General features: G+C 35.7%; 3 protein-coding genes and 1 long non-coding RNA gene across 7 annotated transcripts; 1 reads left to right on the forward strand and 3 right to left on the reverse strand.

Moving 5' to 3' along the window:
* The first annotated feature begins 13,750 nt into the window (after window positions 1-13,750).
* LOC127859798 (uncharacterized) lies at window positions 13,751-17,707 on the forward strand. The gene is made up of 6 exons (XM_052397303.1): window positions 13,751-13,804; window positions 14,918-15,395; window positions 15,891-16,021; window positions 16,193-16,357; window positions 16,539-16,721; window positions 17,012-17,707. The coding sequence occupies exons 1-6, from the start codon at window positions 13,751-13,753 to the stop codon at window positions 17,039-17,041; spliced, it is 1,041 nt and encodes a 346-aa protein (XP_052253263.1). The 3' UTR covers window positions 17,042-17,707.
* A 12,057-nt stretch (window positions 17,708-29,764) lies between these two features.
* Window positions 29,765-35,951, reverse strand: LOC127860105 (uncharacterized). Of its 3 annotated transcripts, XM_052397921.1 has the most exons (3): window positions 35,755-35,951; window positions 34,228-34,591; window positions 29,765-33,771 (listed from the first exon to the last, which is right to left on the reverse strand). In XM_052397921.1, the coding sequence occupies exons 1-3, from the start codon at window positions 35,869-35,871 to the stop codon at window positions 32,297-32,299; spliced, it is 1,956 nt and encodes a 651-aa protein (XP_052253881.1). In that variant the 5' UTR covers window positions 35,872-35,951; the 3' UTR covers window positions 29,765-32,296. The 3 variants fall into 3 exon arrangements, with proteins under 3 accessions (XP_052253881.1, XP_052253879.1, XP_052253880.1); XM_052397919.1 differs by having other exon boundaries at window positions 29,765-34,591; XM_052397920.1 differs by having other exon boundaries at window positions 29,765-34,563; window positions 35,755-35,895.
* A 10,499-nt stretch (window positions 35,952-46,450) lies between these two features.
* On the reverse strand, window positions 46,451-46,993 carry LOC127859799 (uncharacterized). The gene has a single exon (XM_052397304.1). It carries the CDS (start codon window positions 46,991-46,993, stop codon window positions 46,451-46,453), a length of 543 nt encoding a protein of 180 aa, XP_052253264.1.
* Window positions 46,994-58,189: 11,196 nt separating this feature from the next.
* LOC127860107 (uncharacterized) lies at window positions 58,190-69,487 on the reverse strand. 2 transcript variants are annotated; one of them, XR_008039601.1, is made up of 5 exons: window positions 69,377-69,487; window positions 68,247-68,489; window positions 64,675-64,755; window positions 63,170-63,238; window positions 58,190-60,611 (listed from the first exon to the last, which is right to left on the reverse strand). It is a non-coding gene; the product is annotated as an uncharacterized LOC127860107 (long non-coding RNA). The 2 variants fall into 2 exon arrangements; XR_008039600.1 differs by lacking the exon at window positions 58,190-60,611 and having other exon boundaries at window positions 63,099-63,238.
* Between the last annotated feature and the right edge of the window lie 2,602 nt (window positions 69,488-72,089).

Raw genomic sequence — 72,089 nt, forward strand, 5'->3', positions numbered from 1 at the left:
CAATAGCAATAACGTTATTTTGGTTAGTATTATAGCGTCGAATTTGTCATCTGAATATTGTTTCGCTGGTGATATCTGCCACGTGTTGTTTGAAAGTACGTGCTAAGAAATGTAATAGCTTTAATGACCATGTGGTATTGAACAATAGCAACTAATACACATTATCATTAGCTGAAAAGCGTTTCGGATGTTTCGACGTTATATGAATGTGTTAATTAAACTATTTCACAGTTTGATATCCAGTAAGGATATTTATAGATATGCACATACAGACAAACCCATCCCTTTTTCTTAATGTTAATATGTCTCATATCTTGCCCACATGCATTTAATTGATATATTGGATTTAGATGTATAAAAATGTGTTCTGTCGTTAAAGAAACTGAAAGTGAAGACTGCACACACATACTATGCTTCACTGAAACTCAAAACATCAAGTGCAAACACTTTCTCGGTTAGTTAATGCAGCTTGAATATGTTTTTATGTTTTTCCATGGTTTATTTTGAAATATCAATGCATGCAAAAAAGTAAATTACAGACAACTACCAATCTTATACTAGTACAGTTTGCATTTGCATCAAAGATCCAGACTTAATACACTAAATGAAACGGAACGCAACAGGAAACTATTGTATGCATTCAACATCATTATTTTGATTACCCAATTGAACGCATTTGAAATGTAAAAAAAAACTGTTGTACAGCATAAACATGTTTAGTTTTAAGACATATTTTATCAAATCCAACACATTTCCCTTATTTTTAGAAAAAAAAAACAAATTACCAACGTCTATTCCAGCATCATGCCGAACATCGTGTATACTTATATTTACTTACATTTACGGATACCCATAGCATAGATATGGAAACGTTCCAAAGAATTTACAAGCAGTTGGTGGTGTTATTAAATATTATTGAACAATATCTTGAAATTGTTCAGGTAACGCATGCAAATATTGTCAAGTAATCAAAGAAATGTAAAAAGCGTCGTACACTTAATAATAATAAATATACTGGTTAGAGGTTGTGCATTTAAGGATTTCCATAACAACATTTTCGCTTGTATAATAACAATATAGTCATAACAGTATTCTTCTCAAGTATATTACCCAAAATCGAGCACTTTTGGTATCGCTTTAACAATTGTGCGCTATATTGATCATTTGTGTGCGCGTGCGTTTCATTTATTAAGTGTATTTGTCTACTTAATAATGTTATTAAATAATTATTTTCCGTTTCATAGGATGAAGAGGTTTCATTAAAAGAGCTGTTTTTCCTGTCAAAAACATGCGCAATTACCTTGTCACGTAAACAATCCTTTCCCGATTTGAAGGTGAGTGCATAAATTAATCATAGGCATTTGAAGTATGTATCTAACTCGCAACTTTTGCAGTGATCAAACATTAATACAGCCAGATATAATAACTTCATTTTAAATTGTGTAAAAAAAAAATTAATACGTTTTACCATTCAACACATCTTCCGCGTATTTCAGACAAAACTAGACAACAAATGGGACGATTTTACAAAGCATGTTCGCGATCTGGAAGCAGATGGTCCTTAGGGCAACACGTGTATGCAAACAGATTGCCTTAAAAGCGTTATTCGACATTTGTAATTTATATTTACATAAACGAAGATTAGTGTTATAGTGAAAAAAAAACATAAAGTTATAATTTTGTCGAGTACGTTGTAGTGGATTATTTCTTTATAATTGCCGCGAACAGATTGGGTTTTTTTAATGTGTTTAAATGCAATTCGGACTCCTAAGGACTGAAACTTGACTTTTGGATTGTAGAACAGTGCGGCATGTTTTCTGAATATATTATCTAGCATTAACATTTGTTGCCTTATTATGATGTATTTAAATCTCGTCATGTGTGCTGCATAAATGATGTATTCATTATACTGTGCATGCTCAGATATCCAGATGTATCAACCTAGAACTAGCCTCTGGTAAACATTTGTGTTTTAATAAAGAATTCTTACTGTCAGCACTTTCTTGTGTTCAACGTGCATATATATGAGTATATACATTAATACATTTTAGTTAGTAAAGAGCGGCGATCCAAGCGGCTAAATATCGTAAATGTTGACAAAACTGCATATGAGATGTGAATATCTACTTCTAAAACATTAACATTGTTATGCTTGCATGCTTGTTGTCTTGACAGCATGTTTGCTTCAATAATACAGAAGGAATAGTCACAGATTCACTCACGAGAAAACGATTTCATCACTCCAATATTGTTGAGAGTGGAAACTCAGAGATGACGACAGTGAAAACTCAAACAAGCATTATTAAATTTAACATGATCAAATCACTTACCTTGTATTGACTTGAGTTGAAACTCTGTTGTTGAGTCTTTTATACTAACTTCTGTTGGTTTGCACTGGCTGAACCACAAGAATTATTTAGTTGTTTCTAAATAATCACGAAACAACATACTTAATGCATATGTTTGCCAGTTATTTTTAGGTTTGCCTGTTGTATTTCCACTATCATTAGCAACCACCACATATTTTTAATGTCACCATAATCAATGGCAAATTATACATTTTCTTAAATAATTAGTGAATACTAATCAGAAAATATACACTTTGTACCCTATATTTAAAAGAGTAAATGTTAAAATATAGAATAAAAATTGCAAAATTCAGGGGAGGTAATAAATGGATATACATTTGTGAAAGAAAATCTAACTCCACATTAACAAGGGCTGTTTGTAAAACATGCATGCCCCCCATATGGGCTGTCCGTTGTAGTGGCAGCCATTGTGTGAATACGTTTTTTGTCACTGTGACCTTGACCTTTGACCTAGCGACCTGAAAATCAATAGGGGTCATCTGCGAGTCACGATCAATGTACCCAAGCGTTCTTGAGTTATCGTCTGACAACCACCTGGTGGACGGACCGACCGACCGACAGACCGACATGAGCAAAGCAATATACCCCCTCTTCTTCGAAGGGGGGCATAAAATGTACTATATATTTGTTTATATGACAGAGTTATAGATTGCATTAACATATTTTACATATATTAAACATTTAACACAGAGAAGGAAACCCGGTTGGCTGCAACAGTGCTGTATACGAGTTATGTAGAACTTCCCCCACCTGGATTGCACGCTGTAATGAATTGAAATGCACATTTTTTTATGATAATAATGAAAAATACTGTGTCTTTTTTGCAAAAAAATACCTCATTTAGAAAATATAATGTAATAAAAGAATAATTTAAAGTGCATTATTGTTTTATGAGTATTTAATTTATTATACCTGCACAATATAATTTCATGACATGAAAGTTCATTCATATGACATTTTATGACAAACCATTTTTTTCAAATGGTTATATATGTACAATAAATAGCACATGCTAATCAGGGAAGACGCTTTCCGCTTTTATTGTATTTTTCGTTTAAAGATCTCTCCCCTTAACAAAAATCCAGTTTTGGTAGAAATTGTCGTGCCTGATGAGCCTTTGCGGACTGCACAGGCTAATCTGGGAGGACACTATGCACAGGCTAATCTGGGAGGACACTTTATGCACAGGCTAATCTGGGAGGACACTTTATGCAGAGGCTAATCTGGGAGGACACTTTATGCATAAAGCTCATTTTCCCAGATTGAGGATCATATAAAAAAAAAATAATAACATTGTGTACATTATTCGAAATTGGGACTGTGAAAATACTAAATGTAATTAATATACACTAACTATATCAATAATACCTCCTTTGTCTACACTGTTTTTTTAGTCTCCGATCACCATAGGATGGAATATAAAAATAATAATCCTGAAATAGAGATAAAAATTAAACAAGGGCTGTTTGTAAAACATGCATGCCCCCCATATGGGCTGTCCGTTGTAGTGGCAGCCATTGTGTGAATACGTTTTTTGTCACTGTGACCTTGACCTTTGACCTAGTGACCTGGAAATCAATAGGGGACATCTGCGAGTCATGATCAATGTACATATATAGTGTCATGATCCTAGGCAAAAGCGTTCTTGAGTTATCATCCGGATACAATTTTACTGTTTCGGGTCACCTTGACCTTTGACCTAGTGACCTGAAAATCAATATGGGTCATCTGCGAGTCATGATCAATGTACCTATGAAGTTTCATGATCCTAGGCGTAAGCGTTCTTGAGTTATCATCCGGACACCATTTAACTATTTCGGGTCACCGTGACCTTGACATTTGGCCTAGTGACCTCAAAATCAATAGGGGTCATCTGCAAGTCATGATCAATCTACCAATGAAGTTTCATGATCCTAGGCATATGCGTTCTTGAGTTATCATCCGAAAACCATTTTACAATTTCGGGTCACCGTGACCTTGACCTTTGACCTAGTGATCTGAAAATCAATAGGGGTCATCTACGAGTCATGATCAATCTACCCATGAAGTTTTATGATCCTAGGCATATGCGTTCTTGAGTTATCATCCGAAATCCATTTTACTATTTCAGGACACCGTAACCTTGACCTTTGACCTAGTGACCTCAAAATCAATAGGGGTCATCTGCGAGTCATGATCAATCTACCTATGAAGTTTCAAAATCCTAGGAGTATTCGTTCTTGGGTTATCATCTGAAAATCATTTTACTATTTCGGGTCATCATGACCTTGACCTTTGACCTTGTGACCTCAAAATCAATAGGGGTCATCTGCTAGTTATGATCAATCTACCCTAGGCGTATGCGTTCTTGAGTTATCATCCGAAAACTATTTTACTATTTCGGGTCACAGTGACCTTGACCTTTGACCTACTGACCTCAAAATAAATAGGGGTCATCTGCGAGTCATGATCTATCTAATGATGAAGTTTCATTATCCTAAGCATATGCGTTCTTGAGTTATCATCCAGAAACCATTTTACTATTTTCGGGTCACCGTGACCTTGACCTTTGACCTAGTGACCTCAAAATCACTAGGGGTCATCTGCGAGTCATGATCAATGTACCTATGAAGTTTCATGATCCTAGGCCCAAGTGTTCTTGAGTTATTATCCGGAAACCACCTGGTGAATGGACCGACAGACCGACCGATCGACATGTGCAAAGCAATATACCCCCTCATCTTCGAAGGGGGGCATAATAATACATGGTTTTACTTTATCACACAGTACTGCTGCATTAATTATGATGACAAATATTGAAAATGAAATAAACATTTAATACGTTTCGATTCATTTAAATACAATTTAAATGCAACTAGTAATGGCGCGGCAGAGGCCGACGCGTATCCCCACGCCGCATGTTTGACACAGGGACGCCCCAGCGTTGGTAATGGGGCCGTGGTTGAGATTGACCGTATTGTAATAAGAGAAGTTCAGTGTCAATTAGAAGTGAAACGGTGTAGAATGAAGAAATTATAGTAAAAGGCAATTTTGGGAGGGCGTGGCCTATGTGGGCGGGGCGCCCCAGGGTTAATAATGGGGCCATGCGTAGTTGAGATTGACTGTATTGTTATAAGAGAGGTTCAGTATCAATTTGAAATGAATCGGTGTAGAAATGAAGAAATTATAGTAAAAGGCAATTTTGGGTGGGCGTGGCCTATGTTGGCGGGGCGCCCCAGGGTTGGTAATGGGGCCATGCATAGTTGAGATTGACCGTATTGTCATTAGCGAGGTTCAGTATCAATTTGAAGTGAATCGGCGTAGAAATTATGAAATTATAGTAAAAGGTAATTTTAGGTGGGCATGGCCTATGTGGGCATGGCCTATGTGGGCATGGCCTATGTGGGTGGGTTGCCCCAGGGTTGGTAATGGGGCCATGCATAGCTGAGATTGACCGTATTGTCATAAGAGTGGTTCAGAATCATTTTGAAGTGAATCGGTGTAGAAATGAAGAAATTATAGTAAAAGGCAATTTTGGGTGGGCGTGGCCTATGTGGGCGGGGCGCCTCAGGGTTGGTAATGGGGCCATGCATAGTTGAGATTGACCGTATTGTCATAATAGAGGTTAAGTAGCAATTTGAAGTGAATCGGTGTAGAAATGAAGAAATTATAGTAAAAGGCAATTTCGGGTGGGCCTGGCCTATGTGGCCGGTGCGCCCCAGGGTTGGTAATGGGGCCATGCATAGTTGAGATTGACCTTATTGTCATAAGAGTGGCTCAGTATCAAGTTGAAGTAAATCGGTGCAAAAATTCAGAAGTTAATGTAAAATAACATAAAACATGAGTGAAAATCTTTGACCCGGCCCCGCCCCAACCCCCATAACTTTTGACCCAGGGGTCAGATCGAAATTCCGTCACTGTCACCGTCGCACATATGCTCATAGCTACCATGTTTGTAAGTTTAAAGGTTCTAGTTCTAATAGTGTATGAGGAGCAGGTGGCCAGGATGGACGGACAGACGCACATCACCACAATATCCCCACTTTTTTATGAAAAACGTGGGGATAATAAACATAACTTATATGCTATATTAAATCAAATTACGTTAGAAAAGAAATAAAACGCATCGAAAAAAGTATGCGTTGTCGGCAGGATTCGAACCTGCGCGGGAAAATCAAAAAAGATTTCAAGTCTATCGCCTAAACCACTCGGCCACAGCAACTTTACACTGGCTCTTCAGTCTTCGAAGAAATCGCGGGAAATCATTATGGGTGCGCTACTTTGAAATTTGCAATTTTACAAGAATACATGTAACAATTCAGTTTTTACTGCAAATAATGCATTACTAAAAAGTGGCAGGTGGAAAACAACTTATATATGCTCAAGAACTTTAAGTGTTCTAGTTTTTCATGTTGTTTTTTTTTTTCATCAAAATGTATTCATCGTTTTCAAAACCTATTGCAATACCAGTTAACAGTAGTGCAGAAATAGATATCATGGTTAGCATACATACACAGAATAAATTTGTAATTTTAAACTAAACAAAATGATATGTAACATTAAAGTTATTTCTATTTTAGTAACATTTCAATAGGTATAACATATCTTCTATTGAGCTTGTATGACGATTAAGCTGAACGGAATTCACTGGGGAGGGATATCAGGTTTAGTCTATTTGAGGCGTATCAACGCTCACCAAGTTCATTTCTTTGTTTTACCAATGACAGGAACAAAGAAACACTGATTGTTTTTTTATGATAAACCTATTGAAGAACAATGTGCTTATACGCTTATGGCTGCCTTTTGTATGCTGACATTTCTTTTAAATTTGAATTTCAAACTACAAAGTCATTTAAAGTGACAAACCGGTACCTTCAATGAATATGTAAAGCTATACTTGTTAAACAATAGATAATATTTTGAACCAATAATGCATTGACAATTAAGATAGACATTATAATTTCATGTGTTAAGCTATTGAGCGGAAACAATATTTTACTGCAGTAATTTTGAATTGCAAAACAAACACCATGTGCAATGCAAAGTGACATTATAATAGCATAAATAAATATCAATTTATAAGGCTTAAACCAGTTGTGTATTATTCATTACACTTATCATATAGACCTTGAATCCAGCCATCAAACCATTATTTAGTCATTATAATTCATTAACTATGATATAAAGTTTCACATGTTCAATGATCACTTTTAAATAAATTAGCTCTTTTTGTTTCATTCAACTGAGTAATTCAATTTTGGGTGGGCGTGGCCTATGTTGGCAGGGTGCCCCAGGGTGGTAACGGGGCAATGCATAGTTGAGATTGACCGTATTGTCATTAGAGAGGTTCAGTATCAATTTGAAGACAATCGCTGTAGAAATGAAGAAATTATAGTAAAATAACCTTAAAAAATGAGTAAAAATCTCTGACCCGGACTCATCCCAACCTCCATAACTTTTGACTCAGGGGTCGATCAAAATTCCAAATAGTGCAGGTTCGCTCATATGCTCATAGCTACCATGTGTGTAAGTTTCAAGGTTCTAGTGCTAATAGTGTAGGAGGAGATAGTGGCCAGGACGGACGGGCGGACAGACGGACGGACAGCGGAGATAACCACAATATGTGAATCGATGTAGAAATTAAGAAATAATAGTAAAAGGCAATTTTGGGTGGGCATGGCCTATGTGGGCGGGGCACACCAGGGTTGGTAATGGGGCCATGCATAGTTGATATTAACTGTATTGTCAGAATCATATTCATACAGGTCTTCACTCATAGTTCATTAGTGACTGTGTAATCTATTAAATATACAAAATTTCAATCAATAGGTACGACTATCTGTATCAATGATATTTTCAATAATTATTTAAAATAAATGAAATTTGGTACAAATAAAGTTTGGTATAAATCGTAAAATTTTGTTTCATAAATAAAACAGTTATATTCGATTGTTATCCTTAATGTTTACACAAAAACAAGTTCAATGGGTTCAAACAAATAAAAAAACATACACAGGTGTAAGTATTTTAATTATATGATTAAACAAACCAATAAACTTATCAAGTGTTACAGCCTAGTTGTTGTTGTTGTTGTTTGTTTACAATGTAACAGTTACCTCCCTTGTTGTATTTTACCATGTAATTTTAAAATAACAAACATGACATATACGCGCAAAATATTTCAGATTTTTATTTTTTATTATGTAAAGTATACATTAAATACTAAGAATTCGTAATATAACAAATACATAATTTAAAATGAAAACTTACCATTAAAATTGGCAAAGAAATCAACGCGATCGCGAAATATGTTGGTCAAATTCTTCAAGTTTGTTCATCGTTCTATCAGAATTAAAAAAGTTGTGGTTGGTGGTAGAGGATAGAAACCGGAAGTTGGGCGAACAAGTCACGAGAGTCGAGGAAAAGACAGAGAGTATAGACTTTGCCCTGAGTACTGTAGACAGTAAAGTGAGCGAACTGGAAAAACAGAGGAATACTTTGCAGGAGGAAGTTGTCTACTTGCAATCTCAATCTATGAGAAATAACTTGATGTTCGGTGGCATACCGGAACCAAGCGCCGGCACAACAGAAGACACCGAAAACACGTTACGGACGTTTCTGCACGAGAAAATGAAGCTGGCAAAGGAAGAAGCAGCATCCATTAGGTTGGAACGTGTACATCGGTCCCCAGGATCGCCAGTACACGGGAAAACCCGAAACATTGTGGCGAAGTTTAGCTACTTCAAAGATAGGGAAATGGTGAGGAAAAAATGGAAAGAACTGGACGGCACGGGTTTTACCGTCTTTGAGCAATACCCTCCGGAAGTGATACGGAAAAGAAGGTTATTGGTGCCGAAAATGAAAGAGGCGAGGCGGCTGGGGAAAAAAGCGTACCTGGCCTTCGATACGCTCTACATCGACGGAACCCCGGTGCGTGCCTAGGAACACGGCGCTGATGAACTGAAAATCCTGTCCTGGAATGTTAACGGACTTACCGATTGTAAAAAGTTATGTTCAAACTTTATTAATATCTTGAGTTCTAATGATATATGTTTTTTGTTTGAATCCTGGACGAATAGCTCTAGTAATATAGATTTGAGTGGATATTTGACTTTTAACTTTTTTAGAAAATTCCAACATCGTAAAGCTCGAAGAAATAGTGGTGGTATTGTTGTTTATATTAAAGAAGAACTAGCCGATGGTGTTTCAATCGTAAAAAATCATTATGATACAATAATTTGGTTAAAATGTGATCGTACATTTTTTAATATCCCAGATGATTTTTATATATGTGCCACTTATGTATGGGGACATGATTCTCCAGTATATAATACCTTTAATGTAGATCTCTTTGAAATTTTAGAAAACGATATAACTTATTTTTCGGAATTTGGTAAAATATTTGTTACTGGCGATCTTAATAGCAGAGTTGGCAATAAATGTGATTTTATTGTACAAGATAAAATAAATACTGTATATGATGACTCTGATTACTGCCCAGATAACACCTCAGTTAGGGCCTCTTTTGATAGCTCACTAAATTGTCATGGAGTTAGATTACTTGATCTATGCAAATCCACTAGTTTACGTATTGTTAATGGTAGAGTTGGAAATAGCTGTAAGCAAACCTTTTATTCGAATAACGGTACGTCTGTCATTGACTATTTGTTGACAAAAGAATGCAGCTTTTCAAATATATCGGATTTTAGCGTGCATGATTTTAATGAGTTCAGTGATCACGCCCCGTTACATTTTTCGTTATTATGTAATTATGTCTCGTCAGAGTATCAGTCTTACACCGATGTCAATTAAAAATGGGACGATGTGTTACGAGAGCAATTTCGTTCAGGGATTATTTCTATGTTACCAGCATTTAATAATATTGTGCACCATATAGATTTTTCAAGTCGTTCATCAATTAATGACGTTTTGAATAATTTTACCGAAACTATTCGCAGTGTTGCGGACCCGTTATTCTCCAAAAGTCGTGTTTATAATACCAACCCTAGTTTTAATGTTAATACCTGTATAAAACATGCAGAATGGTTTGACCACGAGTGCGTTACTGCACGAAATTTGTACCGCGCAGCTTTACGTGTTTTTAACTCTTGTAAAACAGATACTAACAGAGAAGGTTTATGTTCGAGTAAGAAATATTATAAAGACCTAATTCGTAGGAAGAAAGCCGTTTGCTATAGGCAACAAATGTTGAAGATCGAAAATTTAAGGAAGCAAAAACCAAGGGACTTCTGGCGATTTTTCAAAGCAAAAAATAGCGTCATTAAAAATAAAATATCATTAGAAGAATTTACAAAGTTTTTTGAAAACATTAGTAACAATAATGCTGATTTTTGTCATACTGGAGCAGAGGATTTTTGTTTAAATAATGATTTTAACTTAGAAAATTCTGCATTTCCTGAACTTGACTTGCCAATATCTGTTGAGGAAGTTCGCAATGCGATTAAACATTTAAAACGGAATAAATCATCTGGTAGTGATTGTATGTTGAATGAATATTTCCTTGAATGTAGTGATATCTTATCTGCCCATTTATGCGATGTGTTTAACGGTATTTTTGTATCGGGTTTTTTCCCCGATAAATGGACAGAAGGAGTAATAATCCCTTTGCATAAAAAAGGCTCAGTTAATGATGTAAATAACTATAGAGGGATTACCTTAGTAAGCTGCTTTTCAAAATTATTTACCACGATTTTAAATAAACGCATTGAAACTTTTTGCAATGAAAACACTATTATTTCGGATGCGCAGTTCGGATTTAGAAAAGGCTATTCAACTGTTGATGCTATTTTTATACTGATGTCAATTGTTCAAAATTATTTGAATGAAAATAAACGTTTGTATGTTATATACGTCGATATGTTTAAATGTTTTGACAGTATTTACCGCAATGCATTATGGTTGAAAATGTTTAAGTCTGGTATACAAGGTAAATTGTTAAGAATAGTGAAGGATATGTATGCGAATGTTAAGTCACGTGTTAAATCATGTTCATCCTATTCAGATTATTTTAGTTATGCGGTTGGACTGAGGCAAGGGGAGGTAATGTCGCCGATCTTGTTTTCTTTATTTGTTGAAGATTTTGAACTTTACTTACAAGATAGCATTAACTCTGGTTTGAGTATAGATGATATTGTGTTGATTTTATTATTATTTGCTGATGACATGGCTATTTTAGGCAAGTCACCTGCTGAAGTCCAATCACATTTAGATAAATTATATGTATACTGCAATGCTTGGGGGCTAAAAGTTAACACTGCAAAAACTAAAATAATGGTATTTCGGAAAAGAGGGCGATTAAAAGAAAATGAAAAATGGTCATATAATGGTATTGATATTGAAGTTGTTGATAACTTTAACTATTTAGGCACGGTGTTGAATTATACAGGAAGTTTTAAATTAAACCAAGAACATTTGGTTGGTAAAGCCCTTAAAGCAATGAATACATTATTGTTTAAATGCAATGAATTTGACATAAAACCGAAAATATTTTGCCAGTTGTTTGACGCTTTTGTGGGTTCTATATTAAATTATGCTTCAGAAGTGTGGGGTTTCACTAAGTCAGATGATATAGAACGCATACATTTAAAATTTTGCAAACGATTGCTACAGGTGAAAATAAATACATGTAATGTTGCTGTTTATGGAGAATTAGGTCGATATCCATTGTATGTAAACAGGTTTGTTAAAATTATTAAATATTGGTTTAAAGTTATGAACAATGAAAATATCATTATGCAAACTGTGTACAAACAAGCCTTGAGCGATTGTAATAAAGGTTATACAAACTGGGTCTCAAATGTCAAGAACATGTTAAATAATTTTGGATTCGGTTATGTATTTGAAAATCCTAACGTTGTACATGTTAATAGTTTTATAAGCGAGTTCAAATGTAGACTTGTCGACAATTTTAAACAAGAGTGGTACGGTAAAATGAATAATAGTACTGTATTATATATGTATAAAGCTTTTAAAAGCTGTTTGGAATATGAACCATATTTAGATTTACTTCCTAGAAGTCTTCGATTATTTTTTGTAAGATTGAGAGTCTCTGCACATCCGTTGAGTATACAAACTGGCAGATACGCCCGAAATAACATACCACGTAATGAACGTTATTGTTTATGTTGTAATGTCTTGGATTTAGAAGACGAATACCATTTTATATGTATATGCCGCTGTTACACTGATTTAAGGAAAAAATATATTAGTCGTATATTTTATATTAACCCATCTGTATATAAATTCCACAAGTTATTAGCCTCATGTGGCAAACCAGTCATTTCAAATGTATGTAAATATATGAAAGAAGCTTTTGCTATAAGAAATGCAATTCTTAATAATGCTGTTTAATAAATTTCATTACCGCTTTGATAGAATTTACGTATTCATGCAATTTGATTGTGTTTATTTATATTTGAATTCTTAAATGACCATTTATGTTATGTAATGTTATGTTGTTATACCTATACATGTGACAGAAAATAATGTGTATATTTGTGTATTAAGACGATGTACTTATGTATAAGTCTGAATAAACTGTCTGTCTGTCTGTCTATTAAATCCATATACTTTTTATTTGCTAAAACTACGTTTTCAACGAGTAATTGACGCGTATTTTGGCTACCTACAGTGGGGTCGGTTTTCCTGAATATACAAAAAACTTATCTCCCCTGAATTAGGTAGGTGCGGTGGGGTCTCGGGTCGTTTCGCCCTTAATCCCGTTCGCCCTCTGTCACCCCGGGTCGTTTCGCCCAGGGTCGTTTCGCCCTAACAAGTCGGTTGTTTCGCCCTTATTTAATTATTATATAATATTCGCCGTTTGTAAATGATTCTTTCGCTCCGAATAGTATTTGTTTAACATATATGGAAAATTAAGATTTTTAATACAAATTTTATTATTAATTGCAATTTTAATTTAGTACTTGTTTATCATATATGAGAAATTAAGATTATTTAATTATTACAAATTTGATGTTTGCTCAATTATCCGTTTGATTTTAATTGCAATTAATTAACGGAAACGTTATGATTCATTGTGTTACAAACGTTAAGTATTACGATTAATTAGTTTGGCAGAGGTATGATGCATTGATTTGCCAATTAAAATAATTTCGGGACCAATTTAACAATTATCAAACGTGTGATCAGATGATTGACTAATTACTAGCACAGAAACATCAAAAGGAGACATTATAAAGGCGTGATATTGTTTTTATAAACTTTAAGCCAGTTTGCATCTTTTGATCTCAAGATATTCGCCAAAAGTGTATATAAAAAGCAACTTGGCCATGGCAGCGTCATTCGATAATTTATATTTCGACACGTTCTTATGGCAGACGAATTGTGTATTTCGTGCGATCAGATAGTCTCACCTCGCCAACATGCCATCACATGTGATTTATGTGACAGATGGCAACATCGGACATGTGATACAGGTACGAGATGCTTATATATTTTATTTATATTTCGTGTCGGCGCTATTTGTCTGCATGTTGTCGTTGTTATAAAATACGCTGTTTGTCATAAAATTTTATATTTAATAAGATTTCCATAGTTTAATAATTAATAATTATGTCCATTCTTCGATTTGCGGTTTTAACAAATATTATTTGTACCATATTTCAACTTCAATTAGCTTTAAGCGCCGACGTATGAAAGATGTAAATAATTAAATAAGTCGGTGATGTAAACAGCCCATTTTATTCTCTGAAAGATATTTGTTTACTGTAATTTTCCTTTACATCTTTATGTTTATTTGTTGATTGATTCTATCTTCTCTTTATTATTAGTTCATGTATTAAATATTGTAACATCTTCATAAATTGAATATATGATGTGACTTTAAAATGGAAAATATGCTTACAAAATGCGTAGTGCATATGGAAACCGGGTCTTAACGCAATTCGTAAAACTGTTATTACTTTGATAACATACTTTTCTTTTAATATTTATTTCAATATTTACACACATTAACAAAGCTTTACAATATGTACACAATGAGACATACATCTATATATTTTTTTTAAAGATAGAAGATTACGCACTTGCGTTAAGACCCGGTTTCTCAAAGCAATACTCATTTTGTAAACACATTTTCCATTTGGAAGTTCAAATCATGCTTGTAATTTATGAAGTTGTAGAAATATTTAATTCATGAACAAATAGTAAACAGAAAATATAATCAATAAACAAATAAATAATGCATGCGTTTAGACATTACAATTATGTCATAAGATTGTGATTTTAATTGGATTACAGTTGTCCACATATCATTATTTTCCCTTTCAATATTTTAATGAATATTTCTGTTAATGTCTGCCACATACAATGTAATCAGGGAAATAGAGTCCATATTGAGTTCTAATATTGTAAAAATAAAATTAAATATATTCCGATATAACAAATAACCGCGTGAACATTTCCTTGCATAGAAAGCGTAAAGGTGTAACCATTAATGTCTTCATGTTAACTGTAAAAAGCGTTTGGCTTTTACATAATTTGTCCCATCATTACGAGTATGATAGTGTATATCAGGGTCTTCTGTTTAGGTATATCAGCCAAGGAGTATCACCAGGTCCGTAAAGCACAGCTCGAACTGCATTTTATATGCAGACCGTGCCATCGTCAGACCATCGATCCAGAGGCTTTGGAAGAAACCGGTTATACGGAGCCGATGCCTGAGCCCACGGCAAAACCCGTCCAGGAAGAGCCGATGCCTGAGCCCACGACAGAACCAGTCCTGGAAGAGCCGATGTCTGAGCCCACGGCAGAACCCGTCCAGGAAGAGCCGATGCCTGAGCCCACGACAGAACCAGTCCTGGAAGAGCCGATGTCTGAGCCCACGGAAGAACCTGTCCAGGAAGAGCCGATGCCTGAGCCCACGGCAGAACCCGTCCAGGAAGAGTCGATGCCTGAGCCCACGGCAGAACCCGTCCAGGAAGAGCCGATGCAGGTCGACGCTCACTTTGACAAAAGTTTTGACGTTAATCACAGAGTGGCGGATGACCCGGAAGAACCACAAGACACGTGAGTTGCAACAATTAAGTTTATTTAATATGATTACCTTTAAATGAATGATCGCCTCGTCCGCACTTTTTATCAATTAATTTCCTTTCTTCTAAAAAAAAATAAGAACGCACGTTCAGTATTCAAATTGTCATACTTTGTTTTCATATAATTTAAGTCCGATAGAGAAATATTTGTTTGCAGTTATATTTCTTTTATTCTTTATTGTGCATTTGTTTATTGATTATTTTTTAAATTTACTAGTTGTTTATGTATTCATATTTCTACAACTTCATAAATTAAATGCAAACTGGAAAATGTGCTTACAAAATGAGTAGTGCTTTGGTAAACCGGGTCTTAACGCAGTGCGTAAAGCATTTGTCAATTTGCTATATTGTTATCAGAACATAAACTGCACAATTCCTTACATAAAATTTAGCGTTTCTAACATTATACAATAACTAAATAAAATTCACGAAATATTTCACGACATTTGTATTTTGATTGGATTTTTAGGTCCCTCAATGCAGAACCAGATCTCTAAACCATATTATGGAAGAACATTGACGTACAAAGTGCTGGAAAAGGGCAGTAAACGAGGCGGTAAACTACTGGTGACCAGCAATGGCTATTCTTATGGAGTAAAGGTAACTTACCCTTGATCGGCTGATATTCATTGTGTTAATTTCATGCAGACATCATTATACCTTTAAAACACGAAAAGCTTATATATACAAAGTTAATATTAAAAGACTTTCCGTTCTTATGATAAAAAGATGTGCGAAATAAATGTACTTTAGTTTTTTCGTCTTTTGCAGAAAGCCAACAAGAAGTCTACGTTGTGGACGTGTAGTGTACGGTCAACAAAGATGCGATGCCATGCAACTATCAGTCAACACGGTGACCATTTCAAACCAGGTCTACAAGATCACGCGCACCCCGCTGACTTAAGACTGGCAGTCAAAGCAGAGTTATCGGCAGTGGTAGGCCTATTATTTATTTATTTAACAAATATATCGGCAGTGGTAGGCCTATTATTTATTTATTAAAAAAAATATTTGGTATGCAAACAGAAACAAGGTGCAATTTCTCATTTTGTCAAAATGTCCGAATGGTTTTATACGCTGTTTTATTTCAGCTTCGTTACATTTTTTTATATTTCAGAGCAAGCATCTGATGGAGATTGATCCTCACCGGCGAGCCATGGAAGTAGTGACGCATGTGAATACCAATCATATTCCGGAAGAACAGCGGTTCCTGGCCCAAAAACAGAAACTGTTAAAGCGGGCTCTGAACCGTCACCGAGCCAAGAATAGGCCAGAGGAACCAACCAATTTAGACTTTGAGGTTTGTTTTACAATAAAAGCCGATTTATTAACACACCAATTATCTGTAATAAAATATTTTGTAAAGTACGTTGTATATAACACCTTTAACGCCCGATATATTGCCCATGAAATATACCGACCGAAGGTGTGAAAACGCTGTTAATTGTGACAACCGTATATTCAGTGAATTAAAAAAGATATCATCTCAATGATTTATAAAAAAAAACAACTAATGATCATTTTTTATATCAAACGTATTGCCTTTAATGTCATGATTATTTATTAAGATTTCGCTGTTAATTCTTTCAGCTTGACACAGAATACCTGACAGTGTGCTGACGTTTTGCTTGCCGACATCCGAGTGGGCGACCAAAGACACATAATCTTCGCCACGGAATACCAGCGTAACCTACTTTGCCATGCTAGGCGCTGGTTCATGGACGGTACCTTCAAGGCGAGTGTACACTGAATAATGCATCTAAAATTATTATAATTTGTTTCTTTATTTCAGGTTGGCACCACAAGCTGAATACTACCGTTAGATATGGTGGCTGCTCCATCTACGTTCTTGTACAAACCTTGATGACTGAGGCAGAGATCGTCGCTATCACAGTAGCTGCCGACGACCTTGATCGTGATGTCGCAACCAAATACACCAAGTTGGAGGAAAAGACACAATTCCTGTGGGACAAATACATGGGGAATGAAGTATTCACAACACATTTATTAAAGTCAGTGTCCAGATTGTACGGGCCGTCCGACAACATGACGGCAGACTTAGTTGTCGGATTTTCTGGGGAGTGAAGTGGATAGTGTTATCAAACAGACGATGAAGTCTGTTACGGACATTAAATTAAGCAAAACTAAAAAAAACTGTTGTAAAATACAAAGTTTATATCAACTGATTGTGTGTGTATTCTACCACATTGTATTCAGTGTAATTTTGATGTGATTTGCTAAGTTGTTTTATGTTAGGTAAAATAAGATGTATGTTATATGTGTGCTTCAACACTGGATTGAATGTTTTGTTAAAAATATAACATGAAATCTGTATTTCGATGTGATTTTCTCAGTTGTTTTATGTTAGATAAAATAAAATGTATGTCAAATTATTGTGTATGTATTAAATAAATATATAAATAACTTTGTACTTTGTTTTATTTCAAAAGACAAAATATACAGTAATTAAGATAATATAATACTGTATTAAACAATATTCCATTCAGCTTCTGACAAGCCTAAGATAAATCCTTTAATATCGCTATACGTATAAAAATTAGGGCGAAACGACCCAATAATTAGGGCGAAACGACCCAGGGCGAACCGGACTTAGGACGAAACGACTCGGGGGCGAACGGGATTTAGGGCGAAACGACCCGGATTCGTGCGGTGGTTGCTACTATCATATAACTTTAAGCTATGTAATGGATCTTCGTATCCCTGCATTTTTTCTTGAACTATGTAACGCTCGATTCCAAACTCATAAACGATTTTGTTGTAAAATGTTAGTGTTTTTCAACACAATGTATACTTATCTACATAACAGCGCAGTGTGGTTCATTTTAAACACTTTGTGATGATGTAATTTATTAATATTGTCTTAGAGTTCTTTCCAACGTTTTCGTAGCAGCCATCTTGTTTTAACTGTCAATATCGGCTAAGTAGCGAAAGTATGTTTTTCTCCCGAAAACGAGTTGAGGTTCGGTTCGTCTTCAAAACGCTAAATTAACTTATCATGTGTAATTTGAACCCATTTATTTGTAAACATGTTGTTTTTACGAGAAAATAATACATTTGCCTTTGAAATGCTATTGTAAACGTCGCGCACCTAGCTGCCACATTAGTTGCTTCGTCATGCCACAGGAGCTGTGGCGTTCCACAAAAATTGTGGCACGACAAAATGTGGTGCCACATTGGGGTGTGTGGCATGTGGCATGCCACAATGTGGCACTGTGACGAGTATAAATAGCCCGAGTGCGTTCATTCGGGACTCCAACATTTCTAAAAGAGCCTGAACTCCATCTCGGGTTTTTTTTAACTAGAACTTCTAAATTAAAACTTAGCAAAAAGGTGCGCGTATTTCAAACTTGTTTAATTAGTAACTTATAGATAGTAATATAAACAATATTAAGTACATAAATATTTATAATATACTTTTATGAATTGAATATATTTGATCATACTTTCTGTAACGCACTTTGAGCCAGTTAGTCTCTTTTCGATAATAGTACGTTTTGATAGGCTACACTTCACTAAACTGTGAAAACGTTTTATTATACTATTATCGCCATATCGAGTTTTCTACATTAAAAATCTTAACCGTTTTCAAACTCTTTGTCGTCTTTAATCCTTTAAGTTGGAGTCATTAACAACAGCAATCACTCACTAGCTCATAATTACACAAAGAAACAATTCACAATCACCAAAAAGTACTAACGGATGACGAAGGCCAACCACCCCTGAAGTCGAAGGCCAAGCCTGACAAAGACCAGTCACCCCTGAAGGCGAAGGTCAAGGCCGACTCGCAACAATATTAACCAAAACGGGTATATTTCACCCATCTAATTGGCTGAATATTCGTGTTGTCTTATCAAAATACACAATATTGTTTATATTAAACAGCTGCTGAGGACCACTAGTAATGAATTAATTTTTATTTTCTCCAATGGCATTGACATATGTTACCTTGTCATGGAGCATGATGCTTGCACTCCTTGTCTCCATGCGTGTCTCGTAATGAAAAAAGAACAACAATTCATTGTGGAACTAGAAATGGCGCGGAAGAGGCTGACGCGGATCCTCACGTCGCATGTTTTACACAGGGGCGCCCCAGGGTTGGTAATTGGGCCATGCATAGTTAAGGTTGACCATATCGTCATAAGAGAAGTTCAGTATCAATTAGAAGTGAATCGGTGTAGAAATAAAGAAGATATAGTAAAAGGCAATTTTGAGTGGGTGTGCCCTATGTGGGCGGGGCGCCCAAGGGTTGGTAATGGGGCCATGCATAGTCGAAATTGACCGTTTGTCATAAGAGAAGTTCATTATCAATTAGAAGTTGTAGAAATAAGGATATTATAGGAAAAGGCAATTTGTGATGGGTATGGTCTATGTGGGCGGGGCGTCCAAGCGTTGGTTATGGGGCAATGCATAGTTGAGATTGACCGTTTGTCATAAGAGAAGTCCAGTATCAATTTTAAGTGAATCGGTGTAGAAATGAAGAAATAATAGTAAAAGGCAATTTTGGGTGGGTGTGGTCTATGTGGGCGGGGCGACTCAGGGTTGGTAATGGGGCCATGCATAATTGAGATTGACCGTATTGTCATAAGAGAAGTTCAGTATCAATTTGAAGTGAATCGGTATAGAAATGACGAAATTATAGTAATAGGCAATGTTGGTGGGTGTGGTCTATGTGATCGGGGCGACCCATGTTTGGTTATGGGGCCATGCATAGCTGAGATTGGCCGTATTGTCATAAGAGAGGTTCAGTATCAATTTGAAGTCAATCGGTGTATTAATGAAGAAATTATAGTAAAAAGCAATTTCGGGTGGGTGTGGTCTATGTGGGCGGGGCGCCCCAGGGTTGACAATACAGCCATGCATAGTTGAGATTGACCGTATTGTCATAAGAGATGTTCAGTATCAATGTGAAGTAAATCGGTGTAGAAATGAAGAAGTGAATGTAAAATAACATAAAAAATTAGTGAAAATCTCTGACCCGGCCCCATCCCAACCCCCATAACTTATGACCCAGGGTTCAGATCGAAATTCCAAATAGTGCATGATCGCACATATGCTCATAGCTACCATGTGTAAGATTTAAGGTTCTAGTGCTAATAGTGAAGGAGGATATATTTGCCAGAAAGGACGGACAGACAGACAGACGGCGAAGATAACCACACAATCCCCACGCTTTGTAAAAAGCGTGGGGATAAAAAGGTTATTTGCGGAAAAAATGTTGACCTTAAACTGTGATATTGATTTTGCATGTACCTATGGTCCAAATTTATTCAAGTAACGTGAGATTGTATAGTGTATTTTTTCTTGTACCAATATTAGCAATAGACAATACTAGACAAAGTTTTGGTCTAATTGCTGTACGTGACCTCACGTCATGAAATTAACCTTGGACCGAGGCACCTAGATATTACGTTTGACATTCCACCTAAGCATGAGTATCCTTAAAATTGCGTTATTCGAAAACTATCCAATCAAGACAAATGTTTGCTCTTTACAAAATGATTATGATTTGTTTCCTTTATACATGTATAGCCTTTAACTCGGCCCTAGTTATCATGCTCTTGTCTGGACATTTGCGTAAATAATAATTGCTGATCATTTCGAAATTATTTGAAAAAACCGTCCATCCATAAAGGAAAAAAAAGATCAGACACAACTTGTACATGGCTCAACTTTAAACTGGACCAATGCGCCAATATCTTAAGATTTAATATTCAATTTTACTCTCTGTTTGTGTACAGATTTTTTACAACCTAATGTCACGCTCTGTTATTCTTGGTTTGCTTGCTGTTACAAGGTAAGCTTTACTGCTACGACGTAAGCGCTTTACCATCTTACTTATATAACTGTTTGTAATTAAACCTAGTGTACGTATTAAGGGTGCATAATGCACGGGTAATCAATTGAACGGTATGTGCAATGTATGCTATGTATTATACACTTCAACGTAATTGTACATGGTATGATGAGAGGTTTAACTATGACTTTCAATGATTAATTAGCAAACATGCATTACAGGTATGTGATGTTATGTATTTCATTTGTCAAACCACACCGTTATGTTTTCTTAACTATGCAATACATGTTAATACACAAATTCAAGCTAATCATATGATTTTTAATGCATGCATTGCTCATTTGCGCGTGGCGTCGAAGGCGCAAATGCCTTTTTGTCACATAAGTTTATTTAATTGAAAAACATAGTATTGTATGGAGGCTTTCTCATTCATGAAGCTACACTATAATTGAATCATCCCTGCAGCCACCTATCCATTTTTCCTATTTATCCATCCATGTACCATCCATTTTCAATCCATCCATCCATATTTTAAAACAATACAGCTATCCATGAAGCCACACTACCATCCATCCCTGGAGTCGCACTAACACCCATTATTGTGAGTTGAAACATTACAATCGATCAATTTATTTAGCCACGCTATAATCCATCCAACCATTTATGAATATAGTACAAGCAATCTCTCCATATCGAAAGACCACAATCACTTTATTAATTCAATCATGTTTACATTCGCACGTGTAGCCACACTCCCAGTCATCAATCTTTCGATCGCAAAGAATTAACCAGAAAAACTATGACACATTATGATTTTAATGAGACAAAGTGTTTTAACAACATTGACATAGTAATTTGTTCCTAAAATAACAACGCAAGTAAGTTAAGGTACTCATAAGCTTTTCGAAGGGTACATACATGCGCGGCCAATGTATTATCGTCATTTATCCTGAGGGGTATGAAAGTTCCTCTTTTAAGAGAGGGCGATATCGCAGACGAAAAAAGAACAGGGGCATCACATTTATAAATACACTTGCAAAAATATATATTATTTTATATCTCTTTAAAATTAGTTGATGAAGTGGTCCGAGGCATATGAAAAACCCATGAAAACCAAATCGGTTCAAAAGGCGAAAATTGAAAGTGGGTTGTAGTTTTATATTTAACTTTAGCATTTCAAAACCACTTCGTCAAATACATATTCTACTGCGCTTTCGTGGAATTTGAAAAATGACAATAATGGAAGCCTTTTTATTTGAAAATGAAAACCAAAATGTCCGTTTCAATTTTGTAAACGCGGTTATAAGTATGCATAATACAACCAAACGTGCGTTCGTTATCAATCATGTTTTAGTCGAACATCAGTGAAACACAATACGGTCAAGGCTCAAAGTTTCTCTACCTTTGTGTTTGACATTTAAATAGACAAATAAGTCAATATTGAAAGCCAACAATTATTTATTTTAGGTCATTGAAGACGACGTTGTGTGTGTAGAGAAGTCACGTCCTAACTTAAAAACCTCGATAATTAATGTTGGTGTATTGAAATTTTACACTCAATACAAAAAATCCTGCTTTTTTACAATGAGAGTACAGAGCACACGATTTTTTATTCAAAACTTGTAATTTAGAAGTCAAGTCATTACTTTATTTAAATGACTGGTTATTTCCTCTGTAAAACAGCAATTGGTTTATATCGCAGAACAATAGTGCACACATTTGCGTTCAGAGCTAAATAACAAAAGCAAATTGAAATAGCAAAAGATTGGCTACAATAAAAACAAATTGGCTTTGCAAATCTCTGATTTGAATGAAATATAACACTAATGTTTATGAGTTTATAATTGGCAGAGATCAATTACTTACTTGATATTTGAAGTCAATACTAGTACTCCGTGTAAATGATTTAAATCTGTTATCATCGTGTTAATAATGCAACAGTTTTTCAAATTTGAAACCAAAAAAATAATGTGAAGAAAGACAATGTAGAAATTTTAATAACGCTATTTAGAATATCCACGCAGAACCAATGGATTAACCTTGGATAATTTTACTGACAAACGTATTCCTAATAGATCATCTATAATTCACTGTGTATAGATAGTCTTTAAATGGGGGAATACTGAGCTTAAATAAATACTCATTTTAATATTACTATCATCCAATATATATTACAAAAAAAAAACTGATATTTATTTCTTGCAAGCTACTTGTACGTCCCATTTTTAGTAAAAACTGACTTATGTCTAAGACAATCCCATCTATAAATGCATTATGTAACCCGATCATCCATCCGTGGATACAGTCACATTAATATTATATTTTTCATAGAACATCGATCAATCGATCGAAAAATCAATGAAGCGAAATTCGCATACATACATGCAGCAATCAATCCATCATTCAAACCATGCAGCCACATTGGCATCCATCATCAATGCATCCACTACACACCATACATACAGCCACACTACAATCATTCCATGCAGCCTTCCAACAGTCTATCAATACCACGCTACAATCCATTCATCCAGTAATTCTACTTTCCATCTACCCATGCAGCGTTCCTCTCATCAATCCCCGCAGCGATATTTCCGTCTATTCATTCAGCCGGACTACCATCTATCCATGCAGCGTTCCTTTCATCAATCCCCGCAGCGATATTCCCGTCTATTCATTCAGCCGGACTACCATCAATGCAGCGTTCCTTTCGTCAATCCCCGCAGCGATATTTACGTCTATTCATTCAGCCGGACTACTATTCATGCAGCGTTCCTTTCATCAATCCCCGCAGCGATTCTTCCGTCTATACATTCAGCCGACTACCATCTATCCACGCACAATTCCTTTCATCAATCCCGCAGCGATATTTCCGTCTTTTCATTCAGCCAGACTACCATCTATCCACGCAACGTTTTTTTCATCAATCCCCGCAGACATAGTTCCGTCTATTCATTCAGCTGGACTAACATCCATCCACGCAGCGTTCCTTTCATCAATCCCCGCAGCGATTCTTCCGTCTATTCATTCAGCCAGACTACTATCTATCCACGCAGCTTTCCTTTCACCAATCCCACAGCGAAATGTCCATCTATTCATTCAGCAAGACTACAATCTATCCACGCAGCGATATTTCTATCTATTCATTCAGCCGGACTACCATCCATACATGCAGCGTTCCTTTCATCAATCCCTGCAGCGATATTAGATAGATAGATATATTTATTTCGGCATAGGAAGCATATACACAGTTCACAACATAACATAGACTAAAATAATAAGCAATTATATTATTAAAAACTATATCATGTACAATAAACTATGACATGCTCACCAAACCAAGGATAACACAAAAAAGAGCAAGCCCTTATTTCCATTGTGGTCCTTATTATTGGTGGCATGACAAAAAGAGGCAGACCTTAAACATAACTATGTTGACCTTAAACATAACTATGTTCATAGTAAAATAATTATTTAATGAAATAAAAAATATATATCACCGTTCAAAAGAGATCATATTAATTATCACAGTAGTGCTCAGAAAATATGACAGGAGCTGGAAACTAAGATCAATTGATAATGTTATCAATTATTGCAACACATAGATATTTTAACAGTTGTAATTTGATGATATGAGGTATCATGAATTATCTAAATTAAATATATTGCTAAAATGTATGTTATGAAGTATGAACTAATAATTATTAAAAATAAAAACCTAAGACGAAGTTAATATCTGCTTATCAAAAGTGAAAAGATACACATATCTAAAAAATTAAATATTATTCATTAAATGACTTTTAATGGCAACCTTAAAGCCTTCTAACCTGTTGACCTCTGTGAGTGACTCAGGTAAAGAGTTCCAGAGTTTAATGCTGTTAAAAGAAAAGGATTTGGAACCATGACATTTGACCTTGGGTATTACCGTCTATTCATTCAGCTGGACTACCATCCATGCAGCGTTCCTTTCATCAATCCCTGCAGCGATAGTTCCGTCTATTCATTCAGCCGGACTACCATCCATGCAGTGTTCCTTTCATCAATTCCCGCAGCGATATTTCAAGCTTTCATTCAGCCGGTCTACCATCCATCCATGCCGCGATCCTCTCATCGATCCCCGCAGTGATATTTCCGTCTATTCATTCAGCCAGACTACCATCTATCCATGCAGAGTTTCTTTCATCAATCCCCGCAGCGATATTTCCATCTATTCATTCAGGTGGACTAGCATCTATCCATGCAGCGTTTCTTTCGTCAATCCCCGCAGCGATATTTCCGTCTTTTAATTCAGCCGGATTAACATCCATCCATGCAGTGTTCCTTCCATCAATCCCGCAGCGATATTTCCATCTATTTATTCAGCCGGACTAACATCCATCCATGCAGCGTTCCTTTCATCAATCCCGCAGCGATATTTCCATCTATTTATTCAGCCGTACTAACACCCATCCATGCAGCCTTCCTTTCGTCAATCCCCGCAGCGATATTTCCGTCAATCCATTCAACCGGACTACTATCCATCTATGCAGCGTTCCTTTCATCAATCCCCGCAGCAATATTTCCGTCTATTCATCCAGCCGGACTACCATCTATCCATGCAGCGTTGGTTTCTTCAATCCCCGCAGCGATATTTCTATCTATCCATACAACCGGACGACCATCTTTCCATGCAGCATTTCTTTCATCAATCCCCGCAGCGATACTTCCGTCTATTCATTCAGACGGACTACCATCTATCCATGCAGCGTTCCTTTCATCAATCCCCGCAGCGATTCTTCCGTCTATCCTTTCAGCCGGACTACCATCTATCCATGCAGCGTTCCTTTCATCAATCCCCACAGCGATATTTCCGTCTTTTCATTCAACCAGAATACCATCAATCCATGCAGCGTTCCTTTCATCAATCCCCGCAGCGATTCTTCCGTCTATCCACTCAGCCGGACAACCATCCATCCATGCAGCGTTCCTTACATCAAATCCCGCAGCGATATTTCCATCTATTCATTCAGCCGGATTACCAGCTATCCACGCAGCTTTCCTTTCATCCATCCCGCAGCGATATTTCCGTCTATCCATACAGCCGGACTACCATCTATCCATGCAGCGTTCCTTTCATCAATCCCCGCAGCGATATTTCCGTCTATCCATTCACCCGGACTAACATCCATCCATGCAGCGTTCTTTTCATCAATCCCTGCAGCGATTCTTCCGTCTATCCATTCAGCCGGACTACCATCCATCCATGCAGCGTTCCTTTCAATCAATTCCCGCAGCGATATTTCCGTCTATTCATTCGGCCGGACTACCATCCAAGCAGCGTTCCTCTTATCAATCCCCGCAGCGATATTTCCGTCTATTCATTCAGCCGGACTAACATCCATCGATGCAGCGTTTCTTTTTATCAATCCCCGCAGTAATATTTCCATCTATTCATTCAGCCGGACTACCATCCAGGCGGCGTTCTTCTTATCAATCCCCGCAGCGATATTTCCGTCTATCCATGCAGCCGGACTAACATCCATCCATGCAGCGTTCCTTTCATCAATCCCCGCAGCGATATTTCCATCTACTGTATTCATTCAGCCGGACTAACATCCATCCATGAAGCGTATCTTTCATCAATCCCCTCAGCGATATTTCCGTCTATTCATTCAGCCGGACTAACATCCATCGATGCAGCGTTTCTTTTCATCAATCCCCGCAGTATTATTTCCATCTATTCATTCAGCCGGACTACCATCCAGGCAGCGTTCTTCTAATCAATCCCCGCAGCGATATTTCCGTCTATCCATACAGCCGGACTAACATCCATCCATGCAGCGTTCCTTTCATCAATCCCCGCAGCGATATTTCCATCTACTGTATTCATTCAGCCGGACTAACATCCATCCATGAAGCGTATCTTTCATCAATCCCCGCAGCGATATTTTCGTCTTTTAATTCAGCCGGACTAACATCCATCCATGCAGTGTTCCTCTCATCAATCCCGCTGCGATATTTCCATCTATTCATTCGGCCCGACTAACATCCACCCATGCAGCCTTCCTTTCGTCAATCTCCGCAGACATAGTTCCGTCTATTCATTCAGTCGGACTACCATCCATCCATGCAGTGTTCCTCTCATCAATTCCCGCAGCGATATTTCCGTATATTCATTCAGCCGGACTACCATCCATGCAGCGTTCCTCTTATCAATCCCCGCAGACATAGTTCCGTCTATTCATTCAGCCGGACTTCTATCCATCCATGCAGCGTTCCTCTCATCAATCTTCGCAGCAATATTTCCGTCTATTCATTCAGCCGGACTAACATCCATCCATGCAGCGTTCCTTTCTTCAATCCCCGCAGCGATATTTCCGTCTTTTCATTCAGCCAGACTACCATCTATCCACAGAATCACACGTACATCACTTTACAGACATTGTAGCAGTCACCAATCCATGTATAGAGCCCCCTCCCCTTACGGTCCACTTATGCAGTCTCTCTACGATCTATGAATGAAAACATCCATCCATCAATCATTCATCCATGCGGAACTCCTACCATCCCGTCATGCTGCCTTCTCAAATCCATTTTCTATCCTACCGGTATCCTACTATACATCATTACTACCACACTACCATCTACCCATGAAGCCATTCATCCACCCATGAAACTACTCTACCATCCACACAAAAACACCTTATCATACATCCACATATTGAACCGCCCATCGATTTATTCAAAAATGACGCCAAACCAACATTTATCAGTGCATGGAATCACCATACCATCAGTGCATGTGAACATGCCATCATCCATCCATACATACGGCTAAACCATGATCAAGCAGTCACTCTACCATCATTATGTTTTATGTCGTAGTGAATGTATTTTCCTGTATTATATATACAAATGGTCACTTACCTTAAAAACAAGACTACGGGGGTTTCAATAAGAATGTTTCTCGTAATAATATTTCTGGAGTTGTATTATTATCCCCACTTTAATGCGGAGGGTATATAATTGGCATTGTCCGTCCGTCCTTCCGTTCGTCAGTCCGTCTAGGCTGTCTGTAACCCAATTTTCAGGGCTATAGCTCAGAAAAATATATAAGATATTTACATGAAACTTTATGGGTTTTTAGATAATAATGACATGAAGCTCAATGCTCACGAACCATATCCCTACACTTTCTTATATAAAAGGTTTTTGCCCTTTATTTTGCGTATGATGTAACTTTTTAAGGATTTTATCATGACTTTTTATGAGTATATTAATATCCATCAGGAAAAGTGTCATGCATAAGAACAATAACCGTACACTTCCTTATTGCCGTTTGTTGTATTCTTATGCCATAACTTGTCGTCAGGGATCTCGGATACGATACAAGATTTCATATAAAACTTTATTTTTCTCTCTATATATTAATCAGGTGCATTACCTTGCATTATAACGATAACCATACACTTTCTTAAATAAGAGGTAATGCGTTTTGTTGTTTGTGCATGTTTTGACTTTTCAGGGCTATATCTCAGATAAGATATTTAAACATTAAACGTAATGGGTGTATAGATATCAATGAGAAGAATTGAAATGCATGAAAACAATTACACTACACTTAATTATTTTTAGGAGCATACCCTATATCAAGGGGTGTGTACCCATCTATAAACAAAGATCATTTTAGGGTACCATCAATGCAACGAATTTGTGCGTTCTTATATACTCTGTCAGTAAACATCGTATCCAGTACTGGTTGTGTAAATGATGAATAGGATGAAGAAACTTTTTGTCTGCGTTTGCTCTACCAAACATTAACATTCGTCTACGCAGGATAAAAACACTATTGCAAAACAATTGAAAACTCGACATTAAGTACACATGCTGTTTTATAAATGGAAATTACACCCGTCAATGTAGTAAAAATGCAAATTAAAGGATTCATGTATTTTATTATATTAAAACAACTCTTTTTTTCTTCAAGTTTTTAAATTCGATTATCAACCCATAACTGTTAAATAGGAATTACCTTACATAAATACAATACATATTATGGTGATTGATTTATACCTGAATAAGGATACGAAATGTTTGACAATATCAACGAACATTATTGAAAAGTATCGCGCGCGCACTTTGAAGGTATTTACGAAAGCACAACAATTCTTTTCGTTCACATGTGTGAGTCTCTATATGCACATGTGCAAAGTTTTACCTGCACAAGTATAAAACTTTACATGCGCACGGACAAGTCCTTACATGCGCATTTGTAAATTTCTACGTTCAAGTGATCAGGTGAAGAATAAAGTATTTCGGATGTCACTTACATGCCAACATACACATCAGTCATCACGTAATGCATTTGTAATCAGCCTCGTAGACAGTTACGGTGAAAATGTTTTAGCATTATTTTGCCTAAAGATGTAGTATTATAGTATTGTTTAATTTTTACACCAAGCACATGTCCTTCAATATTTTCTACTCATATGTTTTCGTAAATGTGCATTTCGCAATCATCTGTTTAAACAGATAAAATTGTGTTATATATTACGTAGAAGCATAATAAATGTACCTTTAATAAATGAACCGATAAACAAACATACTTTTAACAATAAGTAAATCACGCAATAACATTATATAGCGAAGTGTTATTGCAGTTCTAAATTATAAGTAATATATATACTTCCGTTATTTTGAGACATTGTGTATGCTTTTAAGCAAGATTTGCCATACCTGCGTCTGGTTTATTTGTTACCCCCCCCCCCCCCATTTTGTTATCCGACTAGTTTTAAAGCTCATTACGCGACCTGATTTCACACATATAATCACAGAATATATATGTTATCATTTACAAGGGCTGTGTACCACTGCGTTACAAAGATACATGTAGTGATGAACTCACCATGTAAAGAACAGCGTAAGGTCAACTGGCAAGGTTTTTACTATCAGTTCTTCTTGCTGAATATTGAATGCAAGATTTTTCATGTAAAATTGTTTCTTTAACTTCAAACAAAGTTGTAATTATAACTGTGCAGACGGTGATATTTTGTGGATTATATCACACACAATCAGTATGTGTCAAGTCATAGTTTGGTACAGTATATTCTTAAGTGTCATATACAGCTGCAGTTCCAGCGAAGCAACGGGGCACTGGGGTGCATAAAAAAACATTTCCCTCAAACAATACCCTAATTAACTTAAATTACGTGAGCTCCATTTTCATATTTTCATTAGGTCTAAATCGCAAATCTAGCTGATTAATTTGAACGCAAAAAGTTATTTCCTTGTTACACAAAATACAATGGCAAATAAGTTGTTAACACATAAACGTTACCCAAGGTTAGTTTGCAATGTGTGATGGCACGAAGCATTGTGTACATGACGAATCCTTAACACATTTATTTTGTTTTCATTGTTCAGGGTGCAGAATCAACGTGGTTTTCAGGGTATTACACACGGGCTGGACAGAATTTCAAAAAATGGTAAGAACTTCATTTTTAAAAATATTTTATGTTTTTGAAATACATTGCAAGAATCATTAGTGCATATGGGATAGTTTTTCTTGCAGTGTGTGCCGATATTTTATGGTATAAGAATCAATTCTTGAATACGTCTGAAATCGGTGGCAACATTTCACGTTGTGTGAAGCATAACCGTGCAGTACAATTGGACTTTTTTTTTAAAGCACAGGCTTATAAAATAAGTTATTTTGATGTTTTTCAAATTTCCATAAGCAGCATAAAATTATGTCGTGTATGCACTAGTTGAAATTCTTAATAAAGAAGTTTTTTTAAGAACACTTACCGGTGGGTTAACATCAATAAACGTTTAATTGGGAACCCCACCAGGTCACGTGACCCTGCACCTTGAGTTACAAATCAGTAGAACGGAAATGAATACGACAAATAAAATTGCCACGAATATCTATCTCGGTAAATCAACTTAAATATGCATTTCCGCGATATATTAAATCATGAGAACGAGTAACTAAGTCGAGAGAACGAGTAAATAAAACGTTCGCCTGCAACTGTTGCTAGGATGGCCCGACGTCAACGACCAGGTTCTTTTTTACCATGGCTGGCAATTGTAATCTCATTAAAATCATCCCCAGTCGGACGCTTCTTTGCTATCCACAAACAGTGACAACTTATCGACCGAACGTTCTGATTGGAAAAAATATGTCATCCTTTGTGACTTATGGTATTATTTTAAATAACTGCTTTGGCCATTGATGAATGATATAATGTTTATATAGTCAATCAAATAGCGGCCATATGCGATTCGAATTGAAAACAATATTGCTAAATCGTACGCTTCTTTTATTCAATCAAGTGATCGAAGCTTAGGCCGTTTATGGCCACGGTGATTTGGCCCGTCTAAGGCCATCACGTAAATGAAAAAGCCATATTATGTATAGAATTGTCTTTCGCAAAAATATTGTTGATATTATTGAGCACTTTCGAATCAACGTTGCAGTTTGCATCGATCTTAACGTTTATGCTATTCAAGAATTATTAAGCAAAAGAACATGAAACATATGATATCATGTAACAAAAAAATCAAACGAACCTATGAGGCCGTTACTACGTTTAAGTTAGAGCTAGTATTCTGTGCTAAGGTTCGAAATAAGTTAAGTTAAAGCTTTCAGCTTTTAGCGTATTGTGCTTAAGAATAAAAAATGCAAGCGCAAGAAGTGAAATAAATAACTTGTGAAAAGTTTGATTTGACGCCTTTAAAGCGTTTGTGATATAAACCATGATGTTTAAGAAAACAATTATACCTCAATAAAATATTTCGTTTATCAGATTGTAGTATATCAAATAGCATTAATCAAGAAAAATGTTCATATATAAATCACTTTTGAGTCTAATGATGAAACGCTTAAACGAAGTTTCAAATGTCTAACAATTAGATAACTAACCGGTAGTACTCTCGTTCACTAAATCGCACTTTGTGTATGTCATATGTTAGTTAAAATGTCTGGCCTCGAAAATTCTTTTTATTTTTAAAATGTCTCGACGCACGTACACTTAAAAAACAAATGACGCTTTGATATCGAAACCTATGTGATTTTCTCTTTATTTTTCATTAGATGAACCCTCAGCACCCTGAGTATGATTTCTCCTCTCTTGCCTTTCAATTTCTTCCCTCATCAATTGTTGCATATTGGCCATTAAGTTCCCAAAATCGAACGCATTATTTGTATCACTAGGTGCGCTTTCATTGCGATTCTGATTTTGGTTCATCAATTTGACAAGAATCCGACCAAGGTCTGGGTCATCTTCTTTACTCTCTCCCCCACTCAGCATCTTCAAAATTTCCCCTGCTAACTTCAGTACCGATTCCACGTTTGGTATCGCGCTTTCCGGTATTCCGGATGCGCTTTGGTTTCTATTAAGTACATCTTCTGGATATAATGAACCTGTCAGCTGATGAAATACATCAACAAATGTTTGTCTCACATTTATTTCCATTTGCTGACCTTGTTGCTCTGTAGATGACTTCTGGCTCTCTGGAGTTTCTTCCGAGCATATTAGTACTGATTCGTTTAGTTCATCGGTTTGAAGAGATCCCCTGTAGTTGGCAAGTGACAAAGTTTCTTTTAAAAGATCCATTACATCTTTTTCAGGACCGCTGAACAAATCTGCGTTGTTGTCATTGAATTTTTCATTAAGAACGTCCAGAACTGTCATTGGTTTTTGAGGTTTCGCAGGTTGTTTTTCCGATTTTTCAATGTCCGGTTTTGGAGGGTTGTTAAGAAACTGTCGGAGTCTTTCAATTGGCTTTTCACGTATAAATTTAATCTTTGCGAGTGCTTTTTCTATCGCTTCTTCGTTTTTTGACGTTATTAAGTTTTGGGTTCGAACAAAATATAAAGGGAGAAAGCGTTTTTCGATGCAAACAATCATCCTATCAAGCATTTTCAAAACAGCATTCATTATATTTTCCTCGTTCCAAAAGCTTGGCTTTGTCTCTTCTACGACCCAGAAGAATACCGTTTTCCAGTGATACGATGTCAAAACTTGCGGCTGAGTCTCTAAATAAGCTTTCTGGTAGGCTTTTAAGACACGCCAACATAAAACTTGCAGCTCCGAGAGGCTTTTGACCAGGACAAGTTCGCCTCGAGAAAATGACAAACGGAAATAGCCATCTTTTTCGTTTTCTTTATGTGAATCGCCTTCAGCTTTGTCCGCGTTATTTTGATCATTGCGCTCGTATAATATGATTTCATTTGTTTGTGTATCAGAAATATTGCCGTATTTCTTATTTGCCTCGAGATCTCGTTCTATAATCTCAGGAATGCTTGTTGAATCTATTCCGTTGTCTAAGGGCTGCCTAGCAACAATCTGACAGCCCGTGTCAATAACCTTCTTGACGACATCCTCTGATGGACATGTTCTTTTTCTGTTAATCCATTCATTCGCTGTTAATGGCCATCCTTCAAACAAAACAGTAGGAACAATGTCTGCGGGCAGACATCTCTCGAATTCAAGTGATTTTTCTTCTATGTTGCCCGTGTCGTCTCCAGTTTTCGTCGATTCATATTTATAACCTACTTTCGATCGCCCAATGGTATTGATTTTATCTTCAGAAATGTATGCACCGATTTGTTCTTTTTCTTCATGTGAATCGCCTTCAGCTTTGTCCGCGTTATTTTGATCATTGCGCTCGTATAATATGATTTCATTTGTTTGTGTATCAGGAATATTGCCGTATTTCTGATTTGCCTCGAGATCTCGTTCTATAAACTCAGGAATGCTTGTTGAATCTATTCCGTTGTCTAAGGGCTGCCTAGCAATAATCTGACAGCCCGTGTCAATAACCTTCTTGACGACATCCTCTGATGGCCATTCTCTTTTTCTGTTAATCCATTCATTCGCTGTAAATGGCCATCCTTCAAACGAAAAAGCAGGAACAATTTCTGCGGACAGACATATCTCGAATTCAAGAGATTTTTCTTCTGTGTTGCCCGTGTCGTCTCCAGCTTGCGTCGATTCATATTTATAACCCACTTTCGATCGCCAAATGGTATTGATTCTATCTTCAGAAATGTATGCACCGATTTGTACTTTCCTGTTGATGTCGGCGTTTAATTGTTCTTCGTATTTGTCTTTGATATGTCTCAGCGCAGTCACTGGGACATACTGACCTTCAATTAAAGTTATGTCCTTAAAATACTCCTTGTGTGCTTTGTTCTTACAAGGTAACCAAAGGGACGCAGGGTGATCTTTAACATAGCGAAACAGCGATTCTGATAAAAGCTTCTTCGTTTCAATAAGCATAATATCCACGTCACCAGCGTCGAAGGGGGTGTTCACCTTAGACCCATCTTGAGAACTTCCGACTGGAACAAGTTTGAGTTCCGATAGTTCCTGCACATTCCAAATGGTTGATGTAGCATAATATACAATTTTATTAAGTCAGTTTTTGTAGTTTAATTTGTATTGGATTCTAAAATATGCTTAACCAACACAATGCCTCACTTATATGGAAAGCGGTTTGACGCATATTCCAAGAAACTAGGTGTCTAATGAGAACCTAGGTTCTCATAATAACCAGTTTTCAAATGAGAACCTAGGTTCTCATGAGAAACCTAGTTTCTTGCGGTTCGACGCATAATCCCAAGAAACTAGGTTTCTCATGAGAACCTAGGTTCTCAGAATGAGAACCTAGGTTCTCGCTTGAAAATTGTACATTGCTTCAAGAACCCAAGTTTTCAAATGAGAACCTAGGTTTTCATGAAAACCTAGGTTCTCGTTTGAAAACCTAGGTTCTCGTGAGAACCTAGGTTCTCGCTTGAAGATTGCACACGGCTTTAAGAACCCAAATTTTCAAATGAGAACCTAGGTTTTCATGAGAACCTAGGTTCTCATTTGAAAACCTATGTTCTCATGAGAACCTAGGTGCTCATGAGAAACCTAGTTTCTTGCGGTTTGACGCATAATCCCAAGAAACTAGGTTTCTCATGAGAACCTAGGTTCTCAGAATGAGAACCTAGGTTCTCGCTTGAAAATTGCACATGGCTTCAAGAACCCAAGTTTTCAAATGTGAACCTAGGTTTTCATGAGAACCTAGGTTCTCATTTGAAAACCTAGGTTCTCATGAGAACCTAGGTTCTCATGAGAACCTAGGTTTTCATGAGAAACCTAGTTTCTTGGGATTATGCGTCGAACATACACGTTTATGTTATAAATAGTTTAATGTATTCAAAAGCTCAGTGTAAATATTATTGGAATATGTGGCAATAATTGATCATTCAAAAATACTATAGTTTCGACGTTACTCCATTTTCATGATGACATATCAATTGTGTGATACTTTCGATGGAAAATAAATATTGAAAAATGTGTACGTGTATTATCATATACTGGTCGATTGTTTGCCGATAAAAATTTAAACCATAAATTAACATTAAATAATTAAAAACAAAGTCCTTGTACCGTTGAAACTGAGCATAATATTGGTCACACATTTCCATGTTGTATATATGCTACTAAATAAAAAATATAATATTTTGTATATTGTTAAAACATACCTCTAGCAATATGTTGTGTATTGGCACTATTTCCAGCGTCAGCTGAATAGCTGTGGATAACTTCGAGTCCAGTTTCTCAGCCAAACGTTTAAGTTTCTGGCTTTTTTCTTTATCCATGTTATATGACTCAGAAGAGTCGGTTGCACGATAACCACAATATCATAGCAGATCAAATTCAAATATAACACGTATAAGTAATGTCTTGTAATCGTGTGACCTACTTTTGAACACGATAGGGTGTACAAATATGAACGCAAAGACAAACCAATAACGCGCGAAAAATCCGCTGAAAAAAACAATGATCAATACTTGATTTGAAAACACGTACAAACAGATAATGTATTGCAAAACTTAAGGACAGTAGTAATAAATAGAACCCGATTGAATTTCCTTCCTTTCTGTCGTCTTATACATGTCGGTATATACGTGCTTATCGAAAGGGGGAGGGAATGCAAAATGCAGAGACTGACTGTGGTGTAATAGTCTTAACTTTTATATGAAAGACACACACAAAATGACAACCGTTAATTAACTCGCCATTTACATCAATGCTTTTTTTCAGTTTAAATTCATACCTTCTTCATGCCTTCCAACTGAAATTACGATAACAGCCGGTAAAATATGTGTCAAGATAGAAATATTTCTCTGACATTAAAATTGTTGTCAGCTTCAAATACATAGCTTTTTGAATTTCATCTCATAAACGCTCCAGACGTAGCATATTGAATTTTGGTACGAACGAGCATAATAAGTTGTATATACGGCGGCGATTCCGGAGGGAATATCGGCCCCTGCTAAACCACGTCCTCTACCAAGCAGAGGTTGATGGTGGGAACAAATCAAATACGTCCCATTTCCGACATGACGGTGTTGGTATCGAGATCTTACCCGGCTCCGCAATTTATTGGCCTGTTTAATACATATGTTTGTCACCTCCATTTATAATGTGTTTCTTGTTTCGAACTCTCCAAATTTAATTAGCGAAACGTTTATATATAACCGTCAGCACCCGATTGTATAAACAGTTAAACCGGCGGTAAACCACATACCGGCGGTTAAAAGTCGGTAACTTGTTGGGGACTGGTCGGTGAGCGTTTGTATAAAATTTGGTTAGTTATACCGATCGGTTAAAACCCAATGAAAACATACCCTGCTTCCCAAGGTGGGTAAGGACAAGTAACCGAGAGGTAACTTACACAAAATGGCCGCGGCGCGCGACATTATAAAAGCTAACCATCGACGACCTTCACAATTTCGATGAGTAAACAGACAATTGCAGCGACTGACACTTTATTTGACTTAATTTACAGGGCAATACACTTTCCGACTTCGGACGACGAATTTAAGGACGCACAGAACGTGTTTTTTTATATTCTGTTATGGGTATACCGTGTGTGATCCGATGCATCAATGGCGCCCAGATTAAAATCATTTCTCCGAGAACAGGGAACGACAAAAGTACAAAACACGTTCGAACTAGACTAGTATCTTACCTTTAATAATCCATTAAAAATCTATAAACAATCCATTTAACTCAATAATTGACGATTTTGCATCTAGGGTCTTTAATAATTATTTTAGCATAGTTAAATAAACACCTTTATGCCATCCTATCACTTTATTCAAATGAATTTATGAACTCGATAAACTTTCTTCTTCGTCACACGCTACGTCATGTACTCTACATTATTGCTGTTCAAATGAACCGGAGCAGTTTATCAAATAATAGCCGTTGGTAAAATCGGTTGCATTTGCAGATTTCTGCATATAAACATATGTTTAAACTTGTACAATGTTTTATTTGTCTATGGTTAATGCCCTTATTGTACACGAAAATAATTTAATAGTCTATATATAAATAAACAAAGAATGAAAAACATTCCATTACACAACAGATAAATGAGTCGATAATACCCGTGTAAAAAATGAGACATTCCGAATTCCAGTGTGGTGCTATTTTTATCATCCTATACTTTAAACATCTCAGATTATTTATGAATTGTGCGATATTTGTATGACTTGTTGTACATTCTTAAAATGTCAAAAGTATATGCACGGATTATAAACAATGCACATTGCACGAAATAAGGAAAATGTGATAAACCGACAATAGAAATGTGTCGATATACAGTGCATGTACGTGTGAAATAAGTCGTGTTTATAATAAATCGTCAAAAAGACTCGCACTTTTCTTAATTTCAATATGCAATACTCAGCGTTGTGCTTTGAATGTGTAAACATCGTTATTTTGCGAAAGATATTAATTTATAACGCAGTCATGAAAACGGGCTATAAGCCAAATTAGAAGAATAGGCTAGCATGTTACGACGACCATGAATATGTTACATCACTTAAAACAACAAGAAAAATAGGCGTCTTTGCAAGCACTCTCTCGCAGTTGGAAGCACCAGGGATTACGCTAAATGAGGCAAATCCCGACATCATGATAATTGTTTTCTGGTCATATGTTCGAAAACATTTAGAAAATTTGATGAACTCATAGTTAAAATGTACACTTTATTTTATTGTAAAATTGTGTGTAAAAGAATTTGATAAAAACAAAATACATGTTGCTTTTTGCTTTGTTTGTTAACGAAATCGAAGCGTGCCACTTCGCGCGAAAATTACGTCATTAGAAAATGAATTGTGGGAATGTTTTGGTTAAATTTACCGTTGGTTAAATTCCACTATTCGCGGTTTAGTAACTTTGCGATATATCGTGTTTATACAATCGAGTTACCTTGACGGTTACTTAACCTGAATAACCGCAAACTTACCAAGGTTTTTAAGTTACCGAGCGTTAACTTTAACTAGCGTTTATACAATCGGATGCTGGGTGCCAGACGGTTATATCTTGATAACACACTAATCACTGTTTCATCCGTCCATAAGTCATAGTATCATCCATCCATATAGCAACATTACTAACCATTCATACAGAAACAATTCAATCCACCCATTCAGAAACTTTTCATCTATCCAGACAGCTAGTATAAAATAGATCGTGACTGTGTCCGTGTCCGTTTGGCACATACCAATTTGCTTGCTGGACGGTTTGTGTGGGTTCTGTGTATAAGGTTATGTTACTTGGTGGCTTGTGGCAAATTATAGAAAGCTCAGTCCTCTGGTATCCGTCCCTTCCATGCCAAATGTACTTATTGTCCGTGACCAGTATCCGTCGGATTCTGGTATATAGGTTACATTTTTTGCAACAGCAGACATGTGTTACGGCATTCCTAAGGGATCCATAAGTTGTCCTCTGCTACTTTAATATATGTTAATGACCTGTCAGCAGTAGCTTAAAAAGAGTTGTGTCTTTATGCAAAATGATTCTGCATGATTGGTTTCAAGAATATATCTTTTGTAGGAAAAGCTTTGTCAGAGTATCTGCAATCAGTTGGTCCCTGGCTAGTAAACAATATCTCTCATTTAATTTTGGTAGAACTGAATCCATCTTATACCGAAGCAAACGGTAATGTCACAGCCAAGTCTCAACAATAAATTGTACATCAATAGCATGTACATCTTCAGTCCTCTATCTTGGTGTTGCCATAAATTAACTCTCGTTCATTAGCGAAATGGCCATTAATTAAAATGGCTTTTGCAAAATTAAAGAAATATCACCAAAACGTTTATAATTCTCATCATATCAACAACGCAAAATGTCCTTGATATAAAGCCGATTGAAAATGCATGCTCTGTTTTGTATAATAGTATAAAACAATCTTTAAAAATAATACATACCATATTGATCAGATTTATTTTCAACTTGATCAAAGGTCTTATGATGGTCAAATTTTAAAAGAAAAACACAAGATGGCATCAAGCTATATGGACTACATTTCGTTTTTTGTTAAGACTCTATACATTCCTAAAACACAAAACTAAATACAGAAAGGGGTTTTAATCTCCCCAAGTCCTAAAGATCATGGTTGAAGTTTACCGACCAGATTGACGTTTATTGACAAAGTTCAGTTTTCAAGATTGCCATCAGGAACCATTTTCTTAAAAGCCATAAGTTTTAGAGTTCCGAGTTAATATAAGTACCGTTTCCCTCTTAACATTATTTGCAAGACTAGGTGCCGGATGATTGCTTTTAAATATTTTTACTGATGAAATCATTTGTTTTAGCGTTTAAACCGTTTTATGAATGATAAAAATATACTTATTATAATTATAACTTTAAACTAGCTCATACTGTATTTTCTTTTAATGATTTTGATTCTTGACTCTCTGACAATACATATTGGTGAAATATTATTATTTTAGATAATAGTGTTTATGCCCTCGGATTGAATGATCGGGGGTATATTGTTTTTGGCCTGTCTGTCATTGTGTGTGTGTGTCTGTCTGTCTGTCCCAAAACTTTAACCTTGGTCATAACTTTTGCAATATTGAAGATGAAGATAGCAACTTGATATTTTACATGCATGTGTATCTCATAAAGCTGCACATTTTGAGTGGTGAAAGGTCAAGGTCACCCTTCAAGGTCAAAGGTCATTTTTTTTCTTAAATAGCTGCCGTGCGGCTTCAAAGCAAATGCAGTAGGGGGCATTGTGTTTCACAAACACAGCTCTTGTTGATTTAATTTTTTAGTTTTTTAATTGTTCCAAAATTTAGTAAAAACTGTAATGCATGCAACTCACCAGCCCAAACTGGGATTTGCTTTTGTGTTATCCTAGGTATTATGACGCATGTCATGGTTCGTTCACTAAATCCCAAACGTGTTTTATGTTTATTTAAAACATGAATCGCATTTTTTAATCAGTTATCCGCCCACCCACAAAACACCCAATCTTGCTGACGTCATACCATCCATCTATTCATGCTGACGTTTCAATATCCATCTATTGATACTGAGACTCTACCATCGGTCTAATCATGCAGTCACCCTACCATTCATCGGACCCATTATACAATCCGTGCATCGATCAACACAATACCGCATTCATCCTTAGATCCATCCCATGCCCCATCAAATCATGGCGCTTTCTTACCACCTATCCATTAACTGATAAAATCTTACAGTCAAACCATTCAAGCTGCCATTGCAAAACTATCCATTTTTACTTCAGTTACACTACTATCCACTCATCTATAGAGCCATCCATCAATTCTTCCATTTATTCACCCATGCAGTAACACCTCAATCTAAATATACAAACAGCAATTCTTCTAGAAAGTCCTAAATTAACCCATCCATTTATTTAATAACCAATTAGCCTATCCATTTATAGAGTTTTCTATAATACCATCCATTAAGACTGTCTCCCATTAAACAATCCATTCATAAAGTCCCCCATCCAAAGATCCATTCATTAAGTCCTCCATCCAAAGATCCATTCATAAAGTCTCTTATAAACCCATCCATCCATAAAGTGTCTTATCCAACCGTCCATTGATGCAGTCCCCCATCCACCCATCCATTCATAAAGTCCATCATTCAAAGATCCATTTATAAAGTCTCCAAACCACCCATTCATTCATCAAGTGGCTCATCCAACCGTCCATTCATATAGTCTCAAAACCAAATATAAAATTATAAAGTCTCCCATCAAGCCATCTTTTCACAAAGTCACCCACCCAACCATCCGTTCATAACGTGTCCCATCTACCGATCAATCAATAGAGTCTCCCATTTACCAATCCATTTATAAAGTCTCCCATGCAACTTTCCATTAATAAAGTAACCCGTCCAAAAATCTATTCATAAAGCCTCCAATCAACCGACCCATTTATAAAGTATCTCATCGACCAATCCATTCATAACGTCACTCATCCAAAGATCCATTCATTAAGTCTCCCATCTACCCATCCATTCATTAAGTATCCGATCCAACCATTTATTCATAAAGTCTCCCATCCAATTATCCATTCAAAAAGTATCCCATCAAAGAACCATTTAAATATAGTATCCCATAAATTCATAACGTCCCTCATCCGAAAATCCATTCATAAAGTATCCCATTCACCTATTCATTCATAAAGCAATCATTATAATAATCCATTCATAAAGTAGCCCATCTAATCATTCACTCATAAAGTCTCCCATGTAAACATTCATTCACAAATTCTGCCATCCAACTATCCATTCATAAGGCGTCCCTTCTGACAATCCATTAATTCATAAAGTCTCCCATCCAACTATCCATTCATAAAGTATCCCATCAAACAATCCATTAATAAAGTAGCCCATCCACCCATCCATTCATAAAGCTCCCCATCCGAAAATTTATTCATAATGCCTCCCATCCACTCATTCATTCGTAAAGTCTCCCATCAAACCATCCATTCATAAAGTGTCCCATCCGAGCATTCATTAATAAAGTCCCCAAGGCAACTATCAATTCATAAAGTATCACATCCACAGATCAAATCATTAAGTATCGCATCCACCCATCCCTTCAATAAGTTTCTCTTCTAACCATCCATTCATTATGTCTCCCATCCAACCATTCATTCATAAAGTCTCCCATTCAACTATCAAGTCCGAAAGTCTCCAATCTTCCTATTCATTGATGAAGTCTCCCATCTTACAATCCATTCCTAAAGTCTCCATCAAAACATCCATTCATAAAGTCTCCACCAAACCATCCATTCATAAAGTCACCCATCCACCCATATATGTATAAAGTCTCCCATCAAGCAATCAATTCATAAAGTCCCCCAGCCAAAGTTCCATAAAAAAATCTCGCATCAACCCATCTATCAATAAAGTCTCCAATTAAACAAAACATTCATTGAGTCTCCCATCATCCAATCCATTTATACAATCTTCCATCAACCCATTCATTCATAAAGTTTCTCATCCGAACATCCATCCAAAAAGTCGCCCATCAACCCATCAATTTATTAAGTCTCCCATCCAACCAACCTTCATCCATCCGTGTCATACCCATCCATATAAGCATCGACTAGTCAGTCTATGTATCTAAGCAGTCGACTTCACATCCACTTATTTTTCATGCGTTTTATTTTTTCAACTAATGTCAATTTTTTGGAAGTTTTGAAAAATGTCGAATTTATAAATATATGTACTTCTCTACCGAAATCAGAGAATGGCTACACAATCATGTATCTGCAGAATTCGATTTCGACCAAGTTTGTTCAATAAGATTGATTAACATGAATCGACCCAGGTACAAGCTATGTCTCTTTGATAGCAGATTTGTATAAAGTGACAAAGAAATGTTTCCGCGAGTATTAAACAGGATTAAAAAAGCACATAAAACCGTGACATACGCAGGTGTATGAGCAATCACCGGGAAAATGTGACAACTTAAACTTTATGTGATAACGTTCATAGACACACTAGTTACTAATTATCGAAAATGTTATACGATATTCCTCGTTGGTAAGATCTCTTTGAAAACAGTCACATTTAAGTAAGTATCAAAAGTTGAAACTAAAGAAGAAACAAAAACATTGAGCAATTAAGAAGCTATGAAAATACGGTAACAAGCTGATCATAGTAAAGGCTAAATTGATTGCTTGACGTTGCCGATAAAGCCTAGATCTTTCCTTTGATTGATTTTTCAATTGTCTAAATATGGAGCAACTATAAATATTAACTTGTTTATTATAAGCTATTATTTTACATGTATCAACACTAAGTTCTTTAAATAATGTCAATGATTACATTATTGATTAAAAGTCTTCAGAATGTTCATTGTTGACCTCTTTGACGCTGAAAGTTTCGGTCACAATAAGAAAACTTATCGGAACCAAAACACTTGACGTAAATGATTCATATCTTGATGTTTAATTGCAGATAAAAATCTTTCCAAATTTTGCACATTAGTCAAATGGATAATATTATACTAAATATTTACAAAAGCATACGTGACACTCTTTTTAAGGAAAATACAAATTCAATTAGCCAGAAATTAAAAGCGAGATATTAAACAATTATTTTACAAGTGATCATATTTATGTAAGTTTAGATACTATAATTACAATAAATATTACCCAAAACATGTTATTATTTGATGCGATTTGACACAAATAATAATATGTATTAAAGTTTGGGTATAACATATTGTTTGCACGGTCAAGTCCATATATTTCCCATTTATAGTACTATATTGAATAATATCTCTTTAAAGTTATTTGTTCATTCCAGGTCAAGAAAAAAATAAAACGAATTAACCACGACTTACTTATTTCTCTGTAAACTTAATGCTGGGGTTGAATCGGATTTAATCGAGCTCAACTGAAAATGTATGAATGTACTAAATTTTTTTAACACAACACGTTTATTGTACCAGATCATGTTCACTCTAAATTTCTTGTGAATATGGCCATTTGTTCATAAAAGAGCATAACATCAAAGATATCGAAAGTCTTGAAAAGTGGTGCTAAGTTCGTGTTTTACATTTATAGTACACATTGGTTTACCAATAAAACAATAAGCCTGGCAAAGCATTAACTCCGTCTGTCAATACATAATACCTACATTATACTAAATATGTGTAATTATGACATTATAAGTATATGTCGTTAGCCTCTATTACACATACTTGATTCACATTTCACTCATTATTACCACTTCCAGTATGTATTTTCAAACAAAAGATATTGATTGAACTGAGTTTAACGATTGTTAAATTTGTGTCACATATATTCCCTGTCTCTCAGTTACCGAAAATGTGTACGTAAATGCTTTTTTATGTGTAAACGACCATCCATCCATTAAAGCATTCGCAAAAAAAGGTCTATCCAATCAGCCTTCCAACAGTCCATCCATTAATTTTTCAACAGCCAATATGTTAAGGCGTTCAAAACAGTCCATCAAACCATCTAATTTCGCCTTTCATGCAGGCATCCAAAAGTTCACCAAGCATCTATTCAACACTCCGTTCACGCATACGTCCAAAAGTCTATCCAAGCAGCTATCCAACAGTCCATCCAGACAGCCACCGTGCAATCAACCCATGCAACAAACCTACCATCTCCCAATCCGTGCAGCAACCATACCCTCCGACCGTGCAGCCACCATAACATCCATCCGTGCAACCACCATACCATCCATTCGTGCAGCCAGCATACCCTCCATCCGTGCTGCCACTCTACTATCCCTCCATACAGCCTCCATACCATCCATCCATCAAGCCTCAATACTATCCATACATGCAGCCACCCTACCATCCATCCATGCAGCCACCACACCATCAGTCCATGAATCATCCATACCATCTATCCATGCAGCCACCATACCATCCATCCATGAAGCCTCCATACCATCCATTCATGCAGCCACCCTACCATCCATCCGTGCGGCCCTCCTTCCATTCATCCAAGCAGCCACCCTATAATCCATCCATGCCGCCACCATACCCTCCATCAGTGCAGCCACCAAACCATCCATCCGTTCAGCCACTATCTCTCCATGCAGTCTCCCTACCATCCATAAATGAATCCCCTTACCATCCATACATGCAGCCACCATACCATCCATCCATACAGCCACCAAAGCCAAAAAAAACATTCATCCATGCAGCCTTCTTCCCACCCTTCCATACAGCCACCATACCATCCATGCAGCCGCACTGCCATCCATTCATGCAGCCTCCCTTCCATGCATCCATGCAGCCACCATATCATACATCCATATATTCACCATACCATCCATCCATGCAGCCACCATACAATCCATCCATGAAGCCACCATACCATCTATCCGTGCAGCCACCTGCTCACCATTCTATGCAGCCACCCTTTCATCCATCCGTGCAGCCACCATATCATTCGTCAATGCAGCCACCATACCATCCATCCATGCAGCAACCGAACCATCCATCCATGCAGGCTCCCTACTATCAGTCCGTGCAGCCACCCTTCCAGCCATCCATGCAGCCTCCATACCACCTCTCCATGCAGCCATTATACCATCCATCAATGCAGCCCCCATACCATCCCTCCATGCATCCACCCTACCACCCATCAATGCAGCCACCATACCATCCATTGATGCAGCTTCCATACCATCCATCCGTGTAGGCACCATACCATCCATCCATGCAGCTTCCATACCATCCATCCGTGCAGCCTCCATACCATCCATCCGTGCAGCCACCCTACCATCCATCCATGCAGCCTCCCTACCATCCATCCATGCAGCCTCCCTACCATCCATCCGTGCTGCCACCCTACCATCCCTCCATGCAGCCTCCCTACTATCCACCCTTGCAGCCTTCCTACCATCCATCCTTGCAGCCTCCATATCATCCATCAATGCAGCCACCATACCATCCATCCATGCAGCTTCCATACCATCCATCCGTGCAGCCTCCCTTCTATCCATCAATGCAGCCCCCCTACCATCCATCCGTGCAACCAACCTACCATCCATTCATGCAGCCTCCATAACATCTCTCCATGCAGCCACAATACCATCCCTCCATGCAGCCTCCTTACCATCCATCCTTGCAGCCTCCCTACCATCCATCTATGCAGCCTCCCTAACAACCATTCGTGCAGCCTCCCAAACATCCATCCTTGCTGCCTCCCTACCATCCATCCATGCAGCCTCCCTAACATCCATTCGTGCAGCCTACCTACCATCCATCCATGCAGCCTCCCTACCATCCATTCATGCAGCCTAAATACCAACCATCCTTGCAGCAATTCTACCATCCATCCATGCAGCCAATCTACCATCCATTCGTGCAGTCTACCTACCATCCATCAATGCAGCCTACCTACCATCCATCCGTGCAGCGTCCCTACCATCCATCCGTGCAGCCACCCTACCATGCATCCATGCATCCTCCATACCATCTCGCCATGCAACCACCATATCATCCCTCCATGCAGCCTCCCTACCATCCATCCTTGCAGCCTCCCTAACATCCATCCGTGCAGCCTCCCTACCATCCACCCATGCAGCCACCATACCATCATTCCATGCAGCCTCCATACCATCCATCCTTGCAGCCCCCCTAACATCTATCCGTGCAGCCTCCCTACCATCAAACCGTGCAGCCTCCATACCACCTTTCCATGCAATCTCCCTACCATCCATCCGTGCTGATTCCCTATCATCCATCCGTGCAGCCAACATACCATCCATCCATGCAGCCTCCCTACCATCCATCCATGCAGCCTCATTACCATCTATCCATACAGCATCCCTACTACGCATCCGTGAAGCCTCCCCGGTATCCACCCATACAGCCTCCATATCATCCCTCCATACAGCCTCCCAACCATCCATCCTTGAAGCCTCCCTAACATCCATTCATGCAGCCTACCTACCATCCATCCATGCAGCCACCCTAGTATGCATACATTGTCCCGTAATCGTTCATAGTTCATAGACGACTCATAGTTACTAACAATGTTCATTACTCTTAAATTACCGGTATGTAGCCTATCATTCGATATCTCGTCATGCGCGAATTGCCAAGATGACGAGTTTTGCATTAACTACCATTTTCTCGTGTCGCGCATGGGACAAGTCGGTCCCATTCTATTTATGTTAATTTCTCTGCATTACGTAGGACAAAATATTCAACAACACCATGTATCAGTTTCTAGTCCAATTTAATGTCTAACATACTTAATATTTTCGGGTATACAAATACAGTCTGATAGCTACATGATCGTATCTTTCTCGATCCGTACACCTCCAAGTCTAAACGCTAACTCAACCGCGGAGTGCCGCTCTCCTTCCAAACATCCCCATTTTGTCCCCAAATTAATTTGCATATTTTTCTTTTAAACTTTTGATTGGTCCTCAGCTAGTATGGTTATTATTCATTGGTTGATTCGTCAGAATATTCTAGAAGGAACACTTTTTCATGTATTCACTTGCTTGGCGGATATACTAAAATTTAATCAATATATATTGGTACTAATCAATTTTTATTGATATAGAGTAATTCTGTTACTTTCGTCAGTACTATAACTTTTGTACCCCAGACAATAGGTTACCTTTTCATCTGTGCTGTTTATTGACCATGAGTGTTACTTATAATCTCGTATCTATATGCCGACTCTGGACTCAATGTGTTCTTATTTGGATTTAATCAGGTCTGACTTTCCATGCTATTGATTCCAATTATACCCCACCCTGAGTGTGTTTGCTTTCTTACTTTAAATAAATCTTAACCAGGTCTTAGTTTTGTAAATACCTCCCATTATTAATTGTTCAGACTTTATCTTAACATTGCATATATACATTATTTGAATATACATATTATCCTTTTTAATTTCTATCGTAAGAATAAAGTCATAAGAATAAACGATAAACGATATGTTTGCATACTCGCTACTGATATACTTGTCAATATTTCGTACATAAAGAAAACCCAAATATTTCACCCAATTTCTCATCATTATTTGACAACATGCAGCAACCCTTAACATCCATCCGTGCAGCCACCCTACCCTCAATCCGAGAACTCCCTCAACCATCCATCTATATAGCGTCCCTACAATCCATCTATACAGTCATCCTAACATCCATCCATCCATCCAGTCATCCTACCATCCATCCGAGCAGCCTTTTTACCATCCTACTATAGAGCCTTCCTTCCGTGCATCTATATTTTGTCTCTTTTATCTATTTGTGCAGTCGAACTTCCATCCATGCCTCCCACCCATATATACCGCCTTCCTACTATACCTCCAGTACATCCTCTTATCCATCTATCCGTGCAGCTACCCAGTCATACCTCCAGTGCAGCCATGTATTTATGCAGCCTCCCTACCATCCATCTGTGCCTACCATTCTTTCGTGTAGACTCTACCGTGCCTCCGGAGCAACCACCCTTACATCCATCAATACAGCCATTCTACCAAACATCAACAAACATTCAACACTCCGTTCGTGCAGCGTTCCTACCATCCATCCTTTCAGACACAATCCTATCAATAAGTGCATATTGCCAATTGTAAATTGGTGAATAAAGACTTGTATATGCACATGTTACTGTCTGAAACATAAAGGGGTAGGGCTTTGATATTTGTAATTTTATATCAGACCGTATCCCTCTGAAACCTTTGTTCAAATAAATACTCTATAACTAAATTTTGCCATTCTTCCAAGCAGGTGGTATTTATGGACTAACCAGCAAAAACGAAACTTGATTTATCCTTATAATTCTTTTCTTTAATGTAAATGTGAAATTGTTAATTCAAATTCAACTGTATTGGTTAACTTTCTTGTTCTTTGAACACACCGTACTTACGATAACATTCGCGTTTATTTGACAATATGCGTAAAAGGCAAGGCAATTTTTATGTCAACGTAGCAAAACTAGAATGGTACGGATATATAAACACATTTGTTTGCAGGCGAAGAGATACCATCGTGCTTTGACAGAAATTAGCATAGTTTCATAACTTGAAAGGAGAATGATATTTTTATATAGTACTCTTAATTACCTTTATCTGCACTTCGTTATTATGCCAATTATATTTTTTCGAAAATGATTAAGCAGATTGATACGGATTTCAAAACGCATAACCCATTTGATATAAGTAACCCTTATAAATGTCTTTATTCTTTACAATAAGACATAATATTGCGCCAGAATTGATCATGGGGATTTTTTGTGACCATTGGAGCATAAATTGAACAAACTTTGCATTTAACCTTTATGAGTGTAACATACCAGTATACGATACATGCGCGTTGTAGTTTGAAAGACAATAATATGGGCCTGAATAGAGTAGACATGTGTCTGATTGAAATAAACTTTGATACGAACATCAACCTGCTGTCACAAACCCAAAATCAAAGTTGTGTGCAATTACGGTTTCTTGAAAGAGTTTTAAAAGGTATTGCTATAGAAGGATATTCAAAACCTAACATCCTTTAAATTGGTTCAATATTGACCTACATGAATGATTTAAAAAAAACTTAGTACACATTAACTTTTCACTTCGTCATGTCAAATACAACAACTCTGTACATTGTTTAGTTAGAGACGAAAATGAGCCCTAGAGCGGGTAATGCTTTGGATAAACTCTGTACAAGACAACTTTATGATGTTTCATACCAAATATCAAAGCTCTGTGATGTGTGTGTGCAATAAGTTATTTTGCTATTTAAGTCTCCATAAATCATGCGCCCCATTTATGATATTTCATCAATAATATGTGAATGTTACCCCTGTGGTTCGGTTAAGGTCAAGGGTGTGATTTCAACAAACGCTGAAGATAACCACTTTACGATGTAAAATACCAACTTTTTGACGTCTGATCGGTTTCAGAGTTGTTTTAAGTTTTCATTTTAAATAATGTTTGCTTGGACCAACGACCAAAATATGCCGCCGCCCGTTTTGATTTGAAAAACGAAAACGTTGCAATTGTATCATCAACAAATTATAAATGTGGAGTGTCATGAAAATTTCCCCTGCTGTTCAGGGAGATATCACTTTAATGAAGCGGCGCCCGAAATTCCGCATGTGCACAACTTGAGGTTGTACGGGAAAGATAGTTAAATCAAGGGCTTTAGATAAAGAGCGAAACCAAGTCCACATGAAGTATGGTCATCAGATCTTTGGTACATATTGTACAACGTTCAGGTGCTTAATATTGTGCACTATATTAATTTTGTTACTAAAGTTTCAATCCTCGTTGATCCGTGTTAGGCCTATAGCATATCCGTACACACGGACAGAACTTATTGTCAATACCATAATATTTTTGACGTATAACAGACTTCAACAAAAATCACACTTAAATCTTGGCATGAACTAAGGACTAAATTACTAACCAATACTTAAGTATTATCTTGATCTTGAACGACCTCACCTGCAAACAAACTATAATAAAGTAGGGGGTGAAATACCAATTCGTTTAAAAATAATTACCGGTATTTCAAATCATCCTCTCTCATAATTCAAGCACCGATTGCATATTACACTGATAAACTTAAAAGCAATTACCGAAAAACATAATACGAGAACAATCGTCCAAAGAAATTACCTTTGCCATTATTGATATATGCATAAATTGATTTGCTCTGAATAGGTATTATAATTGAAGATCGGAGATCGTTTCACCTTGCACCAGATAAACTTCTTGATTAAGTAATCTAGGTATTGGCAAGTGCAATGCTCTAAAATACCTGTATGCACCCCGTTAAGCATGCTTTTGATTAAGTTGGCAAAGTACTTAAAGCGATTCATGGTGCACAAAGCACAAACTCATTTAAAACGACAAAGGTATTGATTGCGAATGTTAACGGCATGTGTAACAATGTCAACATAATCATTAAAGGAGTTCGCACTCACACCAAGGCCAAAAAATGAATGGTTTTACTAAAAACATGTACAGTCAACGTCTATTTAAAAGCACTTTATCACTAATTTCAGTTAATTTTAGAAATACAAAGACATGCTGTTATACTGTTTTTCTCAAGGTGTCTTTCACGGCTTAACAGGTTTTGACGTTGTACGTTCGTGTATCACAAACTTTTCAGAATTATATCGTAAAGCTGAATGAATTTAATGTGTAGATGGACAATAATAAATCATTGTTTTCACGGGTTTGGTCAGCACTATGGGCATTTTGTCAATTTTACAATGATCGTAGTATCGTTATATTGAACACATGATTTCAAGCTGTTATGTCAACAACATAGTTCACGAAAAACGAAATAGGTAGTTGGTACTTGTCACTATTTCTCTTCCAGTTTGATTACATTGTCCATTAAGTGGCTCTATATTTATGTACACAGTGATGATGGTGCGGTAGAGTTGTAACTATTTAATGACATACGCAATGTTGTGTGGTCGTTTCTTGCAATCACACAGGTTAAATAAAAAAAATATGTGCATGTTAACCATATAGTTCTCAACTCCGAACATATTTATTTTTTCGAGATAAAGAGTGGAGAGCTAAAAATACGGATTTCTTATCGGGTGTATGTAATTTGTAAAAAAGACGTAGATATGCTGACTTTAAATCCTTAAATAGTACATGCATTTAGCTAGTGCACTAGCCACTTACAGTATGTTTGAAAAGGATGAGCTTGACATTTTCACGATGTACAATTGTATCTAAAATATTTTACCCCTGAACGCAGTCTACGTTGATTATTTGCATTAAACAAAACTTAGTACATTCTTATATTCAAATTTATACTGTAAGATATTCGATATTGCATATATGTCATTTTCGTTTCAGTACATAATTTTTGTTTATTTTTCGAATAATATGTAATATTTTGCGTCTGTTTTTAATCCTGGAACATCCACAATACACACTGCGTTCATGACCACTATCGTACATCACATGACAAATTATCAAAGAAATATGACTTTAAAAGCAACTTACACCAAGGCGCCATTAGCTTGCGGTTTAAGAGGAAACGATTGTTCTTTCATTTTTTAAATCGATTTTATTTTTTAAATACATATGCAATTATTTGAAGACGTTGAAATCGTAGCACAATTATAATTCCTGTGAAGTTTTGTGATAATCGACTTAGTTTAGGATGAGATGTCAGTTAAATAAAATATAAACGGACAAACGACGCACCGCATTCAAATGATTTTCAATTTGAATGTGAGTTAATTGGTTTTTATTAGCGTGTATGTATAAATATTAAGTCAATAATTGATGTTTCTAAACATACACAAGTAAATGAATTTTAGAAAAATGAATGTTTTTATCAAAATATAATAATAATGTTATAAATATATAAAATTAAATAATATATCTACAGGTAATTTTTAACATCTCTCTATACAATGTAGTGATTTTAATTTAATACAACGCCGCATCTTAACTATTATAGAACCCTTTATTTGTGCAGCATAGTATACAATTTATGAATTGTGTATATTGTGTTTCATGTATAATGTTTAACCCATGACATTCTTTTAATAGTATATAACGTCAAACAATTGATATGTCTTGACATTTAAAAAGTTTTGTTAGTTTCAAATACTTACAGAATGTTCGTAAATTTTTTTTCACATCGTTTCTGTTGCCCCGTGGGTCTTAACGTCATAATAATTAGACTAAGTCATAAATCAGCATAAATCAGCATACAATTTTGTCGGTGTTTTTGAAAAAAGGATTTTATTAGTATGCAATTTAATTTTATGTTATGTCCGTCCGTCAATAAAATTTAGGTCAATGTTTGCTGCGTTGATTTCATGTATATTTTTTTATTATTGAAAGTACAACAGCAGTATACATATATTTAAATCAATTTCAGTTCTTCCTTTGCGAAAAGGTTACAGGATTATGTAACAGGGTACTTTTGATAACCATTACCATTACCAATAAGAATCGATTGATTGACCAGTCACTACTGATCAACTGAAATCAAATGCGAGAATGTGCATACAAGTCTATACTGTTATATACATAGTTAATAACGCTTTTATGCTAATTCTTCATTTAATTTAATGTTTGGTGAATAATTTATTTGAACGCATCATTATACTTACAGATAATATCATCACAAACTGAGTTGTTTACAACGTTCTTTGACTTATTAGCTCGTTTACCAAGAACATGCCGTCTATTTAGCTCCCGAATGGTTCGCGAGAGCGAATCTGGCGAAATCGTAATGTTTTGGTGTCCGTCTGCGCTATGGATGTAGTGTCGTTAAAGGAGTGTAAAGGAATTTCGATTGCGCTTTTACGAAAAATAATGGACTTTTTCATGGACAAAACAACAGGTCGCTACCCGGTTAATTTCTATCGGCGTAAGAACTGAATAAACCTTTCTTATGTACTATTTCAATTATGCCAGGATAAAGATATACGTCTGCACTTATTAAAGCAAAAATAACGACAACAAGTCTTGTTTAACGAAACAAAAAAAGGTTTCAGGGCAAAAATTGGTTGAAAACAAAAATATTCCTTCCATTCAAGGAACAGTTTAGAAAGGTACCAAATGAGGCATCTCTAGCGATGAGTGTCCCGCAAACTATTCTATGGCTTGACAAAGGTATTGTCCATAACGAAAGGGTCTAGTCTGTTCAGGGTAAAATGCCAATAATTGTAACTCGTGCTTCATCATTTAAATAGTATTATAATTTTAAGATTGTCTTTTTACGGATCATGAAATTTTAATGAAGGGCAACGAAAAAAAAAACAAGTTTAAACTTAGTTAAATACATCACTGTAACATTATAACTTGCAGTCATTTACCATGAAAATTTCTTTAAGTTACATGCGTTAAATATATTGCGCATTTCAACTTCTTGATGCTTCGTTTGTAATCATTCCGGCAAAGCTTCGTGTGGATGTAATTGAGCCATGACAGTTTCAGTATAACAAATCTTTACGATAGTTGTAATGTATTGAAGAAATAATATATAGAATTTCATCGTGTGGTTAGCTGTCCTTTCGATCAGAATCTTCTCTATGAAAGGTCTGTTTGCATGAACTCGGATAAAACTAATTCCCTCTGTAAATGTCACATCTGACAAAGGCGTTTTGTCATCAAATGTGTAAATAAAACCAGCTTTAACGTATTCACTCAATCGATACGCCAGACCCAAGCGGAAAGTTTGGATTTCAAGAGCATGTCAAAAATAAGCATTTTTGAGTGCTGAGTAAACAGTCAGATAAAATATATGACTTTGTCTGACATGGCAATCTGCACGTAATCATGACATGGTACAAATTTCTTCGATCTGACCTGGACTTTCATATTTTTTCATACTATTTCAGTATAAACCTTAAAATTCACAAAGGGATACAGAAAAGATAAATGGTTTGTGGAGTACCGTGTCGAATGATTATCTTGTCTAGTTGGCTATATTATTTATAAATGTGGACCTACTTTTCAACATCTTAGTCTTCTGTGTCAAACTTGTTGATATGGCATATCTTGTTTGTGTATCTGGCGCAAGACTTAAAATACTTCAAAGTTACGAAGATCAAAGAACTTTTATGAAAATAGTGATGCAAGGAGGAGAACTTATATTCATGATACTTGCCTTGTTTGTTCGCAATATTACATATAAATTAGTAATATTCTACAACAAGTATGTACATAGGAATTATGTATTAATCAACGTGGTATATTGAGTAATCCCCTTTGTCAATCTGCATTGTTCATTTATGTTTGCATATGTAAACTGATCAATTTAACACAACAGAACGGTTTAGAATATATTCGTATTCGAATTTCAGATAAAACTGCATGGGAGGTTACTTTCCTCATTAAGCAGCAGATCCGTGTAATTTTCGAGATAATAAACTTATATAAATTCTTAACAGTTACCTGTCCGTATAATTTATTTGCGTGTTCATAGTTAATTGGCTTTAATAAACAGTTGAACGCAAAGAACGTAAATGGGGTTGTTACGAGATTTTGAAGAATTGTGGCATTTTGTCAGTTTTCTATTATAAGCAAAATAGTTCCCGTTGTCATAGTGTTCGGCTTGCCAGTAACTGCTTGGCGGATTGCGCTAGAACTTGAACACTTGAATGAAGTTGCCATAATTGTTTGCAGTAAAGTGGCCCATTTTGACAAAACATACGTATAAGTGGGCAGAGAGGACACCATCCCACTTGCAAGTATGAGGGCATTAAATTGCATTGCCTATTTCATTTAATCTCAAAACATACATGAATTGAAACATAATTAAGATGGAAAAAATATCATTTAATAATTTGAATTACACTGACAAAAACACATTTACACCAGTGCAGCAAATTGATATTACAAGAAATACAGAGTTTTTTAGTTCACTAAGTTAATAACAAATACCATAGCATTGGACCTTAATGCTTCATAGAGGAAGATTTGAAGTTACATATTTACAGCAATTTATAAACCATTTGACAATACAGGTTTCGCAAGTTTTCCCCAGTGGCATGATATTAACAATCTTAGAAGATGGCCACAAACTCATGTAGCATACTAACTATTAGTAACCCTCTCACTCTTGTATTGTCAGAGATCAAGGGTGCCTGAATTGCACAAAATTGTGTAGGACATAAATCTTCTGCCACACACCTAGCATTTAAGTTATGGACTTTATTGTTTATTGACGAGATCTTTTAGTTATTTTTTTTATTTTTTTATTTTTAATTAATAATCATATAAATAGTAACTATACTACTAATAATAATAATAAGAAGAATAATTAGAAGAAGATGATGAAAATGAAAAGAAAAAAGAACGAAAATAATAATTATTATTTTTATTATTATTATTATTATTAATTATAATTATTATTATTAACTCTGGCAATATTGTAAATGACTGAATTATTTTTGCAAGAGAGTATGTTTTTATATTTTGCTACGTTTGGCCAGCTTCATATTATAAAATGGTTTGATCGTGTGCCTTTATATATTGGGCAGGTAAAAATGAATTTAAATTCGGATTCAACAGAGTTTTTGCGTTACATTATTAACATTTGCGTTCATCTCCTGGTATGTTATTATATCAACCAGTCTCTATTTCAACTTTATGGGCGCTTAGTCTAAATCTTGATCAATGTTTTGTATGATTTTAACTTGTGATGCAATCTAAATATGTTTCATTAGCGAATCCAGTCTTAAACCTTCTAAAGTATTCTATGTCCGTTTGGTTATAAATTGATCGTGTCAATTTTGGATTAATAGATCTTTAAATCTCTGGTTAATTTCATTAGAATAATTGAAATTGTTAGTTAAATTATTGAATATAATCCCGTATCCTCGTTGTTCTAGTTGTTGTTTAACAAATGCACGCCACATAGTTGTGTTATTATTATTATTATCCCCAATACAATAATTGTAAAGATTGCATTTTTTTTTTATAAACAGTGTGCAAAAGAGATTCGGGATCTTGCATGATTTTAACTCAAAAGCTTAATACACGTTGTTTGCATATATGGTAGAGAGAGGAAATATGCCTAGTACGCCTAAGGCAGCGGAATAAGAAGTATGTAAGCGTACACCAAGAATTGTTTTACAAAATTTTAAATGATGTTTGTCAACTTCATTAAGATTATCAATTGAATTAAACTGATGATGTTTGAAGCGATCATCATAAATAAAATGCATTTTTCATCTGATTGCGAATTATCATGAAGAAATATATATCAAGTAGAATGTCAAATCAATAAAAAAAATATGTTTACATACTACAGGTTCACAGTAGAGCTTAATATATTTACATTTTATTATGATTACGAATGTGCATATGTAGTAATTTTTCGAATTGATGAAACATTGCGATAAAAGGTCATAAGTTCTAACACGTTTCTAACATGCTACTTTCGTTATTTGAATTTCCATTAACATTTGATTTAATTTCAAATACTGAGTTTTTTTTTAATTTGTTCCTCCTTCATGATGTTTTTGTTCTAATCGACATTTAAACTCAATGAGTGAGGGAGAAAAAAATCTGGAAGTATTATTATAGAGAAAAAATTATAAAGTTCTAGGCCTGTAACTTTGTCAAAAATCAATTGAGAGTAACGAAACTGAACTTTATCTTTGAGTCATGTATGTAGACTCACATATAAACAAGAGATGTGTTTGTCAGAAACACACTGCCCCTTTCTGCGCCGCTTTGATTTATTTATTTTTTTTTTTTATAATTTGGCAGGTACAGATATTTATCTGCTTTGAAGCTTATGAATTCCCTTGTTAATTTTTTTTTACCTTTTACCTTGACCTTTTACCACTCAAATGTGCAGCTCCTTGAGATACAAATACATGCCAAATATCAAGTTGCTATCTGAAGGGACATAGAAGTTATGAGCATTTTTAAAAACCTAAACACAGAAACCTAAACGCAAAGTGTAACGGAAAGACAGACAGACAGAAGGACAGACGGTCCGATCACTATATGCCCTCCTTCGGGGGCATAAAAATAAGGTCAGTATCTGATCGCGTTTCGGAAATAAATTTTAAAAATTAAATTTCTATGTCCAAGGCATGCAACTTCATCAAAACTCAATGGACCGGCATGAAACACGAACTAGATCTCTGAACGTGTAGGTAGACCTACATATCAACAAGAGATGTGTTCGTCAGAAACACAATGCCCCCTATTGCGACGCTTTGAAAAAAATAATATTTTTGACCCTTGACCTTGAAGGAGGACCTTGACCTTGAAGGATGACCTTGACCTTGAACTTCCACCACTCAAAATATGCAGTTTCATGAGAACGCCGCTTTGAAAAAAAAATTTTTTTTTTTAGACCTTTGACCTTGATGTATTCCACTTCATACAAATCTTCTATAAAAGAGACAATTTTTCCTGCATGTACATGAGTTGCTGCACATACAGAATGCTTATTGAACGTACTTGGGCAAAGTACGATATATACAATATTTATTTATTTTTATTTATATTATATGAAATTTAAACTAATCAGTTCGATGTAAATTTAAGATGGATGAATAAGTCTTTCGTTTACATATTAATCTTGGCATTCCTATTTTAAGACAAAAAAATTGTTTCGCAGGTGTAAAGTACAGAAACATAAGCTTCCAAATAGTGAACAATTAAACAATATATTCATTCTTTATTATGGCAAGCAGACAGCACAGTGCGCGACGAGGCATATAGAGTGACATGTTAAAAATTATCATTGATAAATTCTGTTGAAGTAAATTAAAAACAAAGACCAACAATACTATTTCTAAAGTTATATTAACACTTGGAACACAAACTCAATATTTGAAATCTGCTTCGATTATTTGGCCAGATAACGGTAATTAATAGAACAATAGAAACACAACAATGCCATATTCAACTTTAATAACTAAGGTTATTCATGTCAGAGCATAGTGGGGTCTCTTCTTTTGTCAGGTATATGCCCATGTCTATAGAGTTCTAGTATTGCCGCAATATCATTGTATAAGTAATAAGTGCATATTCTTACAAGTACATAATTATGTATGAGGATCCCAGAAAAAACTGTTTTGCCATCAAAGCATTGTGAATAATGTGAATAAACAAATACCCATGCGGATTCACAATTGATATATGGAAAGGCATCAAAATACGCTCTTGTTCAGCCATTATATTACACAATGCACGTATATGAAGGCCATAGAATGCGCACTATTCTCCTCATAAAAAACATATGAACGAATGCGTTACAGAATACGCACTGTTTCGCCATGTCAATACAAATATTCGTCATACATACCAAATGTACTAGTACTACACAGACGGTTTATTATTTTGCCACATTAACACAAAAACTGGTCAAACTTAAACAATGTACGCTACAGAATACACACTTTTATGGCATAACAATAGAAAAACTCCTCATGCACAAAAAATGTATACGCACGCTACAGAACACGCATTATTTCGCCATATCAACACAAAATCTCGCCATACAATCAAAAAAGTATAAGTACGCCACATTATGCTCACTGTTACGCCGTATCAACACATAAACTCGCCATACACATAAAAAGTATACCTAAGCTACATAATACGCAGCATTTCGCCATATTAACACAAAAACTCTTCATAAACACAAAATGTACGAGTACTTTACAGTATACGCCCTATTTCGACGTTTGAACTTTTTAAATACTTTAATGTCAAAACAAATATGCATGTTAGCCTAATTTCCATGGTTAAAGAACATGCCAATTAAGTAAGAATTGCACTGATTTAATCACATTTACAATGAGGCAACAAATTTTTGTAAAGAGAGATCAATATCGAGAATGCTAAGATCTTTATTCGGAGAAAAAATGCAGTCGGTATATCGATAAAGACTATTTATATTTATCATGTACCCCAGTACTTCATGATTTTAACACAGGTTTTAAAGGAATACTACCTAATACTACACAACAAATACCATAGCTTTGGATCTTTTAGTTTCAGAAAGGTAGATATTTGAAGACACTAACATAAAAGTCATTATAAACCAGTAGACAATCTAGGCTTAGCTCAAAATAATTCACTAGGAGAATGATATGAAAAACAGTAGATGGCCAGTAACGATTGTATCATACACAATATAATTACTCCTCTCGGCGTTGTAATGCCAAATATCACAGATGCCGGAATAGAGCAAACTTGGAAAGAACATATATCGATGTCACAAGCATAACATCATTTCATTCTCTGGGCAGTTCTCATTTCGACCCAGGGGAATGATTTGAACAAACATTTTCGCGGACCACTATTCACATCTCTCAATCTGATTGATTTTAAAATAAAATCGTCGATTGATTTTAAAATAAAATCGTCAATAAAATGTATATGAAACATGTTTCACCTGGAGCGGTACATAAGTTGGACAAACTTGTACTTGAAAATTGGAAGATTCATCTCCAACTTGGCATTCGCTGATGGCATTGACCTCATGGGTGGACTTCAAGATCTCATCAACATACTCTATGAAACAACAAAAGCATACGGGATGGAGGTAAGCACGGATTAGTCGACGATCATGGTGAACAGCACGACCAACACCATTACAGACATCACCATGAACGGCAAGAAGTTACAAGTGACCAGCTTCAATGACTTGGTCGCAACCATGACCAAGGGTCCGAATGAAGATTGACATGGCAACCGAGCGATGGCCAGATTGAGCAGGCAATGGACAAGCAGTTCTATCAGTTTCCCAACTAAGTACAGATTCTTCAAGTCCTTCGTAGTCTCCATATTACTCTACGGCTGCGAAACCTGGACGCTTCACGCAGACACAGAACGCAGGATACAAGCATTTGAACATAAATGTCACCGAAGACTGCTCCGTATCTCCTATACGGACCACAAGACCTACGAGTACATCAGTTACATGACAGCAACTCTTGTTGATCCACAAGAGCCCCCTACTGGCGTCCGCAAAACGACAAAAGTTGGCTTGGTTTGGACACGTCACCAGGCACGTCTCTCTGTGAAAGACTGTTCTACAGGTCACGCAAGAGGGAGGCCCACGTCGAAGTCGTCAGCTGTTTGAATAATATAAAAGAGTGAACATCCCTTATAAGTTCTAATGTATGAATTACTCTCAGCAGCACAGAACAGACCTGACTGGATGTGGATTTCTGTATTGTTGTTCCTTATTTCCCCCCAACGGCCAAACCGGTAAAGGGATTGATGATGATGATGATGATGATGATAATGATGATGATGATGATGATGGAAATGAAAAAATATTATGTTACATATCAAATAGCAAAGCTTTGCGGATTCTGTTTGAAGATAGTATTTTGCTATATAAAAGCATACCACACGATGTATGATATTCCTTAAATATGGTGTACAATTACGTTTTGACTCCATGGGGTGGCCAGTTTTAGATTTTTGGAAGTTTTCGTTTTCCAAATCTATGTACGTCCTTGCGACCAGCATATGCATTTGAGTCATTTAAAAGGTGGCCATTCAAACACCATACCTGTGAAGTGTCATGAAATATTTCCCCAGCGTTTTACGATATGTTTTAATGATTATTGTACACACGACGGGCGAATGCCAACGCACAAAATGCGTCAAAAAGCTCACCCTGTGCAACACCTGCATAATTGAGGTAAACATAGTTTAGAAGAGTTTAGAAGAGGCATCAGAATTTAACAATACGTTTTAACAACATTCTGGCACTTCATTTTGGAGTACTAGATTCGTTATATATGTTTCAATCCTCGTCGGTATTAATTAAAGCATATTTGTATACATGCCAAGTTCTTTGACAAAACACAACAAACATTTATGTCTAAATCTTGAAAAGAGGATCCAAAAATGCTTGATTATTTTTTTAATCCTGAACTATGTCCACCTGCGAACGATATGTGAACAATACACCTCAAGGTAAGAATTTAAACAGCTAACTTCTTTTGAAATATTTACTGCAAATCCTGGCCTAGATCGTACTTTCTTTTCAAATGTAAAGCTTTGGTTTATGCAATGATGATTACAGTAAATTATCAACGTGAATGATCAAGGTAAATAACCCTTACATGCAATACGAGAATAGTAGTCCAAAATTATCATATTTGACAGCTATTTGAATAGTTTTGACCTGATTTTTTGATAACTGAAGAACAAAGAACATAAACTCATACACATATATACCACAACAAATGCTAGTAAATCTAGTTCTTATTATATTAAGGTAGCCAATCGGTTACGCGATAAAATTCTTAAAAAGCACAAACAAAATTGTATTCATTACTACTATTAATCGCCTGCATTAAAAACTATCAAAACATAAAAGCATTTAACAATTATTACAATGAACGAAAAGGTCATACGTTATTATTATACCGTGCATGTTTAGTAAGAAAAAAAGTATGTCGTGTTCTATTTAGCAATAAAATACTTATACATGTATAAGGCTGGGTTCACTTTTAGATTTTACGATTCTTCGAGATTTTTTTCATAGAATTTAAAACGCTACTATCTTAAAAATCATTATATTAAATGGACGATGTTGGTTACAATTTTCATTAATAATAATATTCATATTTAATTGGAGCGTGTTCAATTTTTTTAAAGTACTATAGCGCATAATATATTAAGATTTGGTTATTTTCAAAAGCACTGCGAGTTTCTATAAGTGGTAATTAATTGAATTAATGCAATACTTATCATGCGTTAAACAAGTCAAATGTTCTGTTATAGCTTTTATATCACATCTCATTTTTAAATTTCTTTTCACCTTTACACATTTCAGTTTATTTTGAATACCAAGTAATTTTTCGATCATGTTTCTCCTACAACAGAATATAACATGCGCGATATAATATATATATATGAACATGAACGTTTTGCTCACTGGTCTTTTTCACTTGATTTACTATAAAATGAAGAAACAAACAAAATGAAATAAGATAGAACTGCCATAAATGTAGCAAGTTGAAAAAGGGGCGTAACTTTTGCATTTTTTATTCATAATAATAAATATGATGAAAATAGAACATGCACAAATTCATTAAATACCGAACAACGCCTGCAAGTTTTAATGTTGAATATTCAAACGTTTCATAAAACGCTATTGGACAATGTTGTGTCTATGGACAGATCAACAGATACAAATAAATTGTCATTCCATCAATTCCTCTCCTCCCCATTCCCCCATTTATTTTTATTTTCTGGGGTATAATTATTTTATTTTGCACTGACCTTACGTCTTTTATCATGTGTTTACTAAGTTTCACGATAAAATCATGTGAAGTTATGCACTTTTTATAGTTTTTAAAGAAAAAAGTGTCATTCGATTTAATCACATAATCACATAAGCAAAATACCTCGTAGTGAGGCAATTAATCTGTGCATCACCTTTTATATTCATAGTTTTGTGATTATATAGTATATACCTTTCAGTTAACAAGATATCAAGTTTAATTCTATGTTCAGTAAAAGTGGCGCAACATTTCAACTCAGATAAACAAAAAAAGGTCTTGCATACTCCTCACATAATCAAAAAAATAAGCGATATCTTAACTCTTCTGTCTGTTTTATTACATAATATATTATAAAATTAAATTTAATACAAGTGTTCATGTCTTACTAGAAAATGGATTGAACAGCATCAGGTCTTCCAAGTATTTCACAGACTTGTTCATGAAGGGCAGGACACCTGCAATAGATAACAAAAGGTTTCTTTAGTGTGTTTGATACTTTGTTTCTTCAACCTTAAGGTACATAATACATTACATCACGAAAATATGAAGAGATAATTGTGATGAATACATAGTTTATGCAGAGAAAATCCTTTTTTTATTAAACAATCAAAATGATGCTATAGTTATCTGATCCTTTTACATGGCATAAAATTATTTCTGTTAAAATGCCACTATTCACATTAGAAACAATAAATCATGATGAAGGCACATTTAAATAAATATAAGTTATATAAATTGCAAAACAATGTGTCAAATCTTTTAAGAAAAATGTTTGCATTAAGATAGTAGTTTACTGGCTAACAGACCATCTTTTGTCAAGATGCCTGTCAATTATACAATTGACTGCTGTCTTAACTTCTACATAACAGACCGCCAAGTTGTTGTAAATTGGCTGGTGAACAACAATTATTAATATTTCTTAAATACTTATTGTACTAATAAAATATTATTCCTAGATACCAGCCATAGACCTACTTAAAGACAAACATATAAATTGTATCATTTTAATGCTCATTTTAACATTTCTAATCTGACTGCGTCTAAAGCAAAACATGCTTGAACACTTAGTTATATTATAGATTGCCACATGACAAAATTAACCCAATAAACATACTCTTTCATCATACAAAAGATAGCACTAACCCATCAAGTAAGCTATGCGTACTTCCCTGGCCACTCCCCTGATTATTGTTTAGATAACAATTAGAAAACTTTGACATTTTAAAGCAGAATTATATTAGATGAACGTATTCCCAAACATTCTATATGCATTATTTGTATGTATGAATTAAAAATTGAAAGAAAACTCCATGTCATTGTTCTGCTATTAAAGAAACTTGGAATCACTTCAGTCCACATGTCAGAAACAATACATATTTTTCTATTTAACTGCCTTTATTTTTACTGAAATGTTGAAATATTTAATATTTCAACATTTGTGACCACCAGTATTTCAGTAATTATGTTTAACAATTTGTCAATTAAAGGGAAGCAACCACACATATTTTGCAATTACACATAGAAAGTTACAAGTTTTCATCTTTTTTTATTGAATTTCATTAAAATATTATGATTGATATTAAAAAAAAATTGAATAACAAGTATCATGATGAAAATCAATCTCCTAGATGATACAAACATTGCATTTGCCTGTATGAAACATTAAATGAAATTAAGGTTATTATATATTATTATTTTACATACAAAGGGAAGCAATTCAAATAACAAGAGCTTAAATTTATAGTGGGGATAGCCTAGGGCTCTAATTTGTGACCGCAATAAGTGTAATTTTACAAAAAAATAAATACATAGTTTATTTTTTATTTGTTTAATATACTTTGCTCTTTTTAAAATTTAAATTCCTGCAATCTGGACTGCTGATTTTGTTTACCTTATAATCTAGTTTGATATTATGTTTGCAGAGGAGGCATGTCTTTGAAGGCTTCCGAAATGGATCTGGCATGTCTACAGGCTGAAATTTAAAAAAAATATATCAAGTGTTTATTTCATTTATGGAAAACATATCATATCTATCTATCTATCTATACTGTCTAACTCCCCTTGCGGGTATTATTGACAGGTGCGCAGTCAGTACAAGATAAAAGTGTTAAAAGTGAATAAGTGAGGAAGATAAAAGTATGTTAGATTTATCATGCATGGTGAAGTGATTTAAAGTTAAAACTGATAAAAACATGTCTCTCGGAGTTCAAGGGGCAGAAGGGGAAAGCAGGGACCGCTTAAACCCTTCAGGATCAGGATGTAACACTGTAGTGGCAGGGAGGTTGTTCCACATCACAATAGCACTTGGGAAAAATGAAAACTTATAATAATTTGCAGTGGTATGGATCTGTCTGAAAGAGAGGGGGTGCATGTGACGAGTGAATCTGGCGGGTCGCTCGATATATGATGGTAGGGGCACGGCCACTAAACCTTGAACAATTTTGAAAAAGATTATTAATTAAGTATCATTTCGTCTGTCTTGTAGCGTCTGCCAACCAAGTTCCTATTGCATGGAGGTGACACTGTCATATGGAGAGTAATTATGCTTGACTCAGCGGACTGCTCGACGCTGTACATTTTCAATTTAAGTTTATTTTGTAAAGTGTGAGGACTCCATACGGAAGAAGAATATTCAACCTGTGGTCTAACTATTGTCTTGTATGCCAGCTGGCGAATGTTGGAATTTCTTGTCTGTATGTTCCTGCGTAGAAAACCAAGCGATTTATTAGCGTTATTTGTACTTTTATTTATATTGGTGTTCCAAGAAAGGTCTTTTAAGATGTCCACACCTAAGTATTTTGCAGTGTCAACAGTTTCTAGTATTTGTCCATGGAGTCTTAATTAAAAGAGAATTTTGATTTATTTCTGGTTATGTTTAAAACTTGGAATTTACTTGGGTTGAACTCCATGTCCAAAAGATGTTCCCATTTCATTAGTTTATCTAGATCTTCTTGTAGAGTATGGCAGTCATGCATATTGTTGATTGTTATATAAACGGCAGTGTCATCTGCAAATAAGCGAACTTGAGAAGTAATAGATTTAGGTAAGTCATTTATATAAAGAAGAAAAAGTAACGGACCAAGCACAGACTCTTGTGGTACCCCAGATGTCACTGGTACCTCGGATGATAATTCTCCATCTAGAGCAACACGTTGAGTACGACCCATTAGGAATTATTTGATCCATGAGAGAGTATCTTTATCCACACCATGTTCCTGTAATTTGAAAAGCAGTTTAAGATGGTTCACTTTGTCGAACGCTTTATTGAAATCAAGCAATATTAGATCAGTTTGTTGTCCAGATGACATATTTCGTGCCAGGTCATCAATGAGTTGTAGAAGTTGTGTTTCGCAGGAACGCTTTTCTCTGAATATAAAGAAGTGAAGCCATGCTGTAAGTCATAAAGTATGTTATATTTATTGAAGTGAGCTGAAAGATTTGAGGAAACTATATGTTCTAAGGATTTACGTAAAATATAGGTTAGAGAGATAGGTCTGTAATTTGCTGGGTCTTCTTTGTTTCCTTTCTTGTACAGTGGTATTACATTTGCAGATGTCTATACTTTTGGTAGAATTCCGGAGTCCAGTGATTTCTGAAAAAGAAGTGTTATTATGGGAGAAATTTGTGAACTTAATTCTTTAAGAACAAGAGGTTTGGTGTTGTCGGGGCCTGCTGCCTTGTCTGGTTTAAGATTGGATAGCAACTTCTGCACCCCATTGACACTGACTGTGATCTTTGGCATTGTTGGACATTTTCTGAAAGATGAAGATGAAATTTCATTAAGATTTCTGAAAAAAGACATAGGTGTGAAAAGGGATTGGAACTGTTGGTTCAAAACATTGGCCTGTTCTTGATTCACAGATGTTGATTTTCCTGAAACATTGTCAAAAAGAGTAGATATACCTTGAGCGTCTTGTTTGGAGTTTTTAAAGAGAGTATACAGTTTCTTCGAATTAAAGTTGGATCTGTCTTCTTGAGCGTCAGGGTTTTCAATGCCTAAAATGGACTCGATATATTTATTATAAGCAGTTTTAGTATTCCGTTTGATAAGGTTTTTAATATTGAGAAACATTTTCCTGGTCTTATGTGCTCCATTGTTTTAAAGTCTGGAATAAAGGTTATCTCTTTTTCTCATTAGTCGTCTTATTGGTTGTGTAATCCATGGTAGTGATCTTCTTGTACCTATAGTTTTTGAGGGAATAAATTGTTTAATATCAGTTGATATCTCATCTGAAAAAATTGACCAAAGTTCTTCTACCGAGGTACTTTCACCTTTTTCAAGAACCCTGTCACTCACTCCTTGCATGTGGGTTTTAAAAGAATCACAGACTGCCTTTCTATACAGCGGTACAACCCTGGGTTTCTGTTTTGCTATTTTAACTTTTAGATCTGAAATAAAAAATACAATATCATGGTCTGAAATACCTGGAAGAGTTTTTACAGAGTTAACAAGAGTATGATTAGAGGTCAGGAAAAGGTCCAAGATGTTGTTTCCAGTAATTTTTTTTCCTCAAATTTACAGCCGAATTTCGGCTGCTTCCCAATCGCAAAAATACACGTTTTTTCCCAAAATTCTGACCAAAATTTCCCAAAAAAAGCCCAACTTCCAAAAAAAAAAATATTTTTTTTTGTTTTTTTTTGTTTTTGTTTTTTTAGAAAGAAGTCCCATATAACTTAATTATGATTTCTTAAATCTAGGTCTCAACTTTATTTTTTAAACATCTTACAAAATATATAACTTGAATTTAGTCATTTTTGTCCATATATCATTCCCAAACTTGCCACTTTTATTGATTAAAGACAAAAAACAATTTGACCAGACTCCTTTTCTAGAAAACTCCCTGAACATGCACTTAAAAACAATATCACTTCTGTTACTTATAATCCTATTTATAATGCTTAATTTTTCCCAATTTCATGGTTTATCGCGCTATTTTTCCCAATTTCACGGTTTATCGCGCTAATTTTCCCAATTCAAATGGCACAGGCTGTAACAAATTAAAGCAAAAAAAATCACTGAAAGTTTCCTCTTGTTTTTTCAGTCACCATTTGAGTAAGGTACAAATCTGCAAGCAAGTCAATAAAGTCATCATAAAGTTTTAAATTACTACATCCAGGTTTTATTGTGGGTCTGTGTTCTGTATCTCAGGATAACAATCAAAACAAAACATTGGGAAAAAAGCATATGAAACCAAAATCTAGACTAGACACCAGCTAAAAATATATGAATAATGGCGAAAAAACATTCTTATGAAAACTACTTATTCTAATCTGATTCAGATTGTGAATTTTAAAAATAATATAATAGTTTATATAAGAACCTCTTTGATAACATATTATATGCAAAACAATTCTTTTGGATCGTGAACAAATTTAAGTCAATCTTAGATCATATGTGATAGCTCATCAATAGTTCAGTACTATAAGACCAACCAGTTAGCTGTTAAAATAAAAAAACTGTACCATTATCATCGTTGCTTTCAATCTGAATGTTCATCTGTTCAAGATATTTGGTAAGTTGCTCTGAATCAAACACATCAGTTTTCTTAGGTTTTCCTTTCTGATCATGGCAGTATGTGAGGTCAGTGTACTGTTTCCAGTTGCCAGGTTTTTTGCTGACCGAGTCTGGATGAATGGCCTCCTCATGCTCAGGATGCAGGTCTTGGTACTGATTCTTAACACTTTTGTTACGCACGCATCCTAGGCCTTTTAAAAAAGACAAGACATGAAGCAGAAAGCAAAGAGAACTTACACTATTTATGTGGTAGTTTTACATTATATTAAAAATCTAGATGATTAGCAAATGTCATTAAATTACCATCAATAACCATTATCTTGTTTTGGCATAGGGTTAAAGAGATTGTAAAGAAGTGTTACTATAAAAAATAGTTTTAATAACAGGATCGACTCTTATTTTTTAATTCTATAGCATAGTTTCCTGTTTACTTGGCAAATAAGTAGTTAAATTGACTTATTATTCTGAACAAAACCAATTTCAACACAAGGCCAAGTATGACATTTCAATAAAATATATTTATAACAAATAAATGGAAAATGTTTACATATCTGATATTTGCTTAGTAAGGAAAGCATAGCAACCCTGATTTGTTCATATCTTCCCTATCAATTTGTTCAGCCATCTTTTCATAGGAAAACATTAATGTTTGTAACAATTTCGATATAAATCATTGAATAAACCTTCATATTGGAAAATAAAAACAAAATTAATGTTTAAAAGAATCTCCACATAATAGGCATTTATAAAACAAGTGTAGCAAAATTTACTAAATCTGTAAACAATATATTTATTATTATTTCAAAAAGTATTTTGCAAAAAAAGACAAAATTTGATAGAATTTCATAACACAAAATTCAATTGTATCAGATGTTTATACACATTTCCAAAATATGGGTTAAGCTGAATGAATAGGAATGGTTACATTCTGATCTTTTTCATTTGTCCGAACAACAACATCCGGATTACTATCACTCGTCATTAAATATAAATCTAAAGCATTTTACGGCATAAACATGTTCATAAACTTTTAAAACATGTAAACTATATATTTTTATAAATCAAAGTCAAGTTTTACCGCTTGTAATCCTGTGTAACGCAGTTTTTTTTTAAAGATCAATGTCTGTTTTGTTCGCTAACTTTAAGACCATTTTTACTAGTCAATTCGGCGACACATCAAAACGGTCTAATCTCCACGCAATTTATCGTCCATCGGACTCCATCCTCATACAATTTTATCCAGCTATGCTGGTTCCAGTCAAATCGCGGAGGATGACATTTTGAGTCAAACGCAGACTAGAATAGCTGCTGAATCCAATATATTCTGCCTGAGCGGCACGCCACACTGTTTTTTTTGCTTTGTTATGGTTGCTTTAGCTATCCTTATTTTTTGCTTTTTTTGCTTTTTGCTTTTGTATCTTATTTTTGTTTTAGTATATTGGTTTGCTTTGTTCATTGGTTGCTTGTGCTGTCCTTAATTTTGCTTTTTTTTTGCTTTTTGCTTTTGTATCTTATTTTTGCTTTAGTATATTGGTTTGCCTGTGCCTGCTTATAGTTGTGTTGTTTTTTGCTATGTTACTTGTTTTATGGTGAGAAAGCTGCTGATCAGTTCACCCCAAATATGATTTGAGGTGATATTCGTTCTTAGAAATATTTTATCTTGTCGTACATTTGTGTTTCTTTTTGCGCTCAGTTTTTTAATTCCTAGCTCTTATTGCAGTTTTTAGTCGTATCCACAGGAAAAGATCAGCAGCTTCCTACACAGCTTTTAAACTTTCATGTGTATTATTTGTGTTTGTATATGTACTTTAATCTTTCTTTTACCTCGTCAGGCGGGAGATCTGATAAGGACCGTAAGCGGGGTCAGGAGTATTCATGGTGCCCCTGGTGTGACGAAAGGGGTAGACTCGGGCGCTCTGGCAGCAGTGGTCTATCTCCATGGACTGCTGTGGGCTGGACGCTCGAGTACAGTAAGACTACACCTAGATTTCTTGAGGGGGAGGTGCTCCTGGTTGACTTCGGGAATCCCTTGGTCCTTAACATGATTTCTGGTCTTTTGACCTCCATCTCTTGCATATTGCTTTTGGTTTCAATTCATGCCTTATTACTTCCGGTACATTATAAATAACCTTTTGCATTTGACTCTGCTGCTGGTCCAGCAAATCTATACACTTATATTTAACTGTTTTAAATATATTTAACCCCATGCGTGCCATGATGATGATAATAACATGTCTTTCATTTCCCCTCCTAGTGCAATACCAGCAGGAAAGTCCGGAATTTGTCAAGTAGATTTGTGTTGTATGCCTTAAACTGTATTGTTTGATGTTGTATTTGTATTTCTATGTCCATGTAAATGTGTCTTTCTTTTATCTAGCTTTTTACCCGTGTTTTACTGTTTACATTTTTTGTTTAGTCGGTTCAAAAGCTTTGCAGCTTATGTTATTTGTTATTGTCTTGCATACTCAAAATAAAATTTATTTGATTTGATTTGAATAATCGGAGCATATTTGTACATATGTGTACATATAGTTTACAGAGACCCGGGGAAGAGGGGGGGGGGGGGGGCAGGTAGGTAAAGTGTTTAACAATCTCATTTAATGACATATGCTTACTGAACATATGTCAGTCCTTGTTATTAACTTCGGCACATGTAGAACAAAATGTGATCTTGTTAATGCGTGTAATGCAATAAATGACACACATTTCATGTTCTAGCAATTTCCAATTGTAAATAAATATGATATGAACCAAAATCGTTGTATTTGGGTTGACTTTTAGAAATTTGCTAGAGTTTTGGGCTTTGCTGGCTAGTATACCGAGAATTGTTTCCCATTATGTTATTACTACCATGGCAACCAGAATCCACAGTGATTCTTTTAAGTTATTATTTTTAACGCAAGTTGTAAATTGAGTTGTTTGTTTCACGAGTTAGTCATGTGTCTTATAAATCATTCGATTTAAAGTTTTAATAGCACTATATTGGTCTGTGTAGACTCATGTGCTACTTAAAAGTACTCTCAGTCTCTGGGTACTATTTAGTATGCTACAGTGTACCCCGGGTACGGAAATTCGCTTAAAAGGAACATGCAATACTTCGGGGTACTTTTTAATATATTTTCAATACCCCAGATTCTTTGTAGCATACTCAAGAGTACTCAGGGTACTTTAAAGTAGAACCTGAGCCAACAATGACCATTCAAGCCGTTATAGCCTATTGTGTAACTGTTGCCTGCCTTAAGTTGATTAATATTTTTGTTCAAATGTTTTCTGTAAGTGATTAATGAAATTAAAGAGCAAGTACATGTACATGTATGTTTATGTACGCTGAGAGATAAAATATTTGAAGAATTGCATGACTTAAATCCGTACTCTGGATTATAATGTATAAAGTCATCTAATAGAAAAGGATATATACAGATCTAAGGACAACTTCATGAAATATGGCTTAGTCAGATAAGGAAGGAACACTGAACCAAATTTCTCATGCTTCCAAATGTCGAAGTAGACGCGAATTTCAGTATTTGCTTAAATGTACAATTGCTTAGTGCTGTTCACAAATATTCACACACAATTTTCTGTTTATCTGGTAAAATGCAAACAATAAAAGTTATAGGGTGTCGGGTGCTGTCGGTACGGTCGAAAATATGGGTCGCATTTGGGAGAATCGAAGCGATGTGATAACTAATTGGCGAAATTAAAGATTCTTTTTCTTTCTGTTCACCATCAAAAAAGAATTTAAGTCGCAAAAAAGAGAATCGTTCAATAACACATTCAAAACATAATTGATA

The sequence above is a fragment of the Dreissena polymorpha genome, chromosome 15, assembly GCF_020536995.1.
Source record: "Dreissena polymorpha isolate Duluth1 chromosome 15, UMN_Dpol_1.0, whole genome shotgun sequence".
NCBI lineage: Eukaryota > Metazoa > Mollusca > Bivalvia > Myida > Dreissenidae > Dreissena > Dreissena polymorpha.

Excerpts from the sequence above, each read along its gene's own strand:
- LOC127859798 (XM_052397303.1), top strand. The coding sequence starts at position 13,751 with ATGCCATCACATGTGATTTATGTGACAGATGGCAACATCGGACATGTG. Across the intron at positions 16,022-16,192 it reads GCTATTCTTATGGAGTAAAG|AAAGCCAACAAGAAGTCTAC; the intron begins GTAACTTACCCT and ends CGTCTTTTGCAG. Across the intron at positions 16,722-17,011 it reads CAACCAATTTAGACTTTGAG|CTTGACACAGAATACCTGAC; the intron begins GTTTGTTTTACA and ends TAATTCTTTCAG.
- LOC127860105 (XM_052397919.1), bottom strand. The coding sequence starts at position 35,871 with ATGGATAAAGAAAAAAGCCAGAAACTTAAACGTTTGGCTGAGAAACTG. Across the intron at positions 34,592-35,754 it reads TACACAACATATTGCTAGAG|GAACTATCGGAACTCAAACT; the intron begins GTATGTTTTAAC and ends TGGAATGTGCAG.
- LOC127859799 (XM_052397304.1), bottom strand. The coding sequence starts at position 46,993 with ATGGATGTTAGGGAGGCTTCAAGGATGGATGGTTGGGAGGCTGTATGG.